The sequence below is a fragment of the Neopelma chrysocephalum genome, unplaced genomic scaffold (assembly GCF_003984885.1).
Source record: "Neopelma chrysocephalum unplaced genomic scaffold, ASM398488v2 Primary Assembly neopelma1_44, whole genome shotgun sequence".
NCBI lineage: Eukaryota > Metazoa > Chordata > Aves > Passeriformes > Pipridae > Neopelma > Neopelma chrysocephalum.
In genome coordinates, this window is record NW_020897703.1 from 26,062,341 (window position 1) to 26,134,429 (window position 72,089).

General features: G+C 41.3%; 1 long non-coding RNA gene across 1 annotated transcript; it reads right to left on the reverse strand.

Moving 5' to 3' along the window:
* Positions 1–20,151: 20,151 nt before the first annotated feature.
* Positions 20,152–48,961, reverse strand: LOC113965071. The gene is made up of 3 exons (XR_003533424.1): positions 48,890–48,961; positions 37,398–37,580; positions 20,152–20,238 (listed from the first exon to the last, which is right to left on the reverse strand). It is a non-coding gene; the product is annotated as an uncharacterized LOC113965071 (long non-coding RNA).
* Between the last annotated feature and the right edge of the window lie 23,128 nt (positions 48,962–72,089).

Below are 72,089 nucleotides of genomic sequence, written 5' to 3' on the forward strand. Positions count from 1 at the left end.
TAATAATATATCACCAGCTCCCGCTGAAAAATTGCCTGAAACCGTCTGGACATTTAGAGCTCCGGGATGTGTTCGAAAGGTATTTGTCTGACAGCTCCTTGCCTCGGTCCGAGAGGATCTACTCGCGCGCTGTTTCCAGCGAGGACCTCTCCGAAGGATCGGACCGGAGCGATCGGCGCTCGGCGCTGGGCGCTGCGCCGCCGCTCCTGGGAGCGCTCTTGACCCCAGCCCCTGCCCTCCGCTCCTTCTTCCAGGGCTCGGGATCACATCTGCCGTGTGAGTGGGAAGCGCAGGGTGGCGGGGGGCCGGCGGCACAGCAGAACTCCCCGCTCTGCTTTTCCTCCTGCCCCGGCTGTGCCCCGTCCCGGCTCGGCTCTCTCTTCGCCGCCGGCCCGGGGACACCGACGGGCCGGGATCGGGTCGTGCCCGTGGCCTTGTCCTCGAGCCGTCGAGGAGCCCCGCACCCGGGCCTGGCGCCCACGCGGCCCTTGCGTGGGGCCCCGCCGAGCCGAGGGCGGGCGAGGGGGATCCGTTCCTCACTGCCCCTGAGGAAACCAGGCGCCGTAGTGGGTGGAGAGCCTCCCGTCACCCTCGACGAGGATGTCTGTCGGTTTTCTTTCTTTCTTTTCGCTTTTCTTTCTTTCTTTTCGCTTTCTTTCTGCCCCTCTGGATCCCCGCCCTAGGCCAGCAGCCGGAGGGGCGGAGGGGAGAAGCGAGCAGAGCTGGAACCGGGGGACCCTCTTTCCTGCATCCTCCGGAGGATGGGGCAATGCCGAGGCCGTGCCCCGGGCAGTGGGACCGGTGGGCTGGGGTGCGGAGGGGGGCGAGCAGCGGCACTACCGGTCGGCACAGCCTGCAGCTGCCCCCTCCTCGTCCCGTCGGAGGCATTAGGGGGTTTCCGTCTATTCGAAAAGGGGAGCAGAGGGGCAGCGGGAGGTGGCTTCTGCCATTTTTTGTGCTTTTTAACTCTTCCTGCTTAGCTCTGTGGTTTCTTCTCACCACCCAGAGATGGAGGTGCAGGCTGGGGCAACAGGCCCCTGCCCTCCACGCCCGCTACCGGCGGGGCAGGACCCCTCCTCCATCTCATCCCACCCCATTCCACCCCATCCCACCCCAGCATATCCCACCCCATCCCCGCCCAGCCCAGGCCGCCTCTGCCCGCCAAGGGCTCTGCTCTTCTCTGCAGACCGAGGACCCAGGAATACTCGGAGGGCTTAAATAAATGTTGTACAGCGCCATCTAAAGTTGTGCATTTCTTTCTTCCTCTTTTGTGTTGGTTTTTTTTTTTCCTGATGGAGTTGGAACATGAACTCAGATCTTCTGCACTGAAGAAAATAAAACTGTCCCTCAGAGTGCGCGCTGCACCGCTCACATGGAAAGCAGTCACCGAGGGCAGCTGCAGGGTTCAGGGGGTGCATTCAGATCCCCTTTAAGTGTCCCTCTCGCTGCTGTTGGGGGTGCACAGAGAGTTTGTCCCTCTCCTTCCCCCGTTCCAGTCTCAGTTCAGTCCTCTGCCCTTCTCATTCCGACCGTCTTGCACTCCCCTGGAGCTGTACAGGCAAAAAATGGCATTTCTTCTTCAAAATCGAGTAACGACCCTCCCTGAGAGCATTCCTGGGCCGGATCAGGCCCTGCCCTGCCAAAGGGAGAGGGCGCCGACCCTCTTTGCTTCCCCTGTCCACGGGACACAGGTGATGCTGGTTCGCTCTCAGTGCTGGGTCAAGCAGGGCTGTCGGCCCCTCCTGCCACCCCCTTGCCCTGCCAACAGACCTCGGGACCCACTGCCACCTGCAACCCGAACCTGGCTCCCGGGCATAGGAGGGCCTGCAGGCTGGGGGGCTCTGGAGAAGAAGGAAGATGAAGAGGAGTTTCCTCAGCTGCAGGGTGTCCAGCCAAGCTCAGCTGAGCTGGACAAGTCAGGAATAAAGATGACGGGAGAAATATAGGGCAGATTAAAGGGAGCCTAAAGAGGATTATTTAAACAAATCAAGCTTTTTAATAAAATTATGCTGTTAGGATTTCACATCGATGGCAGCTGAGCGGGGCATATGAGGGAATCGACGCAGGCCGGCGTGGTTCAGGTCTGCCCTTGCTGGCTCCATGAGTGACCCTGGTCCCCCATGGGTGCTGGGGGCCGACAGCCCTGCAGGGATCCTCTCTGGCCAGCAGCCGTGGAGGGGAGGCCTCCACCTGGAGCTCAGCACCACCCTGAGCCAAGAAATAAGAGCAGAAGGTGCAACACCCTCCGCGTAGGAGAGGGATCAGGTGTGCGTGGAGTGGCGGGAGGCAGGGGACATGCACCGGGCCCCCTGGCTGGAGAGCAGAGCTGGGGCTGGTTGTGTGGATGGCACCGGGAAGTCCAAGGCCCAGGAGGAGCACCCAGTAGCCCAGGTGGAAAAGCCCTGAAGGAAACGTGGTTTCTTCCCCTTCCTTCCTCCCTGCCATGTGGGTCTGCTCCCCTACATCCCGACCCCCGAGAGGCAGAGTGAATATCAAACAGCCACTAGATGCCCCCTCGTCCTCCCTCCACTGGTGGAAGGACGCACCGACGCTCATTTCTCCGTCGAAAGCACCCCGAGGGTCGGACACCACTTGCTTCCACGACCCTGGCCCCCGCCTGACTACCATCCCCGGGGCGGGGGCGGCCCGGCGGTCCGCTGCTTTGCATATGCAAATGAGGCGCGGGGGAGGAGGGGAAGGCCACGCGTGGTCCCCCCCGTCGGTCCCCGCGGGTCGGGCCGCAGATCCCGCTGCCTTCTGTCACGGAGCTTGTTCCTTTGTGCCGCCTTTCGAGGAATCAAAGCAGACACGGTTGTGACACGTAGCCCGGCGGGTCAGAGGTCAGATTTCACAATCCCAATTACAATGATTTCTAATGATGTTTATCTTGCGGGCTTCGACGGCTGGGAGCTTTACAAGAGGTCTTCGCTTCCCTCCCCTCTGCCTGGAGTCCGTGGGTGCGGGGGGCCCTCACCTCGGCTCGGGCCGGGGGGAGATGCGCTGCCCCCGGGCACAGAGCCCCGCGTCCACTCCGACGAACGGCGCTGAGAGCCGGAAGGCGGCGCCGGGGGGAGGCCTCGGGGGTCTGGCCCCGGCCCTGGGCTCCCTCCGTACCTCCCTGCGGTGCTCGAGGCCACGCCGGAATTAAGCGAGTGAATACCACAGTGGTTTACAGTGAACATTATCAACATTATCAAGCACTCACTTCTCCCTCCCCGTCGGGTAAGGTCCGAGGCAGCGCTAACAAGTGACTGAGCGGAGGTGGGAGCTCTGCTCGCCGACCATTTGTCCAGAACCCGTCGCGGCTTGGGGGGCTGTAGGGACCGCCTCTGCCACAGTCACCCTCCCAGCCCTGGGCCGCCGGAGGAGACCTGGGGGGAGACGGCGAGCAGCCCCGGGGGGAAGCTCCCGCCACGCCCGGAGAGGGCCCTTGGCAACAGGGGGCACGGCCCAGAGCACCTCCCAGCCCCGGGGCTCCGACTGCTTGTCGGCGACACCGGTTCGATTTAACTTTTTTTTGTCTTACAAGAAATAAACGCAGAGTGGCGGTCGGATCAAAACACAACTCAAACGGTTTCTGATTAGATCTAAAACCGTTTGGAAAAAGCTTTGCCGAATGGCCAAGGGCTGAAACTTTGAGAAAAAGGTAATAAATTTTGAGTTAAAAAAAAAAATTGACTTTTCTTCTGTTAGGGAGTTGGACACGTAGCGCCCAAGCCCCAGCCTGAGGCTGGGTGTTGACAGCAGCGCGCAAGGTGCATCTTTATGCTCTACATCAAATGCCTTTGAAACAGACTTAAAAAAGTGTATGTAAAGTAGCTAATGGTGCTCTTTCTTCCGGCTGAGTAAGTCGGAGAACCAGACTTTGCTGGAAGCAGAAGTCCTTTGCTCTGAGAACTGATCGTTACTACACCAGGTGAGCAAACCTTACATTAAAAAGAGTTTGTTTGTTTGTTTGTTCGTTTGTTCGTGGTCACTTGATCAGTTTGAGATGACGAGGATGAGAATAAAAACTTTGGTAGCTGCGGCAGCAGTAGAGCCAGCGGGGACGGGTTGAGGAGGCTCGGGGCTGCCGAACCCAACCCGGTGCGGCCCTTGGCCGGGGCGATGCCGGTGCCGGCGGTGCAGTTGTGGGGGCTCCGCGGGACTCGTGGGGGTGGACACTGGGCACAGCCCCGCTCTGCCCCCGGGCTCTGCCGCAGGGGTCTGCTCGGGCATGGGAAGGAGCAGCTGCGCCAGGGCGATGCGGGGACACAGGCGGGCCAGGGCACTTTTTGGTGTTGGTTTCCCCCCCCCCCTTTTTTTTTTTTAATCTTTCTCATCCTCTTCTTTGGTGCTCCACCGAGCTCGGGGATCAGCGGTGTCACGCCAGAAGTAAAAGCAGTCCCGACGCCGGGCGCTGCCGGGGTACCACAAACACTTCTCTTCCTCGGCGCGGGTGGGGTGTGGGAAAGGGATGTGCTTGTAATGGGGCCGGTCCCTGTCCACCGTCCTTCCCACTGCCGATGGAGATGCTCCGCACCCGCTCCCCGGCGCCTCCATTTGCGAGGACACTCGAGAAAGCGCCGCAGGGGCCCGAGGAACGGTGGCAGTAACGGGGCATTTTTATTTCCTCTTCCTTTCTTTGATTGCCAGAGGAAAAAGACACCCCACTTCTTATCCTGCCCCTGTCCACCGCAGGCTCCCCGCGGCGGGGGGCGAGTCTCGGGGACCCTGTGGGGGCATCGGCACTCTCAGGTGTCCCCTCATGCCAACAGACCTTTTAAGAAATAGGTGGAGGAGGAGCCGCACCTGCACGGCCTTGCTGGGCCCAGGAGCCAGGCTGGGGAGAGGTTATGCTTAAGCCCTAAAATCTGGAGTGAATGGAGCCAATGAGGACCATGGTCTGGTGAGTTCCTTCAGTTATAAAAAGATTGAGGAAGGCATGGGAAATAATATTAACTTTAAGATCAGCCCCATTTTTTTCCCAGAGAACAATGAGTGCCTTATCTCCCTCTGAATAAATAAATCATAATTGCCCGACAGTTACCCATCACAATAAACTTGACCAGATCTTCCAACAATTAGTTACGCGTTCTCTCCGCTCTGGTAAAAGTCTTGTTAAATGTGATGAATGTTAAAATAAGCTACCCTTGAACGTATTTTCCAAGATCTTTATTGGAAAAGTACAAGTATTTAAGCCTCTTAAGGAGACCATAATGAAAGAGTGTGATGGTAAAAGATAAGACAAGAGATAGCACTAGATATTCAGACACAAATGAAATACTAATTGGATCATGCCTTTTAATGGGGTTTGATGTTTTCCTGATGCCCTGGTGCAGCTTGAAAAAAAAGTAATTAAATGTGAACCCTTTTGCTTCAGGAGCTGGGCACTGACTCCTGCAGCAGTTTTGCTGCAGAGTGCTGTCAGTTTGGACCTTTCCACTGGTGGCTTCAGCAGCCTAAAATATTGCCTGGGAGTATCACACCTCTATTGCAGTGCTCTCCTCCTGTGGGCTGCTGCAGCAGTACCCAGACCCCAGCTGAGAAGGTGCTTCCCATTAGGCCAGGCTGGGGGCAAGACCATACTGACCATCAGCCCTTAGGAGACAACAGTCAGTGGTTTGTATGGAAGAGGAAGGCTTGCAAGATGTGAGGCTTGCTCCTGTTTCCCTAGCAGAAAGCAGGGGGGAAGGTGTATTGAAATCTCCTGACTCCAGCCCCCCATCCATCAGGTGCTAGTGCTGCTCACAGGAGCCCTGGGCCAACTTTGTAACAAGGAACATCCACGGAATCTGCCTCCAAGACATGGAATTGCAAGGCAAGAGTAGAGCAGAAGACTTGAACACCTCCATGCAAACAGCCCCAAAAGCCAGCCCCAGGTGGTCCTTCTCTCTAAGGAACCAGAGTAGACCTTGGCACATTTGAGGACCTTTAGTTGGATTGGAAAAATGATCAATATTTTTTTTGTTGTTCCCAAGAAAGTGCTGAATTTTTCCTTGGGATCACCCCATTTGTGTGTTCCTGGGTTATTAACCTGGCTGTACCAGTGTGATGGGTCCTGGGCTGGAAATTCAGGTCCTCTCTTGAGCAAAATAAGGAGAAGCTGCACGGAGGTTCATATCTGCAGGTGAATCAGGGTGAGGCCTTGGAGTGGGCAGAGCGATTTTTTTCTGTCCATGTTGGTGCAGAGCAGGGTGCTGAGATTTTCACCTGAGCTGGGGAAGGCTCCTGGGCCATCTACACACCATGACACTGCACAAGGACATTCCTTGCACATTTTCGAGCTACACCCACTGCGCAGTGACAGATTCCTTTGTGTGGCCCAGGTCTGGACATTTATAGCACTGTGCAATCTCCGTGCTGCTGGAGGAGCTGGTGAGGCACTATGACTGTGGAAAAGCAGGTAGAGAATTTCACAGTGGAGGTTCATAGCTTGGAGCAAGAAAGAAGCTAAATATTAGAACAGCAGACTAGAGGCTTCACTTGCAGCCTTTAACTTCTATAGGTCTTTTTACATACAGGGTCATATATTTAAAGTGAATTTCTGGATTAATATAAGGTTGTTTGAGGCTCCCTCCCTTAAGTAAAAACACTCGAGACCCTTGCTTTCTTGTGGAAATGAACATAAATATGGATCCATTTTCGTAGCGGTTTAACATGCAGCTGAGTTTACCCCAGAACATGTCTGTTATAGGATGCATTATATAAATATATAATGAGTCACATTTTAGGTACTGATTATGTCCTCCATAGAGCTTGTGTGGTCTACAAGTAAGTGGAACATATTTTAAAAAGTCAAATATGAAACAGCTACATCACAGAACCTGTAATAACCTCAAACTGATATTATTATCTATGGAGGACACCTGGTATCTATTAGATTGTTTCAGTCCGTGGAACAAAGCTAATCTGATATGACTAGGGAGGTTGGGAGTTTTGCCATTGATTTCAATGGCAGCAGGATGGGACTCAGAAGGCTGAACTGTAAAAACACAGCTCCATATGATTTTATTCACATCTAGCCTGTCAGGAATAAAACCCCACCAGCCAGAGGTCAGGGGAGCTGCACTGTGCTAAGGTGCCTGCGTGCAGGATTGCAAGCACAGACAAACCATGTGCATGTGTGGATTTGCAGCTTTCACCTGAGGCTTAATTTAAAAATGAGCATCAGCTCAGCCTGAGCTACAACAATAGATTAGTGGCCTGAATATTGCTGTAGATAGGATAAATCTTGGCAAAAATAACAGGCATATAGCAATGCCAGCAGAAAGGAGAGCATTCCTCTTTGCCTTGCATATTGTAGCCTTTTGAACATCCAGCTGAAGGTACAATAACAGTTCACAGACTCCCACCTGAAGTCAATCCTGAGCTCTGATTCCAGTGGGAATGCTGAGCCCTTGTAAGCTGGTTGTGCAGTGTAGTCAGTCAGAAGTCAGGGATAAGTTCTGACTTCCCAGGGAGTTCAGTACCAAGGATAAAAGGTTTTTCCCCAAAAGAGTGAAAATCAGGGTGCTGTAGAAAGCTTCAGGATCCTACAGATCCTCTTTAATCCACTAACTCTTGACCACGGCCTGAAATTCCTGGGTGCTCCCCTTGCTGCTCCCCAAATCCATCACAGAATTGGTTTGAAGGCAGTGTCCTGAATGAAAAGCTGGCTTAAAGTTGTTTAGCCCTGTTGGTTGCACTGTTGTGTGACAAGGTGAATGAAGGCAGCACGGGTTCTCTTCCCTTGCACGCTGGTTTACACCAGCTCCAGATAAGTCCCTGCAGTGGTGATGCTGAGTGAAGATGAGAATGCAGCACCCAGCCTATGCTTCTACCTTTCAGGAAGGCTTTATATGTCTGCCGTGGATTTTTGTACTTTGATACGCATTGCTCAGTCAGTGTGTTTCACTACCCTAATCTTGAAAAGTTACTTGTAAGCTTTATTTAAAATTAAAGCAACTTGTCACACTTCAAGCTCTTCTTTATATCCAATATATTATTAAAAATTATTTATGACAACATGTATGTGACTGAACATGAATGACATCATTATTGTTAGTGTACATATTAGGGGCCCAATTCAGTTTGTGGTTTTGTGTGGTTTTTTTTTTTAAGACTCCTTTATTTTGGATTCTTCCTAAATCCACACTTATAGCAGTAGTGATTCTGAAAATCGAACTTATCATTGTTGTATGTCTGGCAAAATCACCCTTGAAATCACCAGGAATTTTGTGTGTATGGAGCTGAAAGTAAATCAGGGCTTCAGGATCTGTTTGCAAGCAATTCAAAAGAGTCTTAGAGTTTTATTTCATTTGGATGGAGTGCACTTGAAGGGAGAGCTCAAGCACTAAAAATAAATATACCTCTTCCCCATGCATAGAATGAAAGAAGATGGACTTGGAGACAACTTCTTGAGACATCTGACCCAATCCTTTGCATCACACAGAGTAAAGGTTGCACTAATCCAGCCCTAAACTTCTCTGTTCTTATCTTATGCATCTTTGCTGGTGCATTAAGTATCTCAATAGGCATTTATTGTATTTGCTAGGAAAGCAGTAATCAACTGTACCACTGCAATTATTTTTATGTTTCTATTTCTGCAAAGATTCCTCCCTTTAGAAGAAGACCTGGGAAAATGTTTGTGTGTTAAATAGATTTTTTGGTCGGTTACATAAAAAGAAAAGATTAATATGTGTTGGAATCTCCGTAGCTCTTTAATATGTAGTTAAATAATAGAATTAACTTGGTTCTAATTTTTTTCAGTGTTAGAGCATGCATTGAATAGCAAATGGTTTAGAATGGTTTCTGGATAAATCAAGTCAAGTATTAGAATAGACCTGCATATCAAATTTGTCAGAAATCCTTCTTTTGAACTGCATTTTGGATAAGAGAGTATAAAATTAATGCAGTTTAAGTTTATGTAAGAGTAGCAAACTAATTACAAGCTCACAAAATTAATTGTCAGAGAGTTACCAAAATTGTAACATGACTATATTGAATAGTCCTAGAAGGAAGAAAAGTCTCTAAATCCAGAGATAAGAGCTGCACCAATTTTCAGCAATCCACAGGTCCTGGGAGTACAAAGCCATCCCCAGAGCCAGCCCTAATTCAGAATAACTACAGCTCCTGCATTCCTGGCACACCACAACAAAAGACAATAAATGGAGTCAGGTTTTGTCCGGTCCAGTCAGCCCTCGCTACTGTGCTCAATGGTTTGCTTCACTCAAATGCAGGACTGGACTCAATATGTGCCTGCTTTTTTTTCTTTATCCTGCCCCCCGTCCCCTCCTTTTCTTTTTAAATGTATGTAGAAAGAAAAAGTACCTCCACATTTTTAAGGACTAGCCCCCCAAACTGCATTTTGTGGTTCCTCTTTGCCAAATCGCTCATTCCCCACCATAAATACATCCCAAGCACATTAAGGTTCCTGAGACCAGGGGTGCTGAAATGTTAGCAAAAGGGACATTACAGGACAAAAGTTCAAAACCTCAGGGCCCAATCCTGACCCCTTTGAACTTAACAGGAGCTGTTGCATAGGCTTCAATGGGAGTGAGCTTGTGTGCTCTACGTGCGGAAGCATTAAACATAAAAGCAAGCTGTTTAAAAGACTGCATTGTTTCTTGCTTGTACTGATAGTTTCTCATGTAAAGTTCTATATATTCTTTCACAATAAATACATGAAACAGTTAATCCAATGTTTTATTGTTTAGTAATATTTTACTTGCAAATGACCATCATTTCTTCTCTGCTCTGTTTGTTCTTCTGAATGTCTGTTTTATATTCTGGAAATAGAAGAGCTATTCTTTTAATGCCCATTTCTTTCTGATGATAATCGTTCTTTCTGGCAAATGCTGTGACTCGTAGGTAGTCTATATTTTCGATCAGTAAATATTGAACAACAATGGCAAGGAAGGTCTGAGCTATGATACAGCTAAAAGAAAAATATAGAAACTGGCCCACCCTTTTTTTTTGGTTATATTTCTATTATTTCCTGGATAGATGTATCCTCCTCCAAGGTGGTTCTAAACTACTGACTACCTTGTCCCAGAGGGCATGTAAGCCAGACTGCTTTTCACTAGCAGCTACAGTGGGGAGGACAGGAGCCTTGTGGGTTGGTGGCTAATACCTACCTGCTCTCTGCCTGCCCCGTGGGGCAAGCCAAGTGGCAGGGCTCCCTGGGGTGACCCCAGGTGGCCATCAGGGTGGTGGCCCAAGGAATGATGTTCGGCATCACTCAGCACCACACAGTGGAGCACAGGGCTGGCACTGACAGTGGGGTTTGGCCATGAGTTTTTGGGGCTGAAGGGAAGGTAGTGCCCAAGGTCTAGGGCAAGCCAGACCGTGGTGTAGGCTGGGTGTTGTGGTAATCCCCTTCTCCTGGCGATGCCCAATCGCAAAGACAACCAGTGGGCCAAATCCCCAGCCCTCACCGAAGCAAAATGCCATTGACTTTAATGAGCGTTTGCAGGCAGATTTCGGATAAGTCAATGTGGACTTTTGTCTGCATGAGGACTGAAGGATTTGGCCTACAGTCTTTTACAGTATGAGGTTAATCAACATGCGGGAAATTCCCACACCCTGTAAAGGGTCCTATTGTACCTCTGTGCGACAGAAATCTCTGCTAAATCACCAGGTTCTCTGCTAAAAAGCTGTGGGTAAGATATGAACCAAAGTAACTCCAAGTCAGTTAACAGGATCTTTGCAGGAATGTATCAAAAAAAGCTCCCACAAAAAAAAAAGCAACCTGGATAATTCAATGGGAGCCAGTGGGGAAGTACCCGCTCCTGCCCTCATTAACATCAATGGGAGTTTCCCCATTGATGGAGCCCATTCAGTGGGAGAGGAACTGGGCTTTACAGTAGCATTTTAAATTATATTCAAAGGTCACTTAAATTATATGGTCACTTTAAAACTGCTCTCCAGAAACCTGAGTAATATTCAGTTATGCTGGGCACTTGCCTGAAAGTGTCAATTAGGATCTCTTTGGATACATTCACTTTTGAAAAAGCCAGTTGGCATCAGCAGCTTGTTGTAGGAGCTGCTGCAGTCTAAGGTGTTAAAATGAAGCATTTGTTTTTGAAATGACCTATAAAGCCTGTCAGCATTTGCAATCCAGCTTGTGAGCGGTTGTGCAAGGCAGACTGTTTGATGTCCGGGCGGATAGTTTGCTATCTTGGGCAGGATCCAAGTTTTTCAGGGAGCTGAAATTATCACCGGGCAGTATAGAAATACTAGCATTTGGCAACATGAAGTATAGATAGAGACACCATCCTATAAATAATCTATTCCTCCTGCAGTTATATGGAATCCTGGAAATAATATTCTCTATTATGAATGAAAGGTGTCGAAGAATAGGTTAGAAAACGTGAACGCAGCCAAACAACTCACCTGCCAACGCAGGCACAGCTTGCCCTGTAAGTTAGCTGTGTTTTCCATGTCTGGCATAATATCTACAATAAACAGCCTAAATAAAGCGTTAATTCTCAGCCTTATCACTTACAGATCCATTATACCTTCATATAATTTACTAATATTTATCTAGATGAACTAAATGTTACTGAAAATTTAAAGGTGGTGAACATGCTGTCTGCTGAATTATTCTGTGCGTGCTGGGAAAGCAGCTCATGGCAGAATTGAATTATTTAATATTATTTTCCAGTATCATGTAGAAGCTTCATTTTTGGATTATGATTTGTATTATGAAATGCTTATCAAGTGTTTTCCAAAGATTAGTTTAGTTTTAATTAAATAAACCTTTCTCAGGAGAAAGCTCCAACTACTCTTCGTACCCAGAGGCTACCGTACTTGTTGTTTTTAATTATTTTTCACTGTTACCCAAACTGCTTTGGGTACTCCTGCCCAATTAAATCACAGACATGGGCTTCTTATACACAATATGTTTAATATTTAATTTTAATTAAATTAATTAAATTGTTTATTTAATTTTATGTGCATTATTGTGCATGAAGCAATGCAAAATTTATGATAGGAAGAATTTGTGGGAGCTTTCAAACAAGCTAATTACTGAGGTAAAAAGAGACTTCTTCTCTCTTTCTAGGGAATAGGCATTCGACCATAAGGAGATAACAGAAGTTGTTTGGATAAAATAATAGGTGGTTGCACAGCATTAAGAATTATTTGTTTTACCTTACTTTATGTTGTAACCATTACTGGATCATATTATAATAGATTTGACAACAGCCTTCTCCCCAAGTTGTCGCAGACAGGTAATCAAGTATATTTGATAAATATACCTAAAGCTACAATATAAATACACTAGTAACATTAAAAATCAGCAACTCACATGCCACAGATACACATTTTTGGTTACACCCTGAGACTTTCTGTTTCCAACAGACTTATTTATCTCCCAGGTAATCTTTACAAGAGCTTGCTGTTTATTAAAAAGAGTAACAAATAAAAAAAAAAAATCCCATTTTTTTTACCAGTGCAGATCATTTGTTGTGATAGATTTTTTTTTTCTAATGAAGATTTCTTTTTCATCTGAAAAGGAGCAGCACAGTATTTTTGATGCTGTTTTAATCTGGTGGTGTATTGTTTTGAGAAAGTCACTGATGCTGGGTATAGACAGAAAGCTATTTTGCATGACCTTGATGCACATTATTTCGGCAGGAAGTTAATAAGCAAGAAAAACATAAAAATGCCTCTTTGTAAAGTTGTTTTCTATGATTTATATAAAGGTAGCTCACAAGCCTCGTCTCTACCCATGTGGAGGCTATGGGAACCCTCTTGATTCAGTGGGGTTCTTTCTAGCTGTGCTGGGGGGGAGGTTGAAACTGGCCTTATGGGGCTGATTTCTTAATACTGGAGAGGCAAACCTACTGCCGTGCCACAGTAGCATTTTTCAGGAGTGCAGCTCCAGGGAGGAGAGAGCAGGATCAGGCCCCTGTGAGAAAGGGTCCTGGAAATGCAAACCAGGCTCCTGGCGAGAGCAGACCTGGTTGCTCTGGCAGCCCTGCAGTTGCTGTGCTGCGAGCAGCTGCGAGCATGACCATCCCGGCTGAGTGAGATGCAGGTTCTTACGGAAAAAAAATGAAGGGAATTTTTCTCCCTCCCCATCCTACCTTGTGGAAATGCAAAATGCGCTTTGTGAACTCGATATGTGATATGTCTGTGAAGCTGTGATGGGCATTTTCCCTCTCCCTGTTTAAGGGTTAAAAGTGACCTCATAGTGAAATATAACATACTACTTCTCTGAGTATTTTGACAATTAAAACAAATATAAATAAATGTATTCACAGGAATTATTCATATAATAATTAACAACTCCTCAGTCCCAAGATCAGAAGAGCTAAAAACAATTTTTCTTGAATGTTAGAGATATTCATAGAACAATACTTTTATTTCAGCAGATTAAATAGTATCATAAAAGTAGCTGATGATGCAGTAAATTAAAAATCAGACTGGGGTCGACTTTACAGCAGCTTTTTTTAGTCTAATACAATTACCCATTACTGGCTAAACATTAGTTTTAAATCCACAGCAGTTGTCACAAAGAATTTTCTCTTAAAATTATTACTAGAAGAATTTAAAATGAGAGCAATATTACCGGATACACAAAGACTGAAGAGATCTTAATACTGAAGGAGGACACATCATAAAGACTCATCTAGATCTAATTTTTTCCCTGCAGTCTCTATTCTTGTGTAGAGCCAAGCTGAGCAGTACGTACGCATAATATGCCTCCCTAATGTACATGCATACACTGGGAGACAAATCCACTTGAATTCATGGAGACACAGCCTCACCTCGGAGTGGTTAGACTTAAAGGAGAGATGTGAATGAGGAATGAGGCCGAGGCTGAGCCCTGTGCAGCAGCTCGGTGGGGCTCGCTGCTTGCCCCTGAGTGTTCGGTGCTACTTTGGTTTTCCATATGCTCAAGTGTACATGGCAGCGTTATTGAGGCAATAGCACCCAATTATTTCCAGACCCTTCTCAGGATATTCTGGGCAGTTTCAGAAAACTCAAAAGTTCAAAGTCTTTGCATGCTAATAGGAAGAGGTTTTACGCCATGAATAAAATTGGAAAGGGCCACATGGTGCTGGAGACTGTGGGGTCGGTGGGGATTGGTGTGCCATGGGCTGCTCCCCGTAGCCAGCACCAACACACCACTCATTCTGTATGCACCCATTCCCAGCTGTTGCGACAGGAATAGGTGCAACACAGGCATTATTTGTTGCCTGCCTTTCCTTCCCTCCTCAGAAAGACCTGAGAGAAGACTGGAAAAATAACAAGTGTATCAAGCTAACATGGCATATTTAGAGCGGGACATTTCGCAAGTATAAATAAATGTTTTTTTACCAGCCACAAAGGCACACAGATGCTCTAGTCAGTGCTCCCGTGCTTGCAATAAGGCGGGGAGAAGCTCGGAAATAAGGTTCATGATGTAAATCAGGGCAGGCAACTGCAAGGAAGAAGTAGCTATATGATTTACAGAGTAAATTACTGGCTTCACTAGATTTCATTATCTTCACCAAACTGTTCTTTATATTTCAGTGTGTTTATATTTTATTCAGAGATCTTTTCAGGGCAGGAGGCTGAGCATGCACAACATCGCCATTTCCTGAGATGCATGCAGGGTTCCAGGAGTTATTTATAAAGGCAAACTTTGACTTTTATAGGCAGGGTGAGATTATTTTCCCTAGCTAAATATATGTTTTAGTAAGTGTGCTAAAGGTACTTTAATATATGTGCCTGTTATCTGATGAGCTTACTGCAACAGCTGCTATTTATCCATGACGGCATACTGCTCTAAGATTGATGGGTGGAGGACTCATAGGAGCCAGCGCCTGGGAGACCCTACCCCGGCACCCCAGGCTTTCCCAGCTGGTGCCCTGGACACGGCCAGCACAGCAAATACAGCCGCGTCAGTTCACGGGCACCATCAGACTCTGTGGCTTTGCTGTGGCCATTCTCGATCAAAATGGAGCCGAGGCAGCTCTGGGAACCCTTTTCGGTTGATCCCAACATTATTGCTTCTCGCATGGGGTCCCAAAGGGAGCTGATGATGGAGGGAGGTAGGGATTGTACAGAGCAAAGGGAAGATATATGCTGTGAGCTTTTCTTAGGCTCAGAATTCAGTTAGAGACCTCACAAGTAAGGAGACAAGGCAAAGGGAAGGTGAGAGGGTGGACGGTTTGAAATCTGAGCTGGTGACTGCTCACTGCTAGGACAGATCATCCCTTTGTGATGGTCACTCCCATGAGCACAGCTACGCCATGTGTTGATTTTGTGTTTAATTTCTTTTGAATCCAGCACTGGCCATTTTCCTTCCCTTGTCCCTTCCTTCCATTTGTCCATGTTGTCAGCTGCAGCGTTACCAACTTCACCTGCCCTTTCTGCAGGGAAATCCTCTGCCTCTGGCAGTGCCATCTTCCCAGGTTCTCTTGCAGCTAATCCCACAGCTGTGGCCACTGAGGGCATTCTTTTCTGGTGCACGAGCCATCTAAAGGACAGGGTGAACTTCCAGGTCTGTAGCCCAGAGCTGTTGCACAATGCATCCCCTTCCTCCTGCTCTGGGACCAGAGCCTCTCTGGTGAGGTGAGGATGAAGGTGAAGAGGGGTGGGGTGCTACAAGCCACAGGCAGTTATTTCCTGCCCCTCCTGATGAGGGTGGACAAATTTCATGTGACTTAGCATCTGAGTCAGGAGTGCAGGTCTTAAGGAAGGGTAATCTTGACCTGACAGAGCTAAACATCTTCAGTGGTGCTGTTCAGAGGCATCATAGGAACCCCATCAGCTTTAGTATGGTCACCCCAAACTGTGATGTCAAAGCTGTATGTCATACCACAGATGCAGTCTATATTATTATTTAACAGAAAATTTAAAAAAAGGCAGAAAATAGAAAAGAAAAAATTAGTGTTTATATAGAAGAATCTATTTTGATCACTGTATTTTTATGAAAATAAACTTTAAAGTTGTTTAGAACAGCACTTCTGGACTTCAAAATGTCATGAATTTAGAGTGGTACAAGGCTCCCCTTTCTAGCCTTGTATCACTCTGTCCAACAGGTAATCTTCATCACAGGCATTTCAGAGCATTTTCTGCTGTGTTTATCATTACGGCAGTTTGATGAAGTAGAGCAATTTAATTATTCCCATTTTTCAGCAATGGTGCTGAGGAATAGGAGAGCTAAATGATTTGCTCAAAGTAGTACAAGAAATCTGTGGCAGAGAAAGGCTCTGCCCTCGGGCTTTTCTGCAAGACATTATTAAGACTCAACTTCAAAGATGGGACATTTTGATATATAAAACAATGGCCACTGCTCTAGGATGGAGTTTTACCTTGGCTGCCTCAGCTTCAGGCCAGAGTATTGTGTGGTGGTCGAGTGTAAATTTATTATTCTTTGGAAAAGGAAAAAAACACTCAAAAAAGAAGTTGAGACTCAGATTTGTATAAAACTGAGGAAACTGATGGGAAGGAGTCAGAAGCTCCTGATGATTTTATTTCCTTTCTATGCAAGCAGCATAGGTGAGCATGTAAAATATATCATGTGTGTGCGCACGTAAGCCAGTGTGTGTGTGCATGCACATGTGCGTTGTGTTTCTGTTCGTGTATTTGATCTATTAAACCATTTTGGGCACACTGTTTATATTCCCTGCAACAAATAAAATGTGGCCCCATAGGCAGAAGTCTGGCGCACCAGATTTGAGTCTAGAAGTAATTTTCTTTTGTTCACAGTGGAGTTATTAAGCTCTTGCAATACGGGTTTACAGCTGAAGTGCTGACAGACTTAATTTCAAGAGCAATGTGATTAGGGCAACGTGCAAGGTAGTGCTGTACCAGTGCTTACCTTTATTAGCTGTGACAGTGGCGTAAGTCCAGCTGACTGAGGGAAAAACAAAACTAAGGCAAACAAACAATCCTCCTCCAGCAGCAGGCAACTTTTGCTTTTGGAGGCGCACATTAGGGGACGCCTGATGCCAAGCAAATTCCAAACTGGGGGAGATTCGCGTGTGCTTTTGCTAATATTTATTTTATGACACATTATAACTACTGTGTGTTACGGTTGCTATGAACCCTTGGGAAATAAAACTGGGAACTGTGTTGTGGTGCAGCCAAGAGTCCACAACTTTATTAAACATGAAAGTCGATGTACGAGGAGCCGGCAGGAGCCACTGGTCCCGGCTGAAGGCAGGCAGTGGGGCAGCCAGGCACTCTCCATGGCACCTCCATGTCCTCCTTGCAGGGATGGAAAGCGCTGCTCCCACGGGTCCCGCTTTGCACCTGCTCATGTCCACTGAAAACAGCCAAAATGTCACCGTGCCAATATTAGCTGTGCTCAGGGAGCTGCACCCCGATCAGCTGGGGAGCTGAGATTATTCACAGATATTGCTCTGAGGAAAGCTGCAGAGGGAAGGGAAAATTAAAGAAAAACAACATTCTCTATAAAAATTCTCTGGCAGCGTTAATCAGCTGCATGTTTGGTTCTTGGTTATTTGCCTGACTCTTGCTCCAGGTTGTGTTTCTGCTTTGGTTTCACGAGGCTGCCAGTGCTGCTGATGCTCGGGTGTGCTCACAAACACCGGTGCTGATAAAGTGAGTGCAAACATAAAACCCTGTCTTCAAAACATCCTTCATTTTTTTATGAGAAGGTAAAGCCCAAATCTAATGAGTTTGTACAGTCTGAATACCAATCTCATTAAAATGCTCTTTTCCATTTCTTTTGGATCAAACACTGCTATAGTCCTTCCCTAAATATTAATCATTTGTCTGCTGGGACCATGTTCATTTTCCATTTTGTTCTTCTACCAGCATTTTTAGGGACTGAATAATTGCTCTCTGGAAACAATTATAAACCCAGTTAACTCTTCCCTTTCCCATCTTCTCTTCCAAGTGCATTACTTTGTCCTGGTTTTAAGAGACATATGGATCTGGTTCCTTATTCCTTCATTGTCTGGGAACTGAGGGCTTGTGTGTAAAAAAAAAAAAAGATGAAGGTAAATTGATATATTTTTCAACTTTTTGAAGTCTGTCCTATACTCACATAGAAAGTTTGGCTTTCTATGTGAGTATAGGACAGTAGATTGAGAAATGTGAAGCCAAAGTAAACAATGTGCAAGGACTGAGTGGCTGGTTGGACTGGTGGGCTTGTGTTGATACTTATTTCTAGACAGGTACTTGAAGAGTATGCCCCAAAATTGTCTTTTGAATAAAATGCATGGCCAGAAGCAGAAGATATAACCTCTGTCCTCCTGTCTTTAATTTTCAGCTCTAATATAGACATATTTTCCCACAGTTACAGAAGAACAGCAATGGGAAGGATGATTTGGTGCAAGAGGTCTTTGCCTGAGTGATACTGAGAGTATCTTGCTAAGAGATAGAGGATTATTCCTTTCCCTTCACTGTGGCAAAGGCACGTGGTATTTGTAAAAGTCTGGAGTTAAGTGCCCAATGTAAGGAAGTGTGTAGCAAAAAGCAGTCTGAAGTTTCTGGCGCTTCAGGGGTCAGATCTTAGAAGCCAAAACTCAGATCCAATAAAGGGAATTAGGAATTTCAATACTAATGAGTTATTGTGGACATAACAGTCAGCTCCGGGGGTCCTGCTATCCTAGGGCATCAAAGGATGTTATAAAGCTACTGCTTTAGTTTGTTGTCCCATTAGGAGAAGGATATCTTTCCACTGACAGTACACTCTTTTGATATTTTGATTAAAATTTATGAAGTTCTGTAATCATCTGTTCTTGCCACTCATTGCCATTATGATCCCTAAATGCGCTCTTCTGTGATTTTCCCCTTCTCAAAGCTTTTTATGGCATTCAGGTCATCTCTGTCTGACAAAGTGGGAGGACAGAACATTTGTGAAGGCACTCTAGCTCCTAATTGGAGTGATAGTAGCACAAAGGACTCTGGAAACAATACGTTGTGCTTAGGAACGAGGCCAAGAGCGACTGCCGTGCCCTTCACCACAGTGTCAGCGGAGTCGTGAAGCTCAACGGTTGTGAGCAGTAAACAACCTGGCTCATCAAGGCTCTTCCCACACGGTGACAGTTGAGCTTTTCTTACTGTGGGGATTTTTCCAATTACTGTCCTGACAGAATCATTCAGCACCACACTGGTTTTTGCTTTCTTTCTGGAGGTGGAATGAGTTCTTGATGATCAAATGCAATCTTTACTGCCATTTCAGACTGTAGGTATTGCAGGTCAGGCAATACTTGGGACACTGAGGGTGTACCTCCTCTGAGCTCTGTGCAGGTATCATGCAGGACCCAAAACTTGCCAGAAACTTCAGTTCTTCTTTGAAAGAAGCAGTTGTTAAAGTCTTTCTAACCAACTTTTCTTGACTCCTTGAAAACTCTCAGCTTTAAGGAAGACTTCTGAGAAGATTGTAGCAAAATAATTGGATAGCTTTTGACTCTGTCTGGTTTCTTTCTGACACTGACAGTTTAACCTGGCAGCTAGAGAGTAGGTGAACTTGAGTGGTGACACTGAGCTGCTCTTGTGTGCTGAACTCTTCTTTGGTCAATATGGCATTTTTGGCCAGCAAGGCCGAAGTCTCTTCTGAGCTAAATGCCAGACTGGACATCCCACCCTCAGCTATCACCACAGTGAACGTGATCAGCTTATGGCAGTGAAACATGATGTTGAATATGTAGACATAGGTAGAAGGGGTGGCTGATGGACTTGTCAGTGAGGGCAGACCCAGGAGAGGTTGGCTAATTTTGCAGCTTAATTGAGGACTTTTGCCTGGTCTCTTTCCTTGCTTAGGTGGGACTATCTAGGGGACACTGAAGAGATTTTGGGGTTTTGCAGTATCCAGTTGTTCTTGTTACTTGTGCATGGCAAGCGTGCTGCATCCTTCTCCTTTGCTATAGAACCTGTCACTTATCAGACCTTGCCTTGATTGCTCATATATTGTTCCCCTAAAACCAGACTTTTTATGACAAGCACTCCTTTATCTATCCAGAGTTTGTGAAGAGCGTGTGATGTGCTGGCCTAGCTGTTAACATTTCATGCAGAAAGTGCTGCACTGGCTGTTGGTGGTGCAATTTGAAAAGCTGAAGGATGGCGGTGTGTGGTCCAGTCTTTAGCTACACAAGAGATCTGGTCTTTTGTCTGGTAGCTGAGGAAACCTGAAGTATTTGATCAAACTGCTTTAATGAGGTACAATTGGGTAACAGGACATTCTTTACCAGGAAATGTTGGCATAGGAGTTAAATTTCCCCTAGACTTTAAAGCATCTCCCTTCAGTTGTCTGGAGTCTCCCAATCTACCAGTGTGATAGGGATGGTCTGCACACAGCTTGAAGACCTGGGGGACAGAAGGATGGACAGCTTATCTTTGCAGAAGGCAGTGCTGTGAAACCTTTGAGGAGGAACAGATAGAGTTACAGATATCGGTGGGTGTAGTCCTGAGGCTGTTCTGTTCAAGAAGAAACATTTTCAAGATCAGCTGTCTCACTTCAGGCTTCAAACCTGTTAACTGGAGTTAACTATTTAATAGTCTTTGTAATGACTTCTATGTTTATGTATTGGACTTACAGAAAATTTTATCCAATGTTATGTCTCCAAAGCTGCTGAGGCAGTGCTTGTTCCTTTTTACTTTGCTCTGCATCATTTCATTCCATCACTTCCTGTTGTTATTTTCTCTTAGTCTTCATAAACAGTTATTTCAGTGGCTTTCACTTTGGTCCCACATTTCCATCACTTTCCACCATTTTTGCTGGAAGAATCAACTGTCCTCTCTTGCAACTCTCTAAACTCAGTGTATCTTGTCTGGCATAGCCTGAATGTTCTCATATGTGGGAAAGAAGGACAAACAGTACCAGTTCTCGTATTTCAAGAAGGATCCTTTTATACCACATCAATTTAATGTCAAAGAAAAATTAAAACTTGATGTTGTTTACAAATTTTTTTTTTCAAACCCCTTTAGATTTCTTGTTTACATAAATTGAATGATTTAATGTCTGTGAAACAAAACAATGGGTAGTGTTGATGCCGTGTATTATGAAATAGGTCTTCATGGATCATGTTTTGGGAGTATTTCAGTGCCTGTATCCATTCAGACTTTGACTTCTCTGCAAGACTTAGAAGATCCCAAATGTTGGTTGTGCACACATAATAACTTATTCATAACTTCTTTATATGCCACTCTTCTTCCTCATAATTATACTAATAAAACTCATTATAGAAATCAAAGCCAGCTAATACAATATATCTGATGGACAGCTGTCTCCGGATGCATGAATTATAATTACATGAAGCAAGATGGTCTTATTATGTCAGGGTATCTTTGCTGTGAATGAATTTCTATTACTGGTGTGTAATCTTTTGACTCAGGCCAGATGATAGGAACTTGCCTATCATCTTACAGTATTACTATTGAGCTACACTTTCACCTGTAGAATTACAATCAGAGAAGTGATGTTGGAAGTTGTGATTTTGAGTATCAGTGGTCTGAGCGAGGTTGAGGGCTAGGGGGAACAAGAAGCATTTCTCACCTGTACTGGTCTTACCTCTCCAGTCTGCTTTTAGGCTATAACTTAATGCCATACACTGATTTAGATGTACCACTTGTCAGCCAAGAATAAGACTATAAGACAGAGACATACGAGGACTTGACCCACACTTTATTGTGAATATGTGATTGAACTCTGAGCTGACAGATAGAGACAGCCATTAGTGTGGGAAAGTGAAATTGTTCTGCCATGTAAGATTTCAAAATATCCTAAACTCAGCTCTGTAATTTAAGCTTAGAACTCTCTTAGCGAATTTCTCAGTCCTCTCTTATTTTTCTCCCTTTTCTTCTGTACTTTGCTAATAAAAATGGCAGCATCTATTTTTGAGATATCCCTTGGGACACTCCTTATTTCAATGGATTTTTCTCCTTACATCTCCAGTATTCATATTAACCAGAACAAACTGATACTTAATGCTGAAGCCACAAACCTTTAGTGGGTCCCTTTGCTCTAAATTTAAGACAAGGTATTTGCATGACAGCAATGCAATACTGGGTATCTGCTTAGGTTGAGCTGCAGAGGCAAGGACTAGAAAAGTGTGAATTATCCAGCCATACTGGCATTTCTTTCCCTGAAAATGTTTTGACTCTTCTCCAAGAAGCTGAGTTAATGCTGATCAGTGCTGACGTGAGAGACCCGGAAAAAGAGTTTGTGTCCTCAAGAAATGCAGGGAACACTTACAAATAGGAAACTTTCTCCGAAGAAAAAGAGTTTCCTTATTGCTATGCCTGACCTACCAGGGAAGGTGTAGCACGTCATGTCAGACAGTCTGTTCTTCTTCTGATCTGCTGCAGATGATAAAGTAATGGGGGATCAGGAAAGAACAAGAGTAAATGAGCATGTGACATCTCTCCCACTTTTACCCCAGGATGTTGTCTTGTGTGTCAGGCAGAATCAAGAATATTCAAAGAACTCTTGAAATATCCAGAAAGTAAAACAAAACAGGAGAAGGAAAAGCCTGTTTCTTGACTTTGAGGGCACATTAAAATAAAAAGAAGACAACAATTCTCCAATCCTAACTATTAAAAGATGAATAAATCAGATTTGTATTTAGTGATAATAAAGGCATCATATGCACGGTGAGAAGCCTGTCCCTGTATTTATTATATGTAAGTTTTGATTTAAACTACTTCTGCTTCACAAATGTACTTTATATCAACAAGAGCAATATTTACACTGAGTTTTTAATTAAAGAAATGTAGTCATCTTTTATGTTTGCAGTTTGCCTGCAAGCAGATTTCTTCCCCCTTCAATTCATTCTGTCAAAATGGTTAGACAAATTGTGGAAACGTGTTTGAATTATGGATTATTTGTCAGTTGTCCATAGCAAGATACTGGCTGTAGCTAAAAGTTAGGGAGATACCTAAACTCGTCTTCTGAGCTCCTTCTCTTATCAAAGGAAAAAAATCATTGTCTCAAAAAGGTTCTTCAACCTATGAGGATGAGGAAAATGTAGTTGTACGTCTCTCTCTGTTCTCTGTGAAAAAACTCTTGCAGACCTGGAGCTCAACATTTTGATTGTTAAAGATATCTGAGATATTTTGTGACTGTTTATGTTAACTAGGATACAAGTTTTTGCCCTCAACAAACTGATGCAGTATTTATGAACTGTTTTTGCTTCTGTCCCAGCCAAATTTCAGCTCTTGACTATATTGTTTTCAGTGTTAGTACAAAATTATGTGAGTTTTGTATGGAAACTCCTAGGAAGCGTGGGTTGTGGAAAGGAAAGATATCAATAAAACAACCTCTGGCCTGGTTTCTAGTTTGGTGCTTGGTTTGTGAATAGTCTTGTGGAATTCAGCAATTCAGAGGAAATCTGTTGTCATTGAAGGACAGCAGTGTGATACACTGATGCAGTGGACAACGTGGTTCTTTTGATGAGAAATTATAAAAGGGAAAATTAAAATAAAGGGAAACCTCAGGAAGCTACTTGATGCTGGAAATCTTAATTGATACTGCTGGAATATTAATTGATACTGCTAAACATCAATTACTTTTCTTGGAGGAAAAAAAAGAGAAAAAAGAATTCAAGTTGTAGTGATTGGTAAAAGATCACTTGAAATTTTGTGGACTGTTTTCTGTGAGGATCGAGATTAAACCTGGAGAGTGCACGAATCCCAGTGGTCTCCAAGGGTGGAGGGAAATGAAATGGGGACAGTTCCTCTGCCTGAAGTGGCTGCCAGGTGCTCTCCATGTCCTCTGGAACATCCTACCCCTACAGGGCTCTCTCTCCCATGCCAGGGGTTTCATCCCCAGCACGAAGGGTGAGAGATTGGGCTGACAGCCCTGGTACTTTAGGACATCTTTGCCAACATCCTCATTTGTGAAGAGGATTTATCTGATCCAAAATGTAAAGCACAGAAAAAGAGGAAGTGTTTTACATGCTTTTAAACACAGGGACTGCTGGTACTGCCACCGCCTGTGTTTGCCTACAAACAACGCACCTGGTTGAGTAATTTATTTTCAGCGTATAATCTTTGATGGCTGAAGAGCAGAAAAGCTGTTCAATACATTTGGAAATGACTGCAGCTACAAGGTGAGAGAGCAGTATTTAATATCTATTTTGAAACCCATACTGGAGGCACCTGATAAACTGCCAGAAGATGGGGTTTGTAACACACACAAAGCTAAAATTTGAAGGACTAAGAAACACTGAAGCCACTCATAGGGGGATATAAAATGCTGTGAAGTCTGGCCACAGTTTATTTTGCCCTTATAAAATGCAGTTGTCTGAGTTGTTTTAATATCGTGGGTCAGTAAGTGGAGACTGAAAATTTCACAAGAGTGTGCAGTTTTGAGTGGATCCTCTTTTGAAAATATTGCAGAATATGGGGCACCTGTGCTCTGATTCAGCCCACCATGAGCAGGAGCAGGAAACACCAAAGGAGCAAAGGTAATGGCAAACAAGGAACTAAACTTTTTTAAGCCTCAAAATAGTCTGGTTATGGTTGAAGCCTTGGGCAGTGTTACCAACACTTCTTGTTCTCTTATTCACTATCCCTCTTTGGAAACAGGGAGAGAAAGGCTTAAAATGATAACATTTAAAAAGGGCATCAATACACACACACAAAAAAAAGCTTAATAAATGCCATTTTCACAGTCACCTTTGCATTGATAGGATGGATATTACATCAAGCATAAGATCAGGAATAAACAAATAACTAGTAGGGTGATATGGGAAAAAGGTAGATTAACTCTTAAGTCTGGAGCTACAGTATCTGTATGGTCTTAAAGCTTGGTGGTGCTGTCTCACAAGGTCCCTTAGTACAGAATACAGGATCATAGAATTAACCCTGTAACAGGCAGCCACTGGGTGGCAAAGAAAAAAACCTTTCTGCAAATCAGGTCTGAAAAACTGAAGTGCTTGGACAGTCTGATTTTGGGGACATTTTTCCCCCATAAGAAAGCCCCTCCTGGGCTAAGTGGAACGTGATGAGGCTGGTGCCATAGGTGAAGTGCAGGGCTATCCTCTGTTCCTTGGGCCCTGGGGAATAGGGACCCTCATGAGGGGGAGGTCTCTCTTGCTTTCCTGCACCTGCAAAATGGCACTGGATGTATTTTCTTACTGATCCCCAAGTTCTTGTGGGTCTTGTCAGTAAAATGCATCAGAGTCTCCAGGAGAAGGACCTTCGTAGATTTTCAATCTCTATTTATCCCAAGCTTATGCCCCCATGGGTTCCCTGAGGGCTGAGGGTGGCCCAAAATGATTGGCGCTGAAATGTTATCTCAACAGGTGTTACCAGGAACCATGCAGACACCTCTGGACCAGAACTTGGTGTTTTTTACAGTGACAATCTTGAGCAGCAGAAAGGAAAGGCATAGTGAAGAAGTTTGCAATCAAACTACAGCTTGAGCTTAACCTAAAGCTCTGAAGTAAAGGAGAGGCTCACCCACCGATGGACAGAGGCTACAGAAAACCAAAAGGTGAGGGTAGGTATAAGATTATGATAGGTGTGGAAACAAATGGAACTACGTCTCAGCTATCCAAAGAGTAATGAAGGAAAGAGTGTAAAGGTTGTTTTATAGTTGATAAGAAAGACCTGGACATAGAGATGGGTATCTACAAATCAAAGGCAATTATTTTACTGTGACGGAAGTAAGAAGTGAGACTTTTATCATTGCAGCATGGTCCAGGCTATAGTCAATTGCCTTGGGAAGAATCTTTATGGTGTTAAGGTAGACTTGGCAAGCTCTGTCCTTTTGCGTGTGAAATCATCTGTACAGCAGTGTGTTCAATTTCCAGCCCGGTGTTGCTGACACACACAAACAGGGCAGGACTTCTCTGGATGAGGTATCATCTAACCCCATGATCAGGGACTATCTGAGTCCAGAAGGACTTACATTAAACCAGTCCCACCAACACGTTCACCCACGTCAGTTGCTGCCATTGATGTCCATGGGAGACTATCCATAAAATTCACCATGCATACAAGCACTTGTAACATCCTTTATTCATATGAACAGCTGCAAAATTCAGACAGAAGAAGCAAATGGGTGACAGGCAAGAGGAAAAAGGAAATTACGATAGCAAGCAGACAGTGTAAGGACTAGCAATATGCCTAGCTGATGGTATTGCACCCATAGTTTTTAAAATGTGTAATAAGGGATAAATAAATCGATAAATAAAATGGATCTCAAAAGGCCACATGGGAAAGATGCACAGTCTTGATTACCTAATTACGGAAGGAATATTGCAGAAATGGAAATAGTACAACAAAGTCCCATAATGACTTCGAGATTGGAGGCTCCAAAATGGTTAGTGAAACTAGGTCTGTATCCCTCGCAAAGAGAAAAGATTAAGAGGGGACCTCGCTGAGCTGCAGAGGGCTCTGGGGGGAACTGCAGGGAACAGTGCTGCAGTTATTAGAGCTAATGTCAAATATGAGGATGAGGGACACGGCTCCAGCGAGGTCTTGCACTGTACAAATGTAATACATTTTTTTTTTCCAGGGGGTATATATTATAAGCTACCAGATGCTGCTCTAGAAGCAACCGATCTGACCAGATTTCAAATAGAGCAAGAAGCATATGGAGAGAGAGCGGGAGAAAAAGAGTATATTATGGAGAACAACTGTTAACTGGAGGAATGGATAGGCCTAGCTGTGCTTCCTGGCCTCCTGCCATCTTAAGATTTTCTTACGTCCCTATGTAATCTTCTGACTTTTGATTTAGATGTTTCCTAAAAATGTGGCCCAGTGGTTGGTACATACTAGGCATTAGCCCAAGAAAAGAATGAAAAAAAATATGCACTGTATCTCATTAAAGAATTTTTGAAGGGAGACTTTGAGGCGCCATTTGCTTCTTGTTACTCATCTTTGCAAATGTCTCTTGTCTTCCCAGGCTCTGCCCTGATGTGTTCGCGTTAGCAGCCTGTGGATTTCTGAGCCACGCTGAAACGGGAACTCAGAGCGACCAACCTAAGTCGGTCAAGCAGAGACGGCAGCGCAAAGCAAAGGAGGAAGACAAAAATAAGATCGAGTGAAGTAAATGATACAGGATCTTTTCGTGCACTTAAACAGTATCAGGTGAAAAAATGTTGTCTGGTAATGGCTTTTCAGGCTGCTGTTGGGAATAAGGATCAGTCTTATATTTGAAATATTTACGGTTCAATTAACAGCATTTGTTTCCATGAAATATTTTAAAAGAGAACAGTATTTATCTTTAATTATTTTTCATTTTCTTTGACAAAAGATTCCAATATAGATATTGCTGTAGGCACAGGGGGCACTGAACACCAAGAAGTGGATTCTGTAAACAATTTTTCTCAAAGCACTAGAAAGTTTAAATATTAATTTGGCCATAATTGGCAGAGAAGCAATTAAAAACGCTACAAAGCTGACTTTCTCCCTCCTTTACTTTCTCCTCCCTTTTCATTTAACCACAGTATAGAAAGTAGATGTAAAACAATAGAACCCTGAGCTGTATGGCATTCTAAGCCTAGCTTGCCTTAAAGCTACAATATGGATTTAATTTATATGCAAATGTAAGCAATAAAAAGCCAGACACTGTAGAAATTATAGTATTTTTCATAGATGCTTCAACACTGGCACACAAGCCAGCACTCATTTCAAACAAGGAGCTAATTATTACTGGTCACTAAGCTACCTTTTTCTTTTAATATCTCTCTCTTTCTTCCTCTGACCCCTCCTTTTTTTTTTAACAATGAGTAAATTATTTTCTTGAGTGAGGAGGGAGGGGGGGGGAGAGAGAGAGAAAGAAACTGGAATATTGGGGGTGAGTGAATGAAAACAGCCAGAAATATCTCCTGTGAGATTCAACATCAGGATAATTTCACAGTCTCGCTTTTTGACTGCTGTGTCCTGAAGCTGACCAGCACCATGCAAGGCTGATCAAAGGCCATCGGAAACATCAAGTAAGCCTAAATGGGGCTAAAGTATGCTAATAGAGAAGCTAAATGTACTTTAATCCTGTTATAATACAAGGTAACTTAGAGGCAGTGAAGGGCCTTGTTGCTTTTCCCTACTGGGTCCAGGACCCCTGCAAATCTTGAATAGAAGTTGCTTCCTATTCTTTGCCGGCCGGGGTATGGCTTTCTCAGATGCACACACAGTCCCCTCCTCCTCCGTTTACTAAGTGTCAACAGTCGGCTGAGCAAGACTTCTCCGCTCCTTAGATCAGCACCCTGTGACCTTCCACATTTAAGCACAGACCATTAAGCTAAGCTTTCCAGCTGTTGCCTGAATTATGAGGGATTTTTTTTTTCAGAGGAGGGCAGAGCTTAGAGGAACACTAGGCAACAGTTTTATATTATGGACCTGCTGCCACCCAACTTGCTATGCAGAGCAATGTGCTTTCCGCAGGGCTGCGGCAGACGGGTGACATTGGCTGAAAACAGGGGGCTGCTTTGAAGTGATTCAGACCCAGGGCTGTCCGGCTTTGGGATCATTGTGCTTGCTCGGGGAAACATAATCTAATTTTAGGAAGAGGAGGAAACAAAGTAAACATGACTCAACTGCTCCGCACTGTATGCCCCGGCTGGGACAGCATCCCCAGGAATATGTGTGCTCCCTGGGCAACTTTCTTCTTCATTTTCCTTCTTCTTTTTTAGACACCGATTTTGGTGCATCCTACCGAACAGAGGAAAAAAAGAGTGGTAATGCTGCCCATGAAATGATATGCTTTGGTGGATGCCCCAAACTAACTAGTGCTTGCAAAACCCAGATTAAAAAGGAGACTGGTGTAACTTTAAAGCCAGCCAACTGCCTTAGTGACTGTATCAGAAGATTAAAAACAAAGGTTTCATTGAAGCACTACCTCCCACTGTGCAGCTGAAAGTCTCATGGCTGAGGCAAATGGTCCTAAATATCTTTCTGTTAAGTACAAATTACATACTGGATATATTAAGCTGTAATGGTGCATTTTTCAAGAGTCACTTTGCTTGTGTGAGAGCACCAGTAAAGACTCAAAAAATGCTGACTGTATGGCACATGGAAACAAAAAGGAATCTGCCTTTCACATAAAATGTTTTGTTCGCATCAAATCCTCTTTTTCCTCCATCTCTCCCCATCCCCCAACTAAGCCTGGAATTCCAAATGCCAGAACCAGTATGTACAGTAAGTCCTTTTGAAATCCATGGCAGAGAAATAGTATCCTGGCCTAGCAAACTATTATCTGCACTTACATTCCTAAGCCTTACCCCTCTGTGTTAGTGCTGATAGGAGCCCTTCAGATCAGCTGAAATGTAACTGAATAAAGATGCTCCAGAAAATGTCTTTTTAATGTGGAATTATCTTTCATTTACATAGGCAACCTCCCTTAACTCAGCACATGTGCTATAAGGCTTCATGTAATAGAAACATTCATATAAAACTTAATGATTAGCATTCATTCTGCTCCCAAATGATCAATAAAATGCTAAGTTAACACACAACGTGCAAAGAAGTCTATAAGAATGCATAAACTTGCATTACTGTGTGGGATGTAGGTAAAGAATGGCTGTGGAGCAGAAGAGAGCAGCGCCCCACTTGTGAAATGGGCAGTGGTACCACGGCTGTCCCTGCCACCAGCTTCGTTCCCAGCTGGCCTTGGAATGTCTTATGTCTCACATGTACTGCCATGCCTGCAAACATCCATGTGCACAGGCACACATACACTGCTACAGCAGATAAAAAAAGGATCAAGTGGACAAAAACAAATAAAAAACTATCTTCTCTTTGCATTTTCTGTGAAGGACCACTTGTGATGTGATTTCTCTACAAAAATAATTTGCAACTACTAAATAAGACAGAGGTAACATAGATGGGAGCTATGGATAAAAGTTAAACTCATGGAGTGGTACACTTTTACCCAGATACCTTTACATCAATCTTGCACAAGTGATTTTGAAGGCCTTATTCCGACAAATAAATTGTGTAGATTTTGAAAGAATATGTTTGGACAGTATAGAGTTAATATTAGAAAAATGTTTTTGTCAAGGACATGCTTAGCTTCTGCTGAAATATTTCAGTTCTAATCTGCTCCTCTTTACCTCCTCTAGGAATAACTTTCTCATTTTTAGGTGTTTATCTACCTATCTAGCATCCAACAGTTATATTGTTTGTCTGTCTTTCCCTTACAAGATTAACTGAATTGCTGTTGTGTTTTAATTATCAACAAATTTTGAAACGAAAAGCATTTGCAAGACTCTTGTCAGTTCAGCTGCAATTTTCTGGATTTGTTTCTATTAACAGAAGTCCTTCCGTACACATATGAAGCTTGACAGAAATCTTTTTGTTCTTACAAACACCCATACACTTGTTTTGCTGCTCAATATCTTTCCACGTCTATTTCTCCACCACTTTTTTAAAAATAAAAATTTTAAAAGATTCAGTGACCAACTGAAAGTGGGCAATTTCAGTCCACAAGAGCTCCAGAGATAGTCTTTGAAATTATTAGAAGGCACCTAGTTCAGATATATTGAATGAAAAGATGTAAGAGATTTCCCCCCTAAATTTCCATCTAAATTTACAGGTTAATTTTTTTTCAGGTGTTCATAATTTACAAGATAATGATGACTTGAGGTCATATTTGACTGCTTAAATATTTTTCTACTTAAGTTCAAATCCTTCATTTATTATTTTTATTAATTTAATTTCTAAAATATCAGAATCTCTATTGCCACCACAAGAAACCATTACAGCATGAATAAAAGAAGTCAAAAAACCCAGCCAAACATGAGCTATATGTTAACAGCAATGATGAATTAACATGCATAGTTTGTTTCACTCTTCTTCAGTTCTGTGATTCTTTGCGTCGTCTATGTTTATCAACAAAATGTTTTTATTTCTTCATCAAGCATTTATGATTTTTTCAAGATAGATAATTAATATTTCATGTAGTTATTTCCAGACTTGGCAGTTAATGTCTCTTTCCCATATAGAGAATTATTGGAGGTTCTGGCAAGGGCAAAAGCCACTGGAAGGCAAAGTGCAGCTCTGTAGCAGCATGAGAGATTATGGACACGACTGAGTGATGGGAATTGTTAGACCACATAGCTAAGCTCAGTTATTAGTTACCTGTTAAACTATCTGCACTTTATAAGCAGAGATGAGGTAGGTGCACTGCCCACACAATCTAATAGATAGGTAATGCATAAAGCACACTCTGTGTGGCAGATACTGTACTTACCGACTGCCAAGTTTTCCCCATGCTAAATGTTTGCATTTTGAAAAATAATTTAAAATATAAAGAAGAGCTGAGATGAGGTTGTGCCAAAAATCCTCTCTTATATGTTGTGAAGTACAGTGTACAAATCTGAGTTTTGATTTCAAACATTTTGCCCCACCAAATTTCCTAGACTAGTTTTGAGCTTATTTGGCTTTTCTGTCTCCAAGAAGATGAGGCTGAATTGTTGGCAATATCTCCTCCTCTTCTAGTACCCAGAATTGAACAGACTCAACATGGCTGCAGAAATGCAGTTCTGCGTGCTGTGGTTCGTGGGATTTTGTAAGCTTTATTAAGATGTTCCTCTTCTGAAATTAAAAACAAAGGAGAAGGAAACCACCCCGTCACACTAGGTGAGTTCGCTTACCCGTGTTCTGAACTGAGAGCTAAGCTGCAATATTTACAGTTTAGATGTGTGGCATATTCTGGGATGAAGTCACAGCTGACTGTTTTTCTGGATCATGCTTGGCCCCAAGTCTGAGATAAAGAAAGAGCCAATATATATTTTCCTGTGGAGTAGCTAATTAGAACAATTAATATGAGAAGCAGGACAAGCTGTGAGACCATGAGCTGATTCAGGCATGCCCTCTACTAACTTAAATTTTGATCAATGTTTAAAACACCATGGGAAGGACTGGAGTGATGAGGCCCAGTGGCTGAGATTCAGGTTCACTGTCTGCGCCCCTGTTGCTGTGACATGCGGTCAGACCTCGGGCAACGCGTTTTCCTCTTGTCTCTGAAACAGGCCAGTGATATGCACTGCCTTGTTGAGCTTTGTGGTTACAAGCAGCATGTTGTGAATGAAATGTTAAGTACATCTCAAAGCCAGCCAAGACAAGAATTGCATTTTTCTTCCTAATATCTATTAGCTCAGAGCAACAGAAGAACCCCACTTGCTACCAGCTCACTCTTCTTGTTTGGAGTTGTGGAGCTAGCCTGATCATATCCATCAGATATTTGCTTTCAGGGTCACATGAAAGTAGAGCAAAAGAAAGATCTTTTGTGGGGATGACATGCTTGGAAATATACTTGTCCAAAACAAACAGTGCTTGTTCTTTCTTCAGCTAATTCACTGAAAAGATATTATTTTAGTCAAGAAAACGGTATCAATTCTCTTCCTTTTAGGCAGGATGGTGGCAGGTTTCCCATGTAGATTTGTTGAAGGTATAATTTTGACAGGAGCATCTGGCTCCTTTGTGAGCTTCACAAGCAATTGTGTGGCAGTAGCTTTGGGTCGGCCTCTGGTTGAGCCATGTGGGCAGCCCTTTGACATGTCTGTGCTGCTTTTCCTGTTCCACTCGGTTTTGTTTTGACTCTCTTTTGAGCTTCCTAAATATGCAGCCTTGCTCTGCAGATTCCCTGGGACAGTTTCATTCAAGGTCCCTGACAAGGACTGTGGTTTTGCCAGGACTCATGGATCCATTCTCACACTGATGCTGTGTGTTACATTAGCCGACAGCTGCTTTTGGCAAGGTCTTTTTTTTTTTTAGAAATCCTCTTAGAGGAGGGAAAAGAGTGATCTCTGGATAGCAGAGCTTTCAATTCTCAAAATAAACCATGCCAGGTTGTTTAAGAATTTAAAAGGACTTGTGAGCCTCCCTGGTACAGTAATGTGTAGTGTGGTCCTTTTGCCCTCTTCAAATATATGATGCTTGGCTTTTATTTTCTAGGTATATTTACAGTAAAAAAAAAAGGCCTGAATTTCTTTTCTTACTTCCCTGTGTACAGAGTGACGTGAAAATATCCTTTTAGCCTGATTTACATGAATGCAACCACAGCACCCAGATTGTGCCAGCTTGCTGCATTTGGCAAGCACTACAAAGGTTCAGGACACCTTAACTTCTGCTTCCCAGATCCTCTGAGCAGTTTGGGCACCATGCTCCAGACATATACTGTTGTGCCTACCACTGTGAGTGACTGGGAAGTGACCACCAGCTGTGCTGCTGCTGGGTTTGTCCAGCCACGAGTGGTGTGAGCGAGGAGATGGGCAGGTAGGAAAGATGCAGCTGGGAAGGCACGGACTCCCAACCTCGGTTCTCTCTTAGCCCATCCTTAGGCTGCTTGAAGAAGCTCACCTATGCTGCACACATTGATGATGTGGCAAAGAGAGTCCCTGTCTCCTCCCGGTGAACCATCCCTTGGGGCCAGCAGTGAGGATGCCTGTGTAGCTCCATCACTTACCACACAAGGCCAGCTGGGGCATGAGCCCAGGGGATGGCTGTGCTGTGAGCAGTTCATCATAGTGATGTGTGCTGTGCCATACAGACTGAAATCACCAAAAGATTGTTCAGGAGAGATCTCTGGCTAAAAGAGTATATTGTGAGCAGGGAGGATGGAATAATTTGTAACCGGTTGTTTGGACAAATTTGATGTCACTGAGAACAGTTCACAAATCAGGAAGCTGTTTCAGAACTAAGTAGTTCATGTTTATTAAAATTAGGAAAGATCTTGGCTAAAATCAGTGTTTAAAGAGGAGCACATGACTGAAGCATATTTAAAGAGACTGTCTCAACTCCATGGCATTACTGCATGGACTGGCTTTCTTTGGCATGAAAAGACATAGAGACACAATAGAAATACAGAAAGAGAGGGTGTGCACATGATAAAATGGAGGGAGAAACCTGTGTATCTAGCAAAATTACAGCAGTATCAGAAACATCAAAAAGCATTATAGTACTATTGAGAAATCCAAAATAATGCACCAGGGATGGTGACAGCCCAAGTACAGTATATCAGATTTTGCAATGCCAGTGAAAAGGAAGAACAAAGCAACTGGTTCATTTGCAGCTAACAAGTTGAAGGAAGAGCTTTTACTGGAGTCTTTCCATGGGATGATAGATTCCCCAAAGTGCTTTATCAATTAGGCATCTCTAAAGTCATCACAGCTGTTTCTTTACAGAGTGGAGCCACTGCTGGTGCATGATACGTGCAGCAGAGTGTGTCAGCATGCCCAGCAATGGAAATGTTATCAGGTAAATAGAGATGATCCCCCATTCCTTGCTTCCCTCCCACCAGCACAGAGTTTGGTTTCACATTGCTTTTGCTTTCTAAATTGATCTAACTAATGTAATCAGACAGAAACACCCTGTTCCAATGTCACTAATGCCTTCCAAACTAGAAGGCCTAATTAAGGTCACTAATTTCATTGACTAAGACAATTTCTTGGGAGAAATCTAAGGGGATACTAGAATAGGTCATAACATTACATAAAACAATTAGCAGAGAAAGTGAAAGAAAATAGCCGGGTCAACTGGAAAAAAAGACTTTGGGACTTCAAAATTTGCAGACACCAAAAACATAATCATAAATGCTGAAGAGTGAAGTGAAAACAGAGAAGGCCTATTCCCAGGACTGAAACTTTTGCCAGACTCAGAACCTGTAGACAAATCAAAGGTTTCCCCAAAGACAACGCTTCATGGCAAAATGAATAAATGTGGCGTTGCTCATTTTTTTGCTGTTTTGGAGCCTACATCTGGTTGCTGTAAGACAAAGGAGATCAAAGAAGAAATAGTCCTGATCTGTATTAATGGGCCACAATGGAGGAGGTGCACAGTCAGTCCCTAAGCCTTTTCACTTGCCTCAAGATGTGGCTTGCAAAAGGAAGGAGATGAAACCTAGGGTGGGATCTCTGGGGTTGCTGTTAAACCACCATAAAGCTCTATGTCCAGAGGCAAAGTAAAAGTCAGATGAATGCTTCATATCTGCTGTTGAATTATTTTGGTTAGAGTCAGCTGGGAATATCATCTTCACCTTTGCAAAAACAGCAGCTTTCTTAAACACAAAGCTACCAAGAAGTCATGCTGGGATAAAAAAGATTCAAAATAAGCAGAAGTTTCAACAGTAGAAAGAGCTCTTCTTAAGAATACCTCAGGCACATTAATCTCAATAGAGAGGTAGTGACTGAAGTGGCTGTGCTGTAGTTAGGGTTATTTGAGTAACATTAGGTTATTTGAGGGCTGCTTCTTGGGCTGCTGCTGTGTGTGGTTTATGTCTGGTAGTTCATGGCAATGCAGCAGAATCAGCTGAAGCATGAACTCCCTTAAGCACGTCCAGTCTGCCTTGGCCCCTGGCAGAGGTGGGAGATGTGGGTGCAGGAGATCTCCAGGAACGTTTGCTGACCTGGGAGGAACAAATGTGCCAGCCCTAAGAAGGTCCAATGGGAGTCCATCTGATACTGACTGCCTAATTTGGAGAGGCAAAAGATGTGTGAGACTTGAGTCCCACTAGCTGAAAACCTTCACTGGGACACATGGAAATAAAGACAAGCACAGGGCAAGATACGCAAGAGGACATCAGGTACATCAAAGAATTTCTGTAATGTATACATCTCTCACAGTATCACGTCTGAGAAATACTAAGGGTGTAATGCATCTTTATTGTCTACTGTTTAGCAGCAGCATGTATATTGATAAGAAAAATGCATACTAGGGTTTGAACAACATCAGTTTAAGATAAAGAGACTGAAAGAAATGCAAAAACCAGACCATTTCACAGACACAGCTTCATCTTTGCCCCACATATGAGACCAGGTATTGAACAACAAACTAACACTAACATTCACCATCATGGTGAAATTTATGGATGCAAATAAACTGAAGAACAGGTAGTAAAATGCCTGCTAGTGAGTGTGGAGGTGACCCAAACCACAGATGACTTTTGGCCACCAGGGATTTCATAGCATGATTGACCACACTTGGAGTTTGCTTCCAGGCAGTTTATAGCCACCAAAGTACATTATATTTCAATCCCCTAATTTGCCCAAGTTAGTCAGGTTGCAAAACCATAAATTGAATCTCTGGACATTTGCAATGAAATCTGTCCTCTCTCTGAACTCAAAAAGCAAATCTCTGACATATCATATTACAGCCAGCTTTGAGATACATATCTGCTTAGTATAGAATACTGAATAGCCAGGACATCCTGAAGTTATGTTAGTGGTAAATTGGATAATTTAATTTTCTTCTTTTGGTGTGTAACTTTGGCCATTTCACAAGGTTTTCACACTAGTGCTGAAGTTAGAAACCCAGTACAGACAACAATGTCCAGGTCAGTATCAGTTAGATTTTCTCAAAATACACCTACTTAGCAGTGGTAGGAACAGTTTCCAGGGATAATGAGCAATGCATTCCATGGCCCTAATTTTATGAAGAAAGTTAATGCCAGAGCTGTGTTGATATTGAGGAGTTTTTGCAAGAACGGGGTATTGTAAATAACTCCATGACTTACATTTTAACTCAATGTATAGACAGCTTGGTCTTGGAAGAAATGCTTGTGAATTAGACTTTGAGCAGTTATTTTATGAAATTTTGTATTCTTTGCATAAAGATCACTAATTCATGATCTTTTGCTCTAATAACGTCATGTCACCTAAACCAATGAAAGCATTACCAGAAACACCACTTCCATCTATACAACACAGGACAAGAGTTCTCTCTTAATTGCCAAAAGGATATTCAAAGGGATATACCCACATGTCTCAGATCTTGTGACTATCTGGACTTTATATATTTTGATATAACTTTTTAAAAACCTCCTGCAATCTTTACATTTCTTTAGCTTTCACTAAACTCTAGCATACCCCAAATAACACAGCACTCTATTTTCACCATAAAGCACCCTAAAATATGAGCTTATTTTTATCTTCAAAGCATCTTCAAAGATGTTTTGAAGCATTCATCTTGTAACCATGACTGACCCTTTTTTCAATTATGTTACAAGAAAAACTTCTGAGAGCACTTAAAAGTATCTTCAGATTTTTTAGATGCTCTTTGTACCCACAAGACCTAGCTAAGAACCATCTCAGAATCTCAATGTGTATCAGTAGCTTTATTTTGCATTACGATTTTTCACCAGTCAATCAGTCAGTCTGGTAAGTGAAAATGTGCTGCTTTGCATGCGTGAACATAGACATGATTTTTAGCAAATCTGAGATCACTCTTGCCAATAGCCCCGTTAAATTGTTTTTATCAGTCTGGTTGACTGGAATGTTCGAGTATTTACAATAGACTCAAGAGTATTAGGCTGAAAGTCTGTCTAATGTACTACCAAATTAGACATGGCTAAACAGTTGTGCAATAATTTTCAGCTGCTTACTCCAAAATAAAAAAATTAAAGTGTGATGAAAAAACTCTTAAAAAACATATTTTAATTCAGAATCTAGCATTTCCTCCTACCTTTTTCTTCCTGACAGTGTTCTGATAAAACAGAGAACCAATTTGTAAGCCCTGTGATCATCCTAAATCTTCCCTTTCTCTGGAGGCTGAGCTGCTTTCAGTAACCTAGTACTTACTGAGGAATAAAAGCATGTAGCTGGGGTATTCCTGTGGCTTGCTGCTGTGCTGCAGTGGTGGCTTGTTCATGGCTCATCCATCCCGTTGGTGTTGAAGGCACACATCTGGTCCTGCACACTGTGTTTGTCATTTATCCTCCTGTAACAGGATGTTTCCCAGAAGCAACAGAGGAAAAAGTTAAGCTGGAATGGGGAAAACAATTAAACACATGATTTAATTTGTTAGGAAAAAAACCCTTAACAGCATTTAAACAGGAAAAGATAAAGGATGGTTAAGTAGCACATTGCAAGCGATTGAAACTGGAGGAATGAAGGAGTAACCAGGTGTACTTTTGGTCAAATGATTCAAGAAAAGACTGAGTCAGGAATGGGGTTTGACCTCTGGAATTTGTTGGGTCTACCATTAGGGCTTGTCTACACAAGACAGCTGGAAATTAAGAAAAGGTCTAACCAAAAAGATGAAAAGTTATTTGGGATTCACTCTGTATATATATCTATATTTTTATATATGTGTGTGTGTATATACACATACACACACACATATATTTATGATCCCTTCTGGAATAAGTAATCTCTTTTTCCTTCAATCTAGGGTAAAATATGAGGAAAAGCCCTCTTATTTCAGCCCAGGACATATAGTATGCTATTGTCCCAAAACATCCTCATTTGCACCCTCAGGTGCACAGAGGTAAATCTGTTCTGCAGCTGGTCACACTGTAGGTGTCACAGCTACATGTGGTTTCCATTAGCTTATCTAAGATACTGCTGCAATTAGTAGTGTAAGTTAGAGTGGCTTTTAATCTCCTCCTCTGCCTTTATTTTGAGCTACATTCCCTTTTGCTTCCACCTAAGTTTCATCTTTGAGCCCTGATTTGCACTCATATAGGAAATGTCAGCTGTTGTCTCGTAAGCTTGGTTTGCAGACTGGGATAAGGGTTTGGAAGAAGGGGACTTCCCAGAAGACTGCAACACCTTGCTGCAACAGTATTAAACCACTTTGTCAGGTGAGTACACTGGACACTTTGTTGGTGTTTAAGGGGAAAGGAGGAAGGATAGTGTCTACTTTTGAGTATGACCTGGCCATGGGCCAGTTTCCCAGAACTCAGCGGGAGGAGCCCAGCTTCTGATCAGTTTGACTCTTGCAGCCATTTCTCACAGTGATTACATGTTGAGCCCAGACTGGAAAGGAAACAGCTTTTAGGAGGGGCTGCACTTGCTCAGCGAGCAGTGGCTGTGCAGGAGCTGGGTGTGAGCACCTCGGGCAGCTCTTCGTGCAGAGCAGCATCGCACCACTCAGTTGCATCTTGCATCAGTTTGCAATTAGCTTGCATCATTTCACTCATCAATATTGCTTAGCTTGAGATCCGGCGTGGCAGGACACTGTTCCTTTTCTTAGTTCTCCCTGCAGCAACTGCTCGGGAAGCGCTTGAGCTGGAGCTCCCGCAGTGCAAGGATGGGAGATTTTCCCTGTTTTCTATGGAGTCAGGACTTTTCTCTGCCTGATGCCTGGGTGTTGGGGCTTGCTAGCAGACAGAGCACTGTGATCTGCCACGGAGCCTCCCCATTGATGTGGTGGGTGGGGGAAGAGGTGTGTGGGAGTTGCCTGGTATTTTTGTGCTGCAGGTGGTGCTTTAGTTTGGGTGGCATTTGCTGTCTGTTTGTTTTCAGGCTTGTTCTTTTGTGTACATCAGATCTTCATGAAAGGGTGCAGTGCTCTCAAGTGGAGCAAGCAAAAGAAACATAAACATGGACATACAAGTAGAAAGAAATACGGGCAGGTGCTGAGGCCTGAAGCCATCAGTGTTGTGCTCCGCTGGTTTGCTCTGCTGGGGAAACAGGCATCTCCTGAGAGAGAAGACCTCACCAGTCCCATTGCAGTTCTCAGCCCTGTGGCTTCCTCTCCTTCTGCACTCTCCAGCAGTCAGCTGCTGGAGCACACACCAGGCTTCCCCAATCCGTTTTGATGCTGACCATGGAGTGCGAATCCTACAGACCTCATTTGAATCCAGCACTGCAGCTTTTTCCATTGGTTTTGCCATCATCTTAGCAAGAGATAAAGCTGAATAATCCCCTAGGTGACATCACCCCACATATGAGGAGCACCCCAACTACTTGTTGAGATGGGTGCTAGCCAGAATATGATATAGATTGATTTAGGTATGCTTTGTGTAAATACAAGTCATTAGGCTCAATATGGGATGAAATTTTATGGCCTGACTCATGTTGGAGGTTGGGACCACATGATTTAATGGTTCCTTCTGGCTTTAAAATCCACGTGCAGCAAAAAATGCTTACACTAATCTTAGCAATGTTACGTTTTTCTTTCTATTGTGCTGGTATTGTAGGTGTTTGTGTTAAAGACATATTGGAAGACTCTGCCATGAAGGACATGTGCATCTGTAGAAGCTGAACTTTGGACTCTGCTGGCTTTAGTAGAGTCTTTAAATGGCTTTAGCAGTTTACAGAATTCAAGTTTTCTCTCTGCTTATTGATGCAAATATCTGAAACGGCCATGCTGGGGCTAGGAACAGCCTCATGGAACTCATCTGTCCAATCATAACCAAGCTAATAGACTTTTGCTAATTTGTAGGAGTTAAAAATGTAGAGGAAAAAGAAAACAACACCCCCAAATTGCAAGATATATAAAACTAATTAATAACTTTAGGGAAATGGTGATCTGTTCATGGAAGAGCCACAAGAAGAAAAACAAGCTAAATTAGTCATATGATTTATTTGTTGTGAATGATTCACTCCATTACTGGCTGCTTCCTCCACAGGCCATAGAGGCTAATATATAAACTGATAGAGGAAAGGTGAGATCAATAGAGAGCAACCTCTCCCTCCTCTCCAGGGAAAATAGGTCACCTGTCCCTGCTACACTGCTTTCTGGGCACAGAACACATCTCAATAGACTGAGCATTCATTTACAGCTAATGAAGTTTGTGTTTTTCAGGGCAAAATTTTCCTGAGGAGTGTTTCCCTTTTTTTCCATCAGCTCTGGAGCCTGTGCTCACAGTTTGGCTGGCTCCCTTCCCCCGTCCTGACAGCTCTCATTGTTCGCAGATGATGGCTGTTTGCTGGCCTCTGCAAAAAAAAAGAGATTTTTTGATCTAAATGCAGTGTCTTTTAAACTGTTGGTGCTGGGGAGGAAAGACTCTCAGGATTTGCTCAGCATGGGACTGGCTGCTTGCTCTTCAGGTGAACCAGGATGGAGCGAACCTCCGGGTCCAGGGTGTGACTGAGTGGCAGGGGTGCAGGGTGCTTGGTAGGTGCACTGGGGCTCCTCATGTTGCCATAGTTACTTATGCCCCATAGCCATGAGATGTGGGTTTTTCTCCTTTCTCCACATCCCATGCCAGCCCTGGTGCCACCCCAGGCACTGGGAAGCCCAGCTGTGGCCCTGCCTGCACAGGAGGGTACTGGTCTGCAGAAAGTTGCAACTCTGGGAAACATTTCTGAGGCCCCTTTTAGCTTCTAATAAGCAATAATATTATCTGTGGGGATGTCTCTGCTGAGTTTTCTTGTACCCAGCACAACCCACTGTTTATCATGTGACTATTTATAAACTGCTGCTGAAGCTTCATAAATGGTTTTTGCTCATTGCACAAATTGGAGCTGAACAGCTGGAAACTGTATTGCAAGCACAGCCCGAGCTGAGCCTACACAGAAATTACACACAAAACTTCTATGGATGGTATTTATTAGAGAGCTGGTGGAGAGGAGTTGCCAGCTCTGGATGCTGAATGCATTCAAAACTTGGGAGTGTGGGGTTTACTTGCCAGTTCATCTTTAATTAATTACAGAGGACAAACAATTAGGGGAAGAGGCTGCTGCTGGACTACCTGACTCATAGAGCAGTTAATGTGCTATTGGAGATGTTTGCTTCCGTGCTGATGGGCCGAGCTGTTCTCTGCCATGACTCTTCCATGGCCCATGTGAGGTCAGGTCCCTGTGTCCAGCTTTTAGCACACAAGACAAAATTTCCCAACAAAACCCCACAAATGGGCACATCAGCCAGCAGCCATTTCAAGTAGGGAGCTGAGGAATGGATGGGGCTGGGGATGGCATGCTCCTGGCAGTGCTTCCTCTCTGCACCCCAAAAGGAGTTTTGCAATGTTGTGTACTCCTGGTATATTTGGTTGTAGGTAAATGTCAGCCTTTATGCTTCTGCTCACTTGATGGTTTCTGAGTAATATACATAAAAATAAATAAAATAAAAGAGTGCAAAACAGTTTAGTGTATAATTATATTAGGTGGTTGGGAATAAAGAGCTCTGGTTTTGTAGATTTAAGAGGTTTTACAGTTTGAAAAAAAGAATTTCAAAGTTCCTGTTTTAAAAAAGAAGAAGGAAAGAATAAAAGGAAGGAAACATTACAATAATTTTTTAGATTACCAAGGCTTTCCAGGCAGCTCTGGTGTATATATACAACACAGAGTCTCACAGTTTCTGGAGAAACCGAAGACCTCACTCAACATGAAGTCAGAAGAGAGTGTGTTGTGTGAAAACATTGGTCATGAGGTCAGATCTTCAGTGCCAATGTTGTGCAAATACAACTGCATTTGATGGCCACACCTCAGCTACTAGAGGACATTCGTCACCCTTAAGCCACGTTTCATGTTGAGTTTGGTTCAGGACAGATGTTCTAAAGCCTGCTGTTGAAATTCAGGAGACAGGAGTCATCTGTTAAAAGGAGCTTGAATCATGCTCAACTTGAATGAGATCCAGACCAAAACTAACAACCTAACTACCATCTTTTGTGAAAATTTAAAATCAGAGCCATGCCTGAATTTTGTGGACAACATTACATTCACACTTAAAAGATTTCTGCAAATCTCCCAAAATGTACTTCAGAAATCCGTCTGTTTAAACATAATCGCTTCATTCAACTTTGCTTCTAACTGCAAAGAAATAAGCAAACCAAAGGCAGAACCCATAATGCACATTAGGATTTGCTTTGCTTCAGTTTAACCCAATTCTTACTATGTAGTTAAATAAAACAGATGGCAGCCACCAGGTGCACTGAGCCCAAATACACCACGTGAGTGGATCAGCACAGCTCATAGCCAGCTCTTGAAGTCCCCAAGCCCCTACTTGCTACCACACAGTGACCTAGTCCAAGTGTGTACCATAGTATTGAGCCTCCTCAGGCTTGAGGGGGAAGAGGGAAAAGCAGAAAAATAGTTAACGTATATGGTTTTTTCCTCTCATTTTTTTCTATGCTTTCTTTAAACCTTGATGTAGAATAAGTTACCTGGACAGAATACAAATATACAGTTATAATACATGACAATGCAGCAAAATCCTGGACTCTGTCAATTACTGTGGTACTGTCTATTTTTATTTTATTCCTTTGGGGAAATATATCATTCAAGTAAAAAATCATTTGGACAATGCAACTACACGAAGAATATCCAGTGCATGAAGACACCTTTGCAGTGAACTTCGCACACAGAGTGATATGGAAAATGGTATGAAACTGTGGAAAAACTTCCCAGTCTAATTGGTGACACAGTGCTGCCAAATGAGTGTCTCTCTAGAACATACTTGTTGGTGTAAGTCACCTTCAGAGATCCCTGCTGATACTTGAAGTCACAAGGGACACAGTTGACTTTTTTTGTAGTAGAAGTGCTCCAAAGCAGTGGAAAAAATCCATCACAGCAACCAAATTGAGTTGGGCAGCAGAAAGCTTAGCACCTGGGAGGTGGAGCTGCTTGGGAATGTATGGGGCAGGGCTGAAAACCACCTCCAAATTATTTTGTTCAAGACTAGAAAACCTGCCCAGTAACATGTGCGAGACAGACTTAGATAGATCAGAGCGAACTGTTTTTGAAAGGAGGACATGAGCCAAAAAAATGTATTTTGGTTACCTGGCACTGACTTCAAAATTAAGATTGAATAATTTTGAATTGTGTGGCTGGAGATTTTTGAGTGAGTTGGCAGAGAAAGAAGAAGCAGCAAATAATCAGGGGGTGGTTTGTCAGGTTGGGTTTTTATACTCATTACCCAAATGCAGAGTCAGGGAAGGGAGACCTCAATTCCCTCCTCTCCCTGGGGGAACGTGGACCTCTGGGCTTTGCTCCTGGTGGACATTCTGAGCCCAAAGGCTGCGACAGGGCTGCTCTCATGGACCACTTCCCATATGGGTCTGCTTTGCATAAGTAATGAAACATCTCTGGATGCAGGGAGCTGCATGGAGGCCTTATGCAGCCTCTTCACTCTGAACAGGTCAATCTACAAGATGGGGCTTTCATCTTATGGACGAGACTTGTTTTGAATGGAATGCTGAGCCAGTGTTACTCAATAGGGGAAAATTCCCAAGTAGTGGGATATTAGGCTTGAGGTTTTCAGTTGGGGTGGATGACACTTTTCTTCTTGAGCTGATACTGCCAAGAAAGGATCAGTCAATTTCCATAACTCCTTTAACAATTTTGCCCTTCCATCTCCATTTACCTTCATATCTTTTTAATAAAAAATAGGGACTGTAATAACTTTTGCATCAAGAGATATGCATGAATTGTGAATTACTGACTTTAATATAGCACAATCGTCTGAGTCTGTCCAAGCTTTTAGAACTTGGTACACAGGTCTGTATACAATATGTCAGTTATTTTGCCCTTTCAGTATCTACTTTTTTTTTTTTGGCTTGTACAATATATTATTAAAAAATTTAAATGAAATTAATCTTTTTCAGGCAGTAAATGCAATAAAGATCACTCTGGAGAAAACGTTGTGCTTTATTTTAACTACAAAGTAAATCATAATGAAGATGACACGTTTTCAGGCATGTAGACCAGTTAGTGTATATAAAAATGTACTCAGTCTTTTAGTTGTATCTAGGCTTTGAGTAGTGGTTTCTCTAATAGCAATCAAAATGTTTCCACACTCAGAAAAGCTTTCACCTTTTAAAAAATATTTTTCTTCGAAAATCTAGGTGACCAGCTAAGCTGCATCCTCGGATAACTGAAGGAAAATGAGCGGCAGTGGCAGGGTCTGCCTGCGGGAGAAACGGGCTGTGGGTGAGGGTCGGGGCTGGGCAGCTCTTTGCAGAGAGAGGACTCGGAAGTAAAGTTTCCCTTGTCTCCTTTGCATATTCATGTGGTGGACCTGGCTGTTAAATCAGAGTTTTGCTTTGCTTTCTTAACAGATTCCACTGGGTTAATTATGTGGAAAAATTGATAACAGCATATATAGCATATATCCAACTCTTCTCTTGTAATAAATTAAAAATTCCTTTAAAATTCCCATTATTTCATCATTTTCAAAAAAATACTCAAAGGTAAATGTTGATTTTAATATGGCTGTAGTGATTGTCCCAAAAGTTTAGTGGATAGAATACCAACAAATCTTTCAATGAATACTTATGAGCTATTGATTAAAAAAAGTAGTTGCAGAGCTTGTGGTGCAAGATATGCCTTGTATTTGGGAAGCTGTATAGACATCTTTATATTAAATGTATTCACAGCACCTCAAAAGATCATGCTGGAACTGTAAATTGTAGCCCTCTAGCAAAAGTTTAATGTTTATTTAAAGGGGGCAGCTTTCTATTACATTGTTTGAACAGATCTCCTCAGACAATGATCATAACCTTGTTCCCTTCTCCTTCACACTCAGGTTATGATATCTATACTCTTCTTATCGCATATGACTTCACTTTTATGAGCTGTCTCTGGCTCTCACCTGATTTTATGCTTGAAGTCAAGAGGGATAACGTGAAGCCCTGAACAAAATGACAGCCTCAGATTTTTGAGAACTACTTGCAATGGTCAGATGTTTGAGCTCGGGCAGGGAGATGGGATTTTTATTTGATGCCGCCCGGGCGGGTGGAGGAGGGAGTTGGGAGGTCCCCGCTCAGTGTCAGCACTGCCCCGTGTTGTGCCCTGGAACTCGTGCGGGGGGACAGGGCTTACGGGGCTCCTGTGACCCTTTTTCTGGGGATGGGATGGCCCTGCACTGTGCACAGGCTGGTGCTGTGTCGCTGCTAGGCTGGGTCTGACTCCCGATCGAGCGAACAGTCCCATCTCAAGCTCGTCTCGCTGCAGCTCAGGCAGCCCCACGTGCTGCCGAAGAGAATTGCGCTCGGTACAATGCTGCCTATATACATAAAGAGGCATATTTTTTGCGGGCAGACATATCAGTCCATGCTGATTTTCCATGCACAGTTTAGAATCTTTGCTTTTGAGAATGAGACTTGTGGCTCCCTAATGTAAACATACAGAGTTTTTCATTCTAGATCTAAAAGCAGACATTTTTCAAAATATCATTAGGCAGAAAAACTTCATTCCAGATTTACATGTCAGGGGTTTATTTTGTTTTTAATTGTTGTTGACTATGTCATTCAGATCTGTTATTGCCTATAACTTCAGCATTTTGTGGAAAGGAGTCTGAAGTCTGCATCCAACCTGTATATATTATCAAAGACAAGCCCACCAAAATAATTCAGCAAAAAGTTCAGATATTAAGTTGGTCTGAATAGCTGCTCCAGCCTGTGTAAAACAGCTGCTATCCACTATATGACTAAGAACAAAAAAGTGTCTTCACCATCCTGATAAGCAAATTTTAATACCCAAGCTACTAAAAATCAATAATGCTACCCTTGAAAAATGTTTAGAAATATATAAGCAGGTTTTTATAGAATGTGTATTTGGACAAGAAGAAATGCCTCAGCAAGGAGGTAAAAAAGATCTCAGTCTGTACATCTTTGTGTGTATGGGAAAGGCACGTAGGATCTGGTTCCCAAGCCCAGCAATTCCCTCTCACTCGCTGCATTTGGTGAACCTGCAAGGGCAGCAATAACAATCCTGTACTACAGAGACTTCAAATCCTCTTCTATCTAGGTTCTCGTGCTGTGCTCTCATCACTGGGGTTTTGCACCTAGGAAGGGCTAATAGGTACTAATTATGATTATAGCAGCAGCTATTTTTGCTATACTTAGTGTGGTCCCATATGCTTAGGATTCTAGAAGACAAAGGGGACAAATTGAATGATTTTGGATGTGAAATTCATTTGCAGTGCTTTAATTCCTTAATCTAAGACTAAAGAGTGCATTGGATATGCTGGCCTAAGAGTGAATATGCGCTGAGCCTCCTGGGGATTTTGTCTAATGTGAACTAGTCCCAAAACCTCACAAAATAGTAGAAATAAGATTTTTATTTTCTCCCCCCTCCCCCCTTTTTTTTTCCCACAACAGAATAAAATATAATTTTGCTATGTTTGTAAATCCATTCTCTAAATGTAAGGAACTGAAGTGCATGTGTAATGTTATTGCAGATTTGAAAAATGCACAGAGTAATGAGAAATGAAATTCTCCTCTGAAATGACTCCACTGATTTCAGTGGATTTAGGCCAGGGGGGAATTTGATCCCTTACAAACTTGTTCAAATTGTACAGAAGTTTCATGCTGGAACATATTCATGAACATCTAGAATGCTTTACAAATGAAAAATTTATTAATTTGATTAAAATGCTTATATACTGTGCTTTCACTATATATTTTTTCAAATGTTCTATAAAGAATTTAGTATAAATTCCTGAAAATTCTTTGGCAATTGTCTAAAGATATACAAATAAAGTAATACTGCTGGAAGTATAAAAAGACATTAATTGAAAGTCTAGAATTAATGTGACTAATTCCAAATTAAGGCATACTTTTAAAAATATTTTGCCAGGAAAAAAATAAGCTAAGGTTCCATACTTGTGCACAGTTTCAATTTTTTCCTACCTCTCTCTTTTTTTTTCTTTTGCTGCAGGCTCAAGCATAATCTTATAATACCAATAAATGAAAAATATGCGTTGAGGGAATCAATATACTGATTGTATGATTTTTTTTTAAACAAGGTTCATTTTGTGATGGCAGATTAATTTGTGTTTTATTTAACCTAAAATTGTCTTTAGCCTTAATTCAAAAGTAAATTGCTCCTCTAAGACTTTTGATTTTGTTTTTAAATAATTAACATAGAAAAAAGAGATTCAAAACAGTTAAATTAATTTAACAACAATAGCCTTCTGAGGTATAAATACAACCGTTTGCTCAATTCAAGCAATAAAATTAACAATAAGCGCACAATGTGAAATAGATTTTAGTATATATCTCAACCGAGGGACACACCATTCTCACTGCAGCAGGAAAGCGCTTCCACTTTCAAAGACTAACTAAATCCCAGGAATATTCAGGTTTCCTCAAAAGCCTATATTACTGAATAATAATTTAAATTACAAGTAGCTATTAAAAAATAGAAAATTCAATGTGGGAAATCCTCCACTTAGGCAGGAGGGGAAGAGATTTTTAAAGTTTCCTTTCCTAAAACAGGTTTTGTTATTTATCTACCTTCTCCTTGTCCCCCACATAGTGTTCCTACGGAATATATGCATCACGGCTACTTAAAAGTTCGACAGTAAGAGCACAAATGTCAACTAAAGGACATTATTCAGCACAAAACATCTGCACCAAGATGTGAAATCATGGTAATACTATAAGGAATAAGCTGAGCAAAAAGTCCTGTGTCTAATATTGTTACACAATTTTATATGATAAATAGCCAGAACAAATGCTCGTCAGAATTATGTTTTTGTTCTATCTTATTCTGCAAAACTAACTTGTGAATGACCCCAAAGATAGATGATTTGTTAATTTGCAGATGTCTCTCCACTTTCTTCCCTGTCTCTGGCTGTTTCAGGAGATTACGCATTTACTGACTGTATGTGCATGTATAAAATATCTCTCTCTTAGGCATTTCTCAATCACTCATCGTACCATGTTTAAGTGCTAAATATATGTATTAGGCACACACATACCCACCCACAAATGTGAGATACATATACATATCTGCTAGCTAGACATTCAATTAAATATGTATTGTAAAAGGCATAAGTGATTTCAAAGATTTGAAGACAACCGTGATGACAGTATATATTACTGTTAAATTCACCAAGGCACATCTGCAAAACAGACTAGGGACTTATCTGTAAATCTTTTCTAGGAAGCTAAAGGTAAATATTATTTGTTTGCCAGAACAGTGTGGAAAAATATTTATGATTTCAAGAAACAGTTAGTGAAACATTTGCTAAGGGAGTAGCAGTACATTTGCTTTTTAAATGAATTCATCTCAAGTAATCAGGACTTAGTTAAATGGACTAATGCCACTGAACATTTCAGTCTGTCATTTGGGGTGTGAACACTGGCACTCAGAGGATACCTTTTAAGCACAATACATTTATGAACTCATTTCTTTTTCCCTGAGGATTAAAAAAATAATTTTTATGCACAGTATCAGTGGCCTTCTTTAATAATTTCCTCACTGCCACAGCTTACCTTTAGAAAAGATGGAGAGTTTAGCCTCATATGGTAAAAGTTTTAGCCCTGGGGGGTTTGTTATAGCAATATTCCTTTTCAATGCACTGTCCACCATAACGAGTCTTAACATCTCCTCATCACGCAGAGAAACAGAGAAGCACAAAAATGAAACAAGCTATGTTTAGCAGAATTTTTACATACCATAACTTCTTTACCATGGTCAGGGAAGGCTGGAATTTTCAAGATGATCTCTTATGGCACAAATCCATTGCAGGACAGAGCTGATTTACAGCTTAGCACCATTCTCCACTCTTCACTGAGAGTAAGTTAAATGACCCAAGAATAACATTAATATGTACTGTAACTAGATAGAATGGTGGTCTAAAGGGTGGTCTAAGGCATTAGCTTTCACCCAAGGAAACTCAAGCTCATATATTGCCCAGAAATACTAATAAGGGTCAAGTATCATTACTATTTTAAGAGGTTGACAATGCAGTGAGTTATGGGGTATGATAGCAAAGCAGGGCTCTACTCCTGCCTTCTATCAGCCCTCTTGTCTCCCCACTGCAATGTTTTGAACAAATCTTGGTTAAATTCAGACTCAATATTTTGCACGATCTTTTGTGGCCAACCTGGCTTAAAAATACCTACTGAACAATTTTTTTTGGCTTGGTTGGGACAATCTGTTTAACCTCAACTTAGTCCTCAAAACAAACTTTTTTTTCCTTTTCTCCCTTTGATTGGGAAAGTAATTAAGAATTAAAAAAACCCCCCACAAAACCAACTTGGAAGGAGCTGAAGCCGTAATTTTAAAATCAAGTTAGAAGGGGCACTAAAATATTTCCCCAGTAACAAGAAAGATCTGACAAAACAATAAATAGAAAAGTAAGATGTTGAAATTATTTTAAGACAGATGCCTTTTTAAACTGCATTAAGAACACCTATCACGGAGCCTGATTCCAGCAGTTCCTCACACAGGAGGTATTTTATCTTCACAACATCTGGCACTGTCAAGGAGGTACAGTTGTAGACCTTACCAGATGCAGACACTCCATACATAAAAGTACACTAACAAATCATACCATTAATAGCAGCACAACACAAGTGTTTCTTATACATCCATGAAGAGAGCTATTCCATGGTTATGGGAAAGCTTAAAGAAAAAAAGCCACAAAAAACCCCCAACAACCCCAAACAGAAATTTCTTGCAATTCCTAAAATGTAAAAATAACTCCAAGAGCTTTATTTTCAGCTTTTTTATAGATGACTGACAAGAAGGCTTTTTTCTTCAGGGTGAAAAACTCCTTGTCCCATAAATCTGTGTGGTTGACATATCTAGGTAAATTTGTATCCTTGCTCAAAGGGATCACTGGTTTTATTCTCTATGGATTTTTCACTCACTCTGTTGTGGAAAGTGAGTTGAGGCAGAGATAAAAATTGCTTGATATTTGAAGGAAGGTTTATATTATTTTATATCATCCACACTGTTCTGTTGTCACTTGGTTTCTTTTATGAACTGTTTAAAACATAATACTATATTACATAAACCTTGCCCATTTTAAAATATGTAGTTTATTTGATACCCTGAAGGTCTTGAGCTCGATATTCCTCTCACATCCTTGTCTGTTAGTTGGACATAACTATACCAATCCCAAAATAAAGCATGAAGGTATTTGGAAGTTATATTTATAAAAAATACATGTTATGTTTCCTACCTTAATATTTTATGTATGTATGTATGTATGTATGCATGTATTTATTTATTTATTTATTTTAATCAAGGTGTCTCTGATAGTCTCTCTAATATAAATAAACAGTACTCTGTGTTTCAAGTAAGCCTCCTTTGAAGGTAAATCTGAACATCAGTGGCACTAGCATAATTCCCAAAACCCAAGGATTTAGTTTGCATATGTGTCACTAGATCCTTCCCCTTTATATCACGCCAGCAATAATCAATAACCCATAGGACTCATCAGTACAATGCACAGGACTTACAGGAGAGGTAGAATTTCTATTTTTGATCTGTTTCTCCTCTCCTTTTATTAAATGATTAAATAAAATAAATGGATCTCAGCAAAATACTATTTTTAAGATCAAAGCACTGCTCAGTGTTTTGTAAGATATTATCATAACAAAATGCACAGAACAGCAGCCAGCCGCAGTCCCCAGGAATTATTTTAGTGTATATAATACTGTTCCTCTCGAGGCTGGAGCCATAACATGTTGTCAGGACTGTTTTTTTCTATCTCTGCAACATGCTTTAAAATTTAATTTTCTCCAAAATGTGTGCTGCTTCTTGGAACTGAAGCGATTTTAAGTGCCTGTGCTGTGTTATGACAGCAGTGATGGTGGTGGTGCACGCTTGGCAGAGGGATTAGATATGGGTCAAATGCTTAACCATCTGGATTTACCATGAGTTAAACCTTATTTTTGATACCTATGTTTAGACTAACTGGAAAGCGATTTCTCCTTCGTCCTTTCCAAACTTTTCCCTCTCCTCTCCAGGCTGGTGTGGCTGTGGAGCCGCACTACTCCTACCACCCTGTGGCAATCGCATGCCATGACACACGTCAGCTCAGCCTGGGCTTCTGGCAGCGAGCTGCAGCCATCTATAGAGTTGTTCGTCTTCTGGTGATTAATTCTAGGAACAATTAACGTTTTTTCTTCAATGAAAATAATACACATGTAGGTGTGGAGTGTGTATCTTATTAAGATAAGAAAAAAACCCTCTGTAAAAGAGATTACTACTGCTAAACTCTTTTTGGATGTGTGACTCAAACTGTATTAAAATAACTCTTAAATGCTGGAAGCAATAGACTCTGGTTTTGTACCCGAGCTATTCGTATATTATAGAGATAGAAGATCTTAATGAAAATATCTAGGCAGTACTTTAGACATGTCTATTTGCTTACTTAACGTATCAGGAGATGATGAATACAAGAAGTTATCCTGATAAAAAAACCCAAAGGTTAAAACAATTAAAATTTTCTCACTGCATGCACATTTCACAAATTCTCTGCATTTTATATGTAGCAGATGGTGTTCAAACAAATCAAAAAGCTGAAGCTAAAAAAACCACCCTGATGGAGAAACTCATATATTTCTTCAAACGATAAGATGAACTGCAGATGTTTGTTGAAGAGTACTGCTGACGCAGGCGACCTAAGAAGCAAAGGCTTGAAAAGAAGAGTCCAGTTGTGTTTAGCACTGGCCAACCACACTAGCTGTCACTGCATGATTTATGAAGGTTGCTTGCTAGATTTTATGTCGACAGAGAAATTGTGATTAAAAAAAGCCTGACCAGTTGCCTATGTTAACAGGGAACACGGCAAAACACTAGCTTGCAGCATACCTTGCACCCCACTTGCAAGTTTAGCTTTACTGGGCAGACAAAGATATTTAAACAGCATAACTCACTTCCATCAATCTTTCAAAGTTTTGACCAACGTGCCTTCATGCTTCTGCATTTTGTCCACATGGTTCTTGGTAGTGCTGCTAAAATACTGTGCTTATCTGACACCTGCAGTCAAATTAATCCCAAGTTAAGCCTGACAAAGTCACTAAACGGAAAACAGTTGTCTGTTTAAGAACTTGGGAATCAGACACAAAACCAGCTGCTTGATACATAGTTAAAAATCATTAGCAAACACTTAAAAATTAATTTCAAGATTATGCTTGACAATGTTTGCAAAACCTACAATTAAGTCAGTGTTTTGCTGGGGGAAAGTCGCACCCTTATGTGTCAGTGTTTCCACATAGAAAATCACATATTCTTACAACTTGTTGTAACTTGGCTGTAAATATTTACTCTAGACAGCAGTTTAGTATACAATGTTACAACCCAAAAGCAAATATTTCACACCAAGTTTCAAATATATGGATTTTCTGATTTGTAAATGATTCAGGCAGCCTTTCCCCTCCCTTAGAACTGCTAACTCAATCTATAAACATAAATATACCATTTCAGAGGAGAAAGGATGCAAATTACACATCAGCACAGTAGTCCTCAGGGAGTTTATTATGGGGTAATTGAATCAAACAAGGGCCAACTTCTGGCCTGATTTACAGTCTCAACAAATCTATTGACATCAGCAGAGGTCTAAGGCAAGGAAGACTTTGGCTTTGAGGGGTTGAAAAGTTTTAAATTATTCCAGCTTAGTCTCCCTGTGCTGACTTCTGCTCTGAAGGGACACCATTATAAATGTAATTTGCAAGCAACTTAACTACACTGGCTAAGGATGGGTGTAACCCAGAGCAAGGCTTTGCCTCCTAAACAGTGCTTACTCATCAGTTCTGAATTTGGCTCCTCTAAACAATTATAACCCTCTACAGATACTGAGTAACATCACCAAACGTGCGGTTTGCTTATGTAATTCCTTAGGCCGGTTGCAAAGCAGAGCTCCAGGCTAGAGGCCAAGTCACACAGAGCATGAGCAGCTTCAGAAATAACCACCATTCAGGTTTGTTTACTGCAAATGGGACAGAAACCACTAAATTAAGAAAAATGAAATAAGTTACCACTTGTGTGTTAGTGCAGATTTTCTATACCCTTCCTAAGATTGCTCAAATTTATGTGGGGTTAGGAAGAGGATGCGGTGGCAGGTTAATGTGGCTACTGAATCCTGCGTTGCATTGGGGTCCTACACTGTGTTTCTGTGTTGCCATCAGATTGGTCTGCCCATCTCAGAGTGCTTTGGAGGTGTTATAAAACGCACTGAGAAATGGGAGGCCAAGACTGCAGGTGTCACGAGGTGACAGCTCTGTACGGCTGTGGCTGATGCTGGGGATGGTCCCATGCAGCAGTGATGAAGGGTATCACCATGCTCGTGTAGCAGTCATTGCAAAACCATTTTGTAAGTTTGCATGGGAATTTTGCACTGTCAGTGAACATTCACTCAACTACAGCTCAGACTGGAAGTGACCCACAGTATATGTTTCATAGGTCATGGCAAATTGCTTGGAGATTTCAATGCATGTGACCATATCATTATATCACAGATATAGCTCAAATCACTGGTTTTCTGGTCCCACAATGGTTAACAGAGACTAAAGGGCAGCAGTCTTCATCTCAGTGTTGATATGAAGTAACAAGGGACATGAGGTCTCTCTTTATTTCAAATTAATGTGTAGCTCAATGTCTTTAAACTTGCAGCAAGTATTTTTCTCATTTGTTTTGTGCCTTAATTGGCCATGGGGTTTCTCCAGATTTCTTCCAGTAGCTGCTCTGGTTCTGTGATCTTCACTGAATTTACCGTGGAAACAAACAGTGACAGTTGAGTCTGAGTCAGATTGCAGTTCTGCCAGCCATGGAGTTTATACCTAATGACTCAGTTTTCTGCAGTTCGTGAGCCATGGGCAATCAGAAATAAGAGAGATGTTTACAGTGTAGTTATGGTTATTGTTAAACACTGGAAATATTTGCAAACATATCTTACAAGGTCAAGGAGGGTGCCTGGATCTACCCTATACATGGGCTGTTTCTGTCCATCCATAACAACTATGCAAGAGGGCAGCTCTGTACTTGCCTTCTTTAGATGCTGTGGAAATGATTAGGTGCTAGACTGACTGGAGAGAATTAAATCTGGTGTGCAGTGGGACTACCCTACAGGATTTTGATAAATTTGATATCCAGTTATAAGCTCAAATTCATTCAAAAAAATGCTGCATATGACAAGACTGAAATCTCTGCTGTGTGTACTTATGCTGTTGCCTGTCTGGAGATTTTCCTTTGCTTTAGTGCACCTACCTGTGAGGAGTATCTCGTGTCTCATCCTCTGCCTCTTCAGGGCAAAAGATTTCTTTTAGCCTTCTGTTTTCATAGGACTTCAGAAAATGGGATACCTGTCCAGTTAGAATAAGAGCCCTCAGGTTTCCCAATGGTATGGGTGATGTTATCACTAGGGGATACAGTAATACCAGATAGGCATTAAACCTCACCTTCAGGGAATGCAGAATATGCAAAAGTGACTTAGAAACAGCTACAGCTTTGAGTACATTTTCCCTTCTCTTGCTTTCTTTGCTGGAGAATGTGATGCCAAGTTGCTTTTCTGCCTGAGACAGTGTGAAACTTGTCTTCCACCTACTTCTATGAGACCTGCACGTGGAAGAGTCTGACTTTACAAACTCCTTCATAACCCTTTACAAACTGCTTTACATCCTTTGTAATGTCATTCCTTTGATAAAGCACCGTATTAGACACCTTATTGCATTTCATATGTCATTAGAACATTGATTAAGAAATGTCATACATATAAATAAAGTATTATATTATCCCAGCAAGCTGCAATGGCATCTGTTTAGTCCCTGAAAGTGCTCACATAACAAACAGTGCTGTGAAACCATTATTTGTAATGCCTGTGTTATTCTTGCTCCTGATAAATGCACTATTGAAATAAACCAGCTCCTCCAGCATTAATGATCATTTGATTAAAGAAAACTTTCTAGTTAACATTTTGTAACAATGTAATAAGTAACTTTCAATTAAATTTTTCTATATGTGGAGAAAATGTGTAATGAATAAATCAGTAAAGACTACATAATGGAAGCCTATTAGCAGGGTGAATATATTCTTGTAACTCAAATTTCTATACCACTTTAGTATTATCTTCTATCAGAAGAGAAGGTACAATTACCAATTTTATCTTATCTTAGACTTATTATTAAAGAGTAGTAAAGGAAACTTCATTCCAGAAGCTGTAATGTGATTTTTGATTAATGGTGGGATTTTTATGTGACAAGAATATTTCTCCTAGGCGAAGTACGCACATGTATCTTTGCCTGAACTGACTTGTTTCTGGCAGGCTTTTCACTGACAGCAAGTTTTGCTTCTCTATAGACATATGTATTTTTTTGAATGTAGAGCAGATTTAAGTGTGCAGGATCTAAAACAGTCTGAACTGAATCTATGCTACATGAAAGGACTTGAGCTTTTACTTCACATTTTAATCCATTTAACAAGACTCACTAAGCAATAAACACCTTCCACTTTATCTTCTGAAATGTCAAAGTTGCAAAGTGAAGTGTTACAAATATGAGCAAAATTAATCATCACTTGAAGTGTTGCAAGTAGGTCTCACACTTGCAGGTAGGTGCAATAGTCATTGTTCTGAAAGCTATGTGCATATAATGATGGCCGATGGGATGTGCAAGAGGTTATTTAAAATACATGGAAAAGGATATCCATTCAAGATTTGCTGTTCTCAAACTGATTTGCATGACATTTTTAAAATGGCAAGGTTGGACTGTGTTAAATGAGAGTTAAGTCAAGCTCTCACTAACATCAGATGAAAGAGCCTGCTCAGATTTTCAGGTTGCCGACAGTAAGACTTGCTTGCCAAGGCACAGTTGATATTCACCTGTGTGCAAGGGACAGCAAATAGTCCCAGCCTACACAGTAAGTGTTAGATGTGGGAGGGCATATGATTAACACAGTGTCTGCTAGAACTCTTTAGTCTGTATGAATGCTTTAAGAAGCACAAGAAGTCAGGCCAGCAGAACTTTATGGCAAGACCTGATCATCTGCCAGTGCTGCGCGCAGCCAAGTCAGGGGAGGACCTTTGCTCAGAAAAGGACAAGCTGCAAGTCAGCAAGTCAACTCTGCCTCTTTGGTTTTCAGGGCTAATGAGAACAAATATATATATATATTTTTTTTTTCTTTAGAGAGATTATTTACATTCTTGGCTTGAAATGATATTAAAGCACACAATTTTATTCTTAGCCAAACTTAAGGGAGTTACTCTGGATTTCAATAAAAGAAAGAAATTAATTGAATTTGGCCTGGCTTCCCCTTCTAACCTTCTATCTTCTTTTTTTAAAATCAGTTTATGCAATTTTTTTTCTATAGAGGTACATGCAAATCCATTTCTTTTGTGCTTTTTACTTCTTTCAACCAGATTTGTTTTTCCTAGATTCTCCTTAATTCCAAATAGCATAAAGATTACTTTGATTTCCCTTTCAATATATTTTTTCCCACACATGCATCTCCTTTCATATAAATACATGTAAATGAATTTATACACATGCATAGATATATATGCTTGTGCAGTCAATTGTCCTGGTTTTGACTGAGATAAAGTTAATTTTCTTCCTAGTAGCTGGTACAGAGCTGTGTTTTGGATTTCCTATCAGAATAATGCTGATAACACACTGATATTTTAGTTGTTGCTGAGTAGTATTTATACTAAGTCAAGGACTTTTCAGTGAGCAGGATGAAGGGGCAAAAGGAGTTGGGAGGGGACATAGCTGGGACAGCTAACTCAAACTGGCCAAAGACATATTCCATACCATATGGCATCATGCTCAGCATGTGAACTAGGGGGAAAGCTGGCCAGGGATCACTGCTCAGGACTGACTGGACATTGATTAGTGAGTGGTGAGCAATTGCATTGTACCTCCCTTGCTTTGTACTTTTTAATTCTATTATTATTTTTTAAAAATTAATTTCTGCCCCATTAAACTGTCTTTGTCTCAACCCCTGAGTCTTCTCCCTTTTACTCTTCAGATTCTCTCTCCTATCCTGCTGTGGAGGAGTGAGTGAGCAAGTAGCTATGTTGTGGTTAGTTGCTGTCTGGGGTTAAACCCCAACATGAATATATAAATATACATTCATATATATATATTTAGTACATATGTACAGATATTTAGATGATTGCTCCAGGCTGGCTCATTTCTAATGAGTAGTCTAATAAACTGGCACTGACTGGCATATTCTTCTCTGCTATACACTTTTTTAGTCTCTACTGCCAACATGCATTTCATAGGTCACTGAAAATGCATGGTGTCCTGATGCACGGTGCTGCTGTATTGAATACAAGGTTTGCTTCAAACTCTGCAAAAGTCAGTGGGTACTATTCCATGGAAAGCAAGTGTTTGTGTCAGATATAGCACATATGTAAGTCATGGAATTCTTTAAATTGTTCAAAATGAGTGTTTTTAGTGATCCCTTCAAATACCAATGGGTTTGCTTTGGAGTGGGACTTCTACACAGTTTCAATAACCTGCTTTTTTTTTCCTTCCATGAAAATAAAGAAGGAATCAGAGTCGTGTTCATACTCTTCATTCAATAAAACCCTGGAAGAGTCAAATTAATTATGTCTGTGCAACCAAATGGCTATTTCTGTAAACTGTATGGAAGCAATATCTTTTCAGGTTGTAACCAAATTGGCAAAATGAACATGGCAGTTTTTGAGCATCTGTGTTACTGCATATAAACATGATGGTGATTCACTGGCTGCTCCTGCTGCATTCTCCAGAGTATCTGTAAATACACACAACATATGAAACACCTTTGTAAAGATTCTTCCAGCTTGAAGACCTTCTTCTGCCACAAAAAAATCCTGCTGTTGATTCAGACACACCATGGGCCACCAGCATATTTTCCAGGGCAATCACAGGACTTATAAACTCCATTCAAGTTTTCAGCGACACTGTGAAACCAGTGCAGATCTTTATACATCCCTTTCAAAACAGAAGAAAAAAAATCGGCCTTTCAATTAACCTCACATTAGTACAAGAAAGATGATGGCATCATTTTAAATGCATGTTATCTTGCATAAAATATAATGCCTGCACAGAAAAATTTCCAGCTCCCCCTGCCACTAATCTCTGAACAAATACAAACAAAAAACAGTAGTAGGTCAGAGTGCCTGTAATTTATTAATTTCCCTTCCACTGAAATATTTTACAGTCCTTCATTTATTTGTAGATTTTGTTCTAAAACAGAAACCCCCTTGAGATCTGGCATCTTGTTTGCAAGAGTGTCTGCAGGGAAAACAAGGCTGATGGTAGCCACGAGAACAAAAAGGCTAAAATGAGATGGAAGATGACATCTTCAGTTGTTGTATAGAAGTCCACAAACAGACTTAACAAGATGCACTGATTTTTACTTTAAAACCTCACAAGTGGTTTTTCATCATGCCGTGTTTGCTCCCGTGCCCCTGTTGTTTAACCCCCTTATCCCCTACAGTGCATTTTGCCCACCTGTTTATACCTCTGCCCTACCCCAGACTGGTGTCTCTGCCCTGCTCGTGATCGAAGCTGATGAACTGTGATTCTAAGCAATACCCAGGCAAGATAGGTATCCCTCAATCACCTGCATAAATGACTCACAGGGCAGGCACAGATCACCTTTTCTTGTCTCAGGGTTTCATGGGGAAAGGGGACCAATGATTATGATCTTTTAATTAATGCTGCATTTAACATGGCGTGAAACAAAGGTTTTTGTTCTGGGGTTGACAAAACAGTATCAGAACCAAACCTGAGGTAATAGAATTGCAGACTTGGAGTTTGAGAGGAAGGAACATCTAATGGGATGATATTGTTCAAACTCACTGCACAGAGGGTTGCAACACAGAGAAAAGGGTTTAGACACCAGTAGCAAATACTACTGAGTTTCACTGCTCATCTGGCAGCTCAGGAACTAGATCATCCTTTGCCATCTGCAATTTCACAGAAAGTTTCTGCCAAAGGAATCACCTTCAAAAAAATGAGAACCCACAACTCCTTGCATTTTTTCAATCTGTTCTTATCCTGCCCTTCCCTTCATTAAGGTTCAGTTTCTCAACGAACTACGGAACAGATACAAATGCTGAAATTTCTTATGCTCTGTTTTGAGCCATCATTAGTGTGAATGGACAAATCTGGTAAAGATGGGCCTGGTCCAACCAGGTGCAGAAAGTTATTTCACTGAATTAAAACTTGAAACAGTTTCTCTTATATTGAGCAAAATGTAGATTCTGGGGACATTCTTCACACCTGTGAAGGTACGGATATGTAAAATCTCTGTTTTGGAAATGATACCTACTCTCCTCTTCCTTCCCACCCTTGTCTCAACACAGTTCAAATTCCACCAGGACTTCTGCTTGGGTTTCCTATCATGTTAAGTGTTGTGTCCACAAACAGATTTCACAAGTGCAAAACAAGTGTCCAGTTCAGAAAATGAAAATACTTTTAATGAGGTTAGAATATAAAAGCCAAAGTGGTCTGCAGTCCCATGGCTCAGCTCTGTATCTCTTCCCTGAGTGCACAGGACCTCACACACCTGTAGGGCAACAGCCAAAAGTAGTGACACAAGGTTTCAGAATAAAATACAAAGGCAGCTGTGAGAACAGACCATAAGGCCTGTGAGCTATTACGCAGGGTGTGATCCTCCTCTAACTTACAACTGGTGTAGATCAATTTACAACTGATGTAGTACTGATATAGACCTGATGTGGTGTGGATTAAACCCGTATTGAAATCAATGGAGTTAGACAGGTATAAAACTTGAGGCGAAGGAGTGGAGAACTAATCTGATTATCTCAGAGTTATGAAAACATCATTTATTTTCAGAATTGACATACTTTGTGGTTTTTGCTGCTTGACTCTCCAAACATTCTCTTATACTGAAAGTGAACTTGAAAACTTTAAAGATTTATGGCACAGCTCTCAGTTTGGGTAGGTAATTAATTGTGATGACTGTTTATTTTGGAGCTCCTTTTGTATATTTTTGGAGAAAGAAGGAAGCTTGCTGCCAGGAAAGAAGGAATATTTGTTTTGCTTCTTACAATTTGTGGCTCTGTCAGTGGTTGATGCATGAAGTTTTAGGAATAGCTGCTGTTGCTTTTTTTTTGTGAAAATGCACTGAGCATTTCCTAGTCCTCAGTTTTTTGTTATTTTTTTCGCCTCCCAAGACTTTGGCATCTGTTGCTGTCAGATAATTTGTAGCACGGCCTACTTGACCCTTAGTTCATAGGTCATCAGAATCTATATGAAGGGGGTTATTCTCTGCTATTGTCGAGCAAGGGATTTACATCCTAACTCGTATTAATGCTTGTAAATCTCTCATGCATCATTGACGAGAGGAGGCCTAAATTACAATCATATTTGCTTATGAATACTACCAGAATACTGACACAATCCAAACAGGCATGGAGCTGGGATATTGAAGAAGATGAAGTTTTCATGTGAAGTCTAACAGGAATCTGAACTTGCAAACCTTACAGGAGTGCAATTAGTGAGATACATTATTAATGGTTCTAAAAGAAGAAAAATGGTTAGGAAATGCATTGCAGCCTTGTGGCACATAAGTCCCACACTGGAGAAACAGCTGTCTGATCAGTAGGGGCAAACAGAGTGAACTGCACCAAGTATTGGACTTGCTGAAATCAGGCAGAGAGCTACTGAGAGGAACTCATCATGACAGGCAGTTAAGCATCTTATGATATGGCTTAGTAAGATGAGCAATGTAAAATCAAATCTGTTCTTAAACACTAAAACCAGGCATGTTGCAGTCCACTCTCTAGGATCTATTTTTATAATAACCATCTCCAATCTTGGCATCATGCACTTGAAGTAAACCAGATATTTGTTTAGAAAATCATGGTAAAAACTCCTTCTTTTTTGATTAACACTTTTAGGAATGTCACTGGTAACCGGTACTCCTTTGAGGAGAAATCAGTGAGCAATATGTGCCATGGGATCATGGAGATGGTATCACCCAAACTGTGCTGGGTGTGTAAACACCCATGACCACTCACATCACCTTCTTATGGCTGAGCCTTTCTTGTTCCATACTTGAGTTGTGGTGTTTGCCCCAAAGCTTTTCCATTTTCCAGTTTCAATGGGGAGACGTACTTGCAGTAACGATATCTGTGGTACTGTATGCCTGACTTACTATGAGCATCATGCCAATTGCCACATCCCAAACTCTCTTCTGGAAATGTAGTATAACAGGGTCCTTGTGAGTTATGGAAAAAAAAGAAGGAAACAAGTTTCTCCTTGAGTGGAAAAGGCTTGTGTTATTAATATGCCCAAGACAATCACAGTGGAAAGCTGGGTGTATCATACTCAACAACCTGCTAATAAATGCAGTTTTACTCCTCTACTTGAGCAAAGCTCTGACTTTACCTTGTCAGAATTATTTAATATTTTTTTCATCCTGTAGGAGCTTACCTGCATATACTCTACACTTGTCTACATACAGTATAAAGGACATTCTCCTCAGGTTACTAAACTGAGGCACTGAGGGTCTGAAAGACCAGTCTTCAGTTATGCAAATAGTCCCTTTGACTCACATGAGCAAGAATTGCTTCATCAGTCCATTATACATCACTGCATCCACCAATACAAAGGTTATGAGTTCAAAAATGGAACAAATTTGAGTAAGTGCTTCTTCTTAAAGTAGTAGTTTCTTTTTTGAAAAAATCTTTTGCAACAGCTTTCTCATGTCCCTAAAAAATAGTTTTTCCTTACTATTGAAGAAGCTAAAATATTATATTAAAATAATTATTCATAACTATTAGTTATTTATGAAGAATTTTATTTCTTAGAGATTCGTGGATATTTGCTGATAAATATTTTGAAAGCATGTTGTTCCTTAAATTAGGACCTGTTTCAGTTTAGATGTTCATTATCTGGATGTTTTAAACAACAAAATGGATGCCTCTATCATTGTGAGGAGCAAAGACTGGACCCACTACGGATATCTTGCCTTATTCTTAATGAATGATGAACATAGGATGAATTGTATGTTACCTATATAGGGATGTATGTACATACAGATAATATATCCTGTATCATGGATACATTATTAAGCCAACGTAATCAGAAAGAAACAAATAAGGGATATCAAAGAAATACTTATAAATCAGGTGTTGCCAAAGATATTTATGTGGGTTTAAGACTGTCTATTTTATGGATATCATGTCTCATCATTTAATCTCCAGGTTAAATATCAGACCAAATCATTCTTTTGCAGGAAATAATAGAAAAACAAAGAAATGTAACTTAAGCACAATTCAATTAAATGCAAGGGAATTGAGCACCTCAATTCTTAATGAAATTAATGATCTTTTATAATCACAAATGGCCAGACCTTAATTTTACTTGCTATTTAAAAGATGACACCTAGAGTAAAGTCATGTCCCATAAACCATTAAGTGTCTCTGGGATTCAGAAAAGACTGTCCCTTCCTGGATTTGTAAGAGAGTGTCTTGACACACCTTTAATACCTCCAATACCAAGACAGCTCAATTATGACTACAAGATTTTGATTAAAAGGTAAGTGGAGCATCCCAAAGCCAAATGAGATCAAGCAAAGGGCACTCATTATCTTCAGTGGAATATGGCATCTGCCTCATAGTCTTATCAACAGCCATTGTCATACATGGTTGCTTCGAATTTTTACAGATTTTGTCATAGATAAGTCCAAAGTAACAGAGGAGTGATTTTTAAATTATGTTAATCTTAGATAAATATTAAGAAAGTTTTTCCTAATGTCTTAGCAAAACTTACATTTCCCTGCAACCCCTTTATTTTGTATTAAACAACTCAAGAATAGATCATTTTGCTTCTTTTCCCAGCTATATTTTTATTAATTTTATGACTGTTATCTAGCTCATGTAGGGGTTTATCAGAAAGAATTTGAAATAATACATTGCAATAATTTGTTTGAGGTCTTCAAAACAGAAATCTCTCCAGTAACAATAACTGAGTTAGCATTGACTTCTGAAAAAAGACTCTCCTGAAAAAGAAAGATAATCTTCCACTATCTGACTTAATCTGTGAAAGCTATTAGAATGTGAAAGTCACCCTCAAATTTTAGTTACTGAAGTTGGGAGAACATGGATTATTGTGCAATTTAGGATTGCACAAAAGGAAGAGGTCAAATATCCCGGGACTCTGGTTTCGCCCAAATAGCTACGGACTGACTTGTGGCATTGACTTCGAAGCTTGTACAAAAGATGTAAAATGAAAAAGTGAATGAAGCAATACTAGAAATGTCAGTGTATCAGGGACTGAACAATAGCAATATTTCGGTAAAACTTCTATCTTATTTTGCAAATTGTGTGAGCTTTCTGAGCTGAGGAATAAAGACTATTTCTTCATATCCCCTCATTATAACTTTCTTACAAATAGTTTTTGACAGTAGTCATTATCCCAAACTTCTAGAATAGAAAAAATTATGTATTTTGAGAGACTTTTGTTCTTTCCATGTGACCCTCACATTTTAACCAGATGGTAAATCACTGCATTTTTCCTCCTAAAGGGCTGGGAAGATATAGCCCATACTGACTTAATCTGAGGTTGATGAAGTGGTTTGTATTTGAGATAACAAGATTAGATTATCACAGTTTATTAGTTTAAAGTCTTTCTGACAGAGCCTTGTGTTACCTGGTATTAAACCATGAATCATCTCTGCGTGCATTCCACGGGCCAGATTCTCCGCTGGCACAAAATGATACAACTCCACGGATGTCCCTGGAGCTGCCCTTGCCAACGCCAGCTGAGGATCTGGCCTTATCACACAATATGTTATTGAAACGTCAGTCTTCAGAGCAATTCACCAGCTTGATCTACCTCACCAGCCCTGGTTAGTCATGCCCTGGAGGTAGCTGTGATAATCTCCATTCAATCTGTACTTCTGGAATGGAATTGTTTGGAAATAATGCTTTCAGCTGCACACCTTGCTTTTGGGAAGTTTGCCAAGAGGCTTCTTGCTCTGTTTTGAAATAAAGACTCACATCTCAACTGAGATTTTGGCTCTATTCCCTATTGCAGAATTTTCAGTAAGTTATTAGGTGCATCATTACCCCATTTCATTTCCTGGCTGTTCTGACTACTACCCTAGTGCTTATACACTGAAACCGAACCAAGATCCTTTCCTCAGCCCTAACACTGAGTGCCTGGTCCAAATCCCACAGAACTCCATTCAAAGTTTCCCAGCAAACTTACTCAGACTCCTAGGAGAAAAAAAAGGAAGATATCTAAAGTTTTTGATCATGAAATCTTTTATGCCACAGGTTGACATGCTGAAGTGGAGCACATAGTAAGAAGAGGAAGATGAGATTTTCATTCCTGCAATGTCTTCTACAGGCTTTTCCTCTGTCTCTGTACCTGCAGGAAGATAATCTCTTGGGGAGGACAAAGATATGGACTTTTTTTTTCATCTGGAGCATACTGCTTCCTGCTGATAATAAGCAACTGACTTCACTGGAATCTTTCTACAGATTCCTCAGGTTCATAATTTTCAAGGAGAGAGAAGACTTTGAAGATGTGAAATATCTATTTGTGGGTTTCTAAGTCTACTCTGTGTCTCTGCAGTTCTTCTATAATATACCACAGTGGGGTATCATGGTGATTTATATTTCTGCATTCTCTGTGTTCGGTCTCATAGAATGTTAGGATCAAGAGCAGGAGAAAAGATAAGTACACAGCCAGTTTTCTCTAAATAATGCACACAATGCCTCCTTTGGATTCAAGCAACTGGCTGAAAAAAGGAGATTTTTCTAGAGAGAAGAAAAAACTGAATGCACTGGGAGCATCTTCCACGCAAATTTTGTACTTTTGAAGGCTGAAAAAGTCTAATCTTCCTGAACACAAGAAAATCAAATAATATGAAATATTTCCTTAGCCTAAACCTTGAGCCCACATCTAAAACTCTGGCAAATAATCTCACTCTCTCTTTCTGGACTTTGTGCTTGGCTTCTGCTCCATCTCTGTATGTTCTCTACTTTCCTCTCCTCATCCTTCCAAACATTCCTAAATGGCCAGGCACTTGCCCTTGCTTTTTGGGTGATGACATGCTTCTTGGCTTTGATTTGGAGACTGCTATAGTTTCATAAGTGACTGTAACTGTTTCTTTATGGTTATCTGAAATGAAGGGCAGCTGTTACACCTCTGGCCTCAATAACATTTTGTCCAGCCAACACCAACTTCTTCATCACTTCATTGAGCCAGCACTGGTCCTAAACACTAACTCTGTGGGTTTGTTCTCTGGACACTAACATGCTTCTGAGTCTCCCGTTTTCCTCTTCTCTAGCTGCTCTGGTATTTCCTTCACCTCAAACAGACACAAAAGTGCTCATGAACAATGTCAGTGAAATCCTCCTCAGTGCTCGCCTTTCCTTCAGGTCATAAAACCTGACTGTATTGTGGATGGAGATTGCTGTTGTTTCAGCTGTTTGGTTCCATAAAGGAGCTTTGCTACTACTTATATTAATCACTGTAAGTAGTGGACAATTATTACTCCCAAAAACCTACCTGAATTTTTTCAGTTTCTTTGCTCATACAGACTAGCAGCTTGGATGCCTGCTGGGTTCTGAGCAAGAGAACCTCCCCCATGTGACATCCCATGTTTTCTCGGAAGTTATTCTCCTCAATGCTAACTTCTTAAAAACAAAAGTAGGCAAAAAACCCACCCATCAGAAATCATATATGTTTGGTCCATCTTGCTGTATCTGGGCACACCTGTAGGGCTATTTGCCCATGCGTGCTGCCCTGACAGGAGCAGAAACTTGGGAACAGAGGTGGTTGTGTGAGCACCCAGGCTGCACTGAAATCCTTTGGTTATCAGCATCAGTGTGGTTGGGCCACATTTCTTCAGAAACCCTTCAGGCTGCAGTATGTCTTTGGCTTTGTAAGACTTCTTAAAATCACCCCACATATGTGCCTAGAGCTTGCAGTAAAATTGGAGATTGATAAATGCAACTGCTTGGCAGCAAATGCAGCTCTGAAAGTGAAATGCAGGGAGAAGGAGACTATAGATCTCCTCGTGGGTTTGGAGGTTTTAGCTTTTTGCTACCAAAGACTCAGCTCTGGTAAATCGCTTGAGAATCCTCTCACTGACTTCAACTGCCATCTAGACCAGATCACAACAGAGATTTTTAAAAGTTTTTCAGAAAAGTATCAGAAACAGTTTCAGTTCAGTCTTGGGAAATGAGACACTCAGCACTAAGAGATTTAATATTTATCTTGTCACATACTAGGTTGCCCCACTGAACTTCAAGCTGCTCACACAAAAAGCACCCTATCAAGTTTCTGCTGAAATCTCTTGAATGCTCAGTGGCATGGTCATAGAGCAGAATATACAGAAGAGTTTTAAACTTTTCCTTCAGAACAGAAAATTTTGATTCAATGCTTACAGATAAGATGGCAGAACGCAGTAAATATATGTTTATGAACACATTAAAATATCTGTTGTGTATTTATAAAAATATTTGTCTTAGAAACATTCTATTTAAAGTTTCTGAATTTTAAAATGAAACTCAAGTGCTCTTTCTGCTAAAAACATATGCCAAATATAAATGAAATTTTCTAATCTACGTGTATTCAACTTTGCTTGGAATATTGTCAAAGCTTCAGATTATTTAACAATAATACTTTGGACTTCTACAAAGCCTGGGAGGCTTCATCAGAGCTTTTTTCAGGCTCTTGATAGACATTAATTAAAGTTGTGAGAAACTCTGTGTTCTTGGTACTACTTACACCAATTTAATACTACCTTGCAAGCCGCATTTAAGGTCAAACAGTAAATCAGTAGCAATACCAGTAGCAGAATTGGAATATCAGTACTCCTGAGACCTGCCTGAGCTGTTGGACGTTATCTTCAACCACACCATACTATCAGTTATAGAAAATAACTTTTGATCACTCAGAGGACCCTCTGAGTACAGTAGTTATTAATACTTATCAGTATAAGGCTACATGAACTTCATCCAGACTGAAGGAAAAAACCCCAAACTTGTGCTATTGATGGGCAATTTCATTAAATCTGGTTTCATTTTATTTGGGCCATATATTCCATTTCATAAAAACCTTATCATAAAGATCTAAATCTATGAAGAAAGACATTAAGCAATTCTTTATTACCTCTGCTGGTCCATTAAAATAAATTACATCTATCCCTTCCCCTATTATTTCAGGGAGTGCAACTGATATATTTTAGCATAATTACTTTGGTATCCCAGGTTTATTCTGTAATTGCTGTTGTGCAAGTAATCAGCTTTTTTTCTATATGGCACATCACCACATTATATAAGCAATATATAGGCTGTGTATTTTGTAATATATAAACTCTTCAATGATTTTATTGGCATCTTTCTTGATAAAGACAGATGTCAGACTGCACCCAGTTTATTCATACGCTGTAAGGTGTTCTCTGGCTTCCTAATTTATTAACAATGGTCATTCGTTATGATGACAACTTAGAAAAACAGATTACTTAGAAGTTATGATGGGGTAATTCTGCTTCTTGGAGCCTCTGTAATGAATCATTATTTTCCCTCCCTCCCTTGACCTAATTTCAAAATCATATACCTGTGTAAAATATTGTGATGAGAATTGTGTCTAATTATCTTCTAAATTTTTCTTTTAATTGCTAGAAGGATGCCCATTCTTGAATAAGGGAGGTATTCATGATGTAATAGTGTTAGAGAGTCCTTGAAATCTAGATTAATTATTAGTTGTGTGGACTTCTGAGAGTTTTTGATGTATTCATTTGCATTCACAAAGATGGCTTTTTAATTAAAGAGAGTTTTTGAACTTAGACAAATGAGCCTTTTGCAAATGTCCCTAGAAACGTGAAAAGTGTTAAAAGTGAGAAGAATCAAAGTTTTCCTGAAACATTACCTCCTGCTACAAACACTGAATGACCAAAGCATTTGAAATACCAGACCTCATGTCAGCAGCTCTAGTGCATCTCTGATGCAAAGTAGAATTATTAAAGCCTGTGCTTGTTTCAAATACCATAGAAATGGTTCTGTACAAAAGAGCAGTGTAAGAATATCTGATTTCCATTTCAGCTTCCACTACAGCATATGTTTCTACCTTTACCTGCATGCTTATTTTTTCCTCTTTGGAAATTAAATCCTCTTTCCCAAGGCCTCCAATGTTAAATGTTTCCTCATTGTAACTCCTATCATCCCTTGTTGCCACCTCAGACTTCTGGTTTTTCTTTCTTTCTTTTTCTTTGTTCGAGATCAAGAGAACAAACTGAAAGCTCTGAGTCTCCAGGTCTGTTTCACAGATTTATAAATGGTACCATATTTTCTGTATTACAGCTATTCTGTTCTTAATGCAGCCTAACATCTAATTTACAATTTTGACTGCTGCTACATATTGAATTTGAGCAGATGTCTTTACTGAGCTGTCCATAGTGACGCCTAAATAATTTTCCTCAGAAATTCACAGCAAGTTCAGATCCCAGAGGGGTGAATATGTAGTTTAATTTGCACCTTCTAAAGTAAACTATTTTGTAAAGAAGTGGCATTTTGTCTGACAGAATACTGTCTGATTTCCTCATTTTTGTGCGATCTACCCAGAGCTGCTCATACACCTCTCTGCCAGGGCTGGCTGCCTAACTTCAGTTTTCAGCACATGCATAACACCAACCCTTTACCTCAACTATGGTCCTATTCCAGAACTATGATGTGGTGAGGCTGGAACCTTTAAACCTCCTCCATGGTCTTGTCTCTTCCACACTTCCCAGTTACACACAAAACTGTAATCCAGACTTACAGATGTCTTTAATTGGCTCTTGTGAAGACTTTTTAAAGTCTGTATCACAGATATCCACTGGTTTTCCCTCTTGTGTCCTGTAGTTCAAGTCTTTGCAAAGACCTTAGCTAGAGTTCAGTAAATCAGTTATTTTTGAAAGGGAATCCTCTATATTCTCATAGGAGGATTCAAACACACTTATTTACATTTTTTCCTCCAATGCTAGTCTTGAAGATAAAGTAGTTCAAGATGCCCACTATTATTTTCATAGCTTTTTTGTATGTTTAAACTAGTAATTATAACTAGATACCTGACCAAATACTATATCCACTTAATGCACATCTACTTTGTATTTCATTTTCCAGGAGAATTAATGTTTGATCCAAATTTTCCTAAAACCAATTAAATATTTGACTGGATCAGGGCTATTTTCTATTTTTACTGTTGTTCATGCCCTCTGTTTTCAGGTCTTTTGTCTCTGATGATGTTTAAACTTCCTGACATATGGAGGTACAGGGCAGTGTAAGTATTACTCTTTCTGTTTGATAGAAAATAACCTTACACACTATTCTGGTTCCCATTCCTCCTCTATATTTTCTCATGTTTTCATTTTTGAAAGTGTTCTTCTATTCTGAAGCACTCAAATTATTTCAGCATCTGGTTACTCATTTTTCTGATTTCTTGCAGTCCTCAGAGATGGCACCATATAGTCCAGAATTCTTTCTTTCTTGACCTCACTGGGGAAAAAGTTTAATTTTCAAATTATATATTTTTTTTAGCTTGAACAGATTTTTGTAATTTCAATTTTGACTGTTTCTTCCCTTGTAGCTTTCCTGTTCTGTAATTTTATTTGACAGGGAAACGTGAACACTATCCATCGTTCTGTCAGCATTTCTTTAAACATTTTCTGAGTTAATTTCCTTTCCCAAATTCTTCCTTTAGTATATTTCTTTGGAAATAAACCATGTATTTTTTTTTCCTTTCACATGCACATATAAACTGCATAACAGCCAAATTGTGCTTATTCATACTACGATCACAGTGCTACTGCATGTCTCCCTTCATGTACCAACTCGTGTTCCACAGCAGAGGAGTTGGTCTGAGAAGCAGCACTTCATGCCATCCAGCTATTACTTTTCCTGACCATGTTCTAAGGCAATGCTCAACCACCCCAAGGCAGGACTCCCAAAGGTGTTTGTTCTTTACCCGCTTTTGTGTTGTCCTCCTTCTGGTGGATGGTGACCTGCAGGGTTGGAATTGCTGCTATTGCAACTTCTGCTGCTGCTCTTGGTCTTGCTGTGAAATGGGAATTCTGCCTGTGAAGTTTCTACATCATGGTCTTCATGAAAAGGACCTTGAGACCTCCTGAAGTTCTCTGTGAAAAACAAGGAGAAGAAAATCTTGCACCTGAATATTTAACAGCCGTGTAGTCAGGGCCCAGGAGATGAGACCCTGAGGTTCAGGTTGCAATTGTGTCTGATTTTGAGGAGTACCTTGAACCTGAACTTCTGACAGCTGGGTGAAAGCTGCAGTCAACAGACTCTGGTGGAGTCTGTCTTAAAGCTGTCCCTGCTTCTCTTTTTTGGAGTAAAAGTAAAGATTCGTTGGTACAACATGTGAGTGAGCTAATGATCGCCAGTGCCTTCACTAATGTATCTCTCTCACTTTCTTCAAAAGCTTTATTCAAATTGATATTTTACTGTGAAAGATTTTGCTTTCTACAAGACAAACTCAAATGGGAATACCAGAGAGCCTAAAATTTCCCCCACACATTCAATTCCATTCAGCCATCTACTTTCAACCTTCATCAGTAAATATCTGCACTTAGCTTAAGAAGAAATTTTGCTATCCTGTTGGGTTGCAGAAATTTACCCATCCTTGATTTTAAACATAGATTTCACTCATGCTTAGACCCACAGTTGGTGCTGAACCAAATTACTTGATCTAGCACTTTTATTGTGCATAGAATTCATCTGGTTTTAACATTTCCCCAAATCTTTGGTTTAAATAAATCTTCCCCAAATATTCATGGTCTTCCTTGAAGGCAGTCTGTTTTCATGTTGCTTAAAATGTAAACCATCCGTGCAATGTAAATGCAAACCTCCAGGCAATTCATTTTCTAATTTGTTTTCTCCCGCATTGGAAACTCAAGAACATGTACTTCATTTACATCTATTATTACTATATTATAGATATTGTTATTATTATTAACATTATTATTATTATTTACTCTGGGGGTGTTATACACCCTCAGGCAGATACATTGCAAATTGAAACCAGATGTCCAATGAGTTGATGGCACAGAGATTTCCAAGCAGGACTAAAATCTTTTCCTGAAATTCACAATGCTGCAGACAAACTAACGTGAGTCTGTGTGACAAACCGGGAGCAGACCATGGCAAGCCTGAAATAATGTCACATATCACCTCGTGCTTACACACAAACATCCCACTTTTCACAGTTTTAAGTTTGCTCTTCAAAACCCAGAGTGAAAATATAACAAAACAATTAGGGAAGGTAAGAGGTTACAGTAAGATTAGAAAATAGGGAAGGTACATTCGGAAGCCATTAAAAACTCAATGCTACTAACTAAAGCTAGCTTTAAGATAGTCCCTCCAGGGAGGATACTTCAAAGATCCTCAAATAAAAAAAGGCAATTTATTGGCTAAGTAATCTTCTTAGAGGCCCCAAATTTCCTACCCAGCCCATTTGTTTTTCATTTCTTCTAAATTTTAAAGTCACCTTTGCAATTGCTCAGGATCTTTAAGGAATTTTTTTTAGAAATTATACTAATTGGCCTATTTTTACTCCCCTCTCTTTGCCCTCAAAGACTATGAAGCTTGGTGCCTAAAAATAAGTCGGAGTGAGCTGAAGTCTGTGCTCTCCAGATGGCTATCAGCAAGAGAGTTCCTTTTACACCCCGTGCTTTGTGCGCGGTTACCTGTGCTCTCCTGCACTGGGAAGTTTAACCATTGCAGCGGAGTTGAGAACAGCAACACCAGAATGTAGGGCACCAACCCACCCCTCGCTGAGGCTATTTTCTACGGGGACCAGGGCTGTGTTCTCCCACTAGCCCCCCTTACTTTGAAGTGGCTCAAATCCACTGTGCAATCTGAAATGTTGCAGTGATTTGAGGAAGAACTGAACA